The sequence below is a fragment of the Rutidosis leptorrhynchoides genome, chromosome 10 (assembly GCF_046630445.1).
Source record: "Rutidosis leptorrhynchoides isolate AG116_Rl617_1_P2 chromosome 10, CSIRO_AGI_Rlap_v1, whole genome shotgun sequence".
Taxonomy (NCBI): Eukaryota; Viridiplantae; Streptophyta; class Magnoliopsida; order Asterales; family Asteraceae; genus Rutidosis; species Rutidosis leptorrhynchoides.
The window spans coordinates 231,056,284-231,128,372 of NC_092342.1; positions in this window are offsets into that span (position 1 = coordinate 231,056,284).

Below are 72,089 nucleotides of genomic sequence, written 5' to 3' on the forward strand. Positions count from 1 at the left end.
TACTATATTCCTTCTGAAAGCCATACATACAAATTCCGGACCATTACAAGAGCTACTTAATCACAAGAAGAAGAAACGAAAGGACAAAGCTCCGAAAACAAAAATTGGGGTATAAACCGCAGCAAATAGGAGAGAACATTAACTATGGATGACAATAATTATAGAAGACAGAAGCAGGGACATCGAAGTATAAAGGAAGATATAAAACCCAACAACCACCCAGAAACTACAAACCGTGTATATCAATGCGTATAGCGATATAAAGACATGGGAGAATGAAAAACACTATAACCCCAAGGTAATGATAGAAGTAAGTAACTTCCTCCGGTGGTAGATGAAAGAGAAGGATGACAGATATGAAAGTTAGGAGTATATCAAGAATCAGTACTGGATGGAGCATGTTGACGAATGTTTTAAAATATGAATCAAGGGAGCAAGAATAGAAGGTGTGAGCTGTGGAAATAAGGAAATGAAGGGAGTGGATTTATAGTGAAATATCCGACAGACCAATCGAAACAGATTATTTCATTTAATCAAAGAAGATCCTGATTTCCTAAATCGCCGAAACCCCAAATCTTATTACGAAGATTTTCTTTAAATCCCATGAATTCCGGAAAATCAATCATAACTACGTCATCAGTTAAAACGATTCTATACTTACTCATTTCGCTCTTCTACGATAGCTTCACTCATACGCTTCGAGAAATCAAATTATTTTATCCATATTTCTTAATCATGATAGAACTCTATGTATCAGCCTATATTCGTCATAATAACATTCTTACTGTTAGCCATGACGACCTTTATCAAATTTCGGGACGAAATTTCTTTTAACGGGTAGGTACTGTGAAGACCCGGAGATTTCCGAACAAATTTAAACTTTGATCTTTATATATTCCAGACACGATAAGCAAAATCTGTAATGTTGAGTCTCGAAAGTTTTAAAAACTATATTCATGTAAATAAATATCCTTTGACCATGTCTAGCGATTCACGAACAATTATGTGTAAATAAATATATATACATATACATACGTCTGATTATTAAATTGTGATATATTATATAAAACATTGAACGGATTAGTTGATATGAATATAAGCTATGAGATCTATTTTATGAATTTGGAAATGCTATCAAGGTATTGAATGAATAATATGTTTCATAAACGTATTTGTTCGATGTAAGTTTATCGACGAGATTAAAAGATAATATCAAATGATTGAATTATCGGATACATTGAACTATGATTATGAGTCTCTGTTATGAGGTCCACTTTAAATTAGGAAACCCGTACTTTTTTTAACGGTATTCGGAATAAATGGTAAAGTGATTTACAAGTAAGAACAAGGTATCACTTATTGGGAGTTAGACAAAAGTTAGTGGAGAATCGAATGTCATAATACTCGATTTATCATATAGAAGGAATAATTGGGATAAGATTCGTTGACTATATAAACCCATTTGATATGTTATATTAAGATATATTATTTAGAAAGTTAAGGAAATTAAACTAAACATTTACGCATAAAAGAATGAAATCAAATTAAGTTTTAAAGCATAAACGTTATAGGATTTTCGATTTTGTAAAGGATCTTAAATTATATAATTAGTTTTGAAAGGATAACTAGTATGTTATTAGATAAATATTTCAAAAATATGTATAAGATTATAAATTTTAATTTAAATTAGTCATAAAACGTTTTGATATTAAACTAATATTAATAAATAGGCTTTGATAAATAATAAGATTATGAATTATAAAAGTAAATGACCAAAACACTCAAAAGATTAAATTACACTTTGAGTGGGTTAGTTTTTAATTAATTTAAGTCTAGTTATTAATAAAGGTACGTGTCACAAAATGTTTAATTTAAAATAAAATATTTTGACAAACAACGAGACTTTAATTTATAGAAGAAAATGACCACAACACTCAATTTTATAAGTTATATTTTTATAAAGGTAATTTATTGTTGAGTAAGTCTAATTTTTGTAAAAGGTACACGTCACGTAACGTAAAAGGCTAGTTTTCTAAACGTATGAAAGTGTGCCCGAAAAACCGAAAGTGGTACATGAGTCGTGAGACCACGACCGTGTCATTTTTGTAAAAATTACATTTTTACCATGAATATAAATATAATATAATATTTAAATAATTGTATAAATTAAATATATTATTTTAAATATTACCTAAACTAACCATAATTCCACGTTTTTTTTTATTCATAAAAGATGAAACTAAAGCCATAATTTACGGAATCATGAAGACTAATTGTGGACAACACCTATATATTGAACGTTTTCTCATTACAGATTCATTTCATCTCTCATTTCTCAATCTCTCTCATATATAGGTATATATTTATATTATTATTATTATTATTATTATTATTATTATTATTATTATTATTATTATCATTATTATTAATCATATTAATATTATTAGTAGTATTATTATTATTAGTATTATACATAAAATATTACGACGAGGTCATGAGCGGGTCATTTCAAGACAAGTTTTATGAGTAGGATAGGGCTAGGGAAATTATGGGTTATGGCTATGGAGGTGATGGGTAATGTTCGGGGGTTATGCTCGTGGGTCAAATCTAGTGTTTGTCATCTCCGTTGCGTCTACGTACCTTTCCTACAATATTGAACCTCAATATTGATATGTGAGCACTCATAACTTAACTTTTATTTACTAATAGTGTATCCCTAACTAGTGCTCGAGAATATAGGATTATGCATGCTTGTATATTTGATATTGCCCTTAGATAGGTTATGTTGAATCTTAAAGGTTGTTATACTAGGAATGAAATAAGGTATAAGATATGCATGTCATTGGAAAGCTAGTGAAAAATTAATAACTTTTCCTTTAGATGCCAAAGGGATCTGATGGATGGATTAGAAATTATAGCCAATTGAAATTTCGTAAAAATGATTATTATTATCGTCGTTAATATCGTTGTTCTAATTTTTATCTAATTGTTAATATTATTATTATTATTATTATAATTATTATTATCATCATCATCATTATTATTATTATTATTATTATCAATAAAAGTATTATCATTAAGAATTGTTATTTTTATAGTTATCATCGTTAAAGATATAATTAGTATTATTATCACATAAAATGGTTATTAGTATATTCATTATCATAATATTTATTATTATTAGTATTATTATAATTAAATTAATATTTTTATGATATTAAATGAACTTTATAAATTTTATTACTTAAGATATATATAAAAGTATACTTTAATATAAAATTGTATTTATTAATAAATAAATTGTATTATTTACTCTATTAAATCTTTTAAAAATATTTTTAAAAAAATAGAAAACGACGATATTTAAATTATATAATAATCATTTTTAAATTTTGGAAATCATTCTGAGTCAAACTAATTTTTGTCGACCTTTGCATATTAGACTCGAGCATTAGGATTGTGGTACACTGTAACTTAACTTAATGTATTAGACAAATATTGACAAATACATAAATATATAAATAATTTAGGTTCGTGAATCCAAGGCCAACCTTACACTTGTTCAATGATGTTATATGTATTTTTACTACAAAATACAGTATGGTGAGTTTCATTTGCTCCCTTTTTATATATATTTTTGGGCTGAGAATACATGCGCTAATTTATAAATGTTTTACGAAATAGGCACAAGTATTAAAACTAATTCTATGTGGGTTTAAACCAGAAATATACCCTTAGCTTGGTAACATTAAACTACTTGTCTATGTACGGTAGGCGCGAATCCTAAAGATAGATCTATTGGGCCTGACAAACCCCATCCTGATTATGGGATGCTTTAGTACTTCGAGGTTATTTTAAACACACCTGATCTGGTGTACTTCAGAGGGTAAAACATGAACGTTAAGGCTTGTTACCGGGTGCCTACAACTTATAGAATACTTATATACACTTGCGAGTGTACATATATTTATGAAACTGAAATCTTGTGGTCTATCAAAAATTACTGAATTTTATGACTGTATATGATAAACCTATGAACTCACCAACCTTTTGGTTGACACTTTTAAGCATGTTTATTCTCAGGTACGAATTAAGTCTTCCGCTGTGCATTTGCTCAATTTAAGGACATTACTTGGAGTCGATCATCGCAATGGGATCAAATGTTGATGACTTCGTCCAAGTGGGTAAGGACGGGTTGTTACAGTCAACTTTGGTCAAGTCAAAGTCAACGAAAAAGTCAACACGTTCGGATCGGGTCCCGAACTATTTTTCTGAGGTTTTTAATCATATATAAGCATGTTAGAACAAGTTACATGTGAATAGGAGGTGCGTAGCATAGCATAGCAAACATTTTTCAAAAATTGACAAGGTAGGTCAGTCCCTGAATGCGGCTATTGCCGCGCCGCGACACAGAAGGGCCGCTGATAATGCTAAAAACGAACATATATTTCATAGCATTATCCTTAAAGAAAGACAAGCTTTTAATTGCAATTTTTCTATTTACAAGTGATATTCGTTTAAATATTAAAAGGTGAAGACAAAAGACAGATTCGACGATTTGAAGATGCAATTGACCAAAACGCTAAAAAGTACAAAGTACAATCAAAGTGGTTCAAATTATTGATGAGAAACGTCTAAAAATTACAAGGGTACAAGCCATGAAACACAAAGTACAAGATATTAAATCATACAAAAAGGCGTTCAAAAATCCGGAACCGAGACATGAACCAACTATCAACGCGCAACTCAACGGACCTATAATTACGAATCAACTATGCACAAGAATATAATATAATATATAATTAATTATATATATTATTATATATTATATTTTTAAGCAGCCCAAGTTTAAATCACTTTGGTGAGCTGGAATCCATACCTCCGTACTCGCGGAGCTTTGATGAAGAAAACCTCTTCACTCGCGGAGCTCAACAGTTCGAAGTGGGCCTATAAAAGGCCGCGCATTCTGATCGATTCAACACGTTCCATTTCCTTCTATCTATATACGTAATATATATATATATATATATATATATATATATATATATATATATATATATATATATATATATATATATATATATATATATATATATATATATATATATATATATATATATATATAATTATAGTTTTAATTTTAATTTAAAGTTGAATAATAATAAGGTTATGTTGGCGAATGTTTTAAGTTTGTAAGTCGAAATTCTGTCCGTGTAACGCTACGCGATTAATACTCATTGTAAGTTATGTTCAACCTTTTTCAATTAATGTCTCGTAGCTAAATTATTATTATGCTTATTTAAGCTGAAATAATCGTGATGTTGGACTAAATATTAAAGACGGGGTTATTGGGCTTTGTACCATAATTGGGTTTTGGACAAAAGAACAACACTTGTGAAAATTAGACTATGGCCTATAAATGGGCTTTATATTAACTAAACGATATCTCGTTAATTTAATATAAAGGTTAGTGAAATGTCCCGTTCATATTGATTATAAACGTTCCATATTAATTGATTTCGTTGCGAGGTTTTGACCTCTATATGAGACATTTTTCAAAGACTGCATTCGATTTTAAAACAAACCATAACCTTTATTTTATCGATAAAGGTTTAAAATTTATAATCCAAAAATATAGCCTTTTCACATGACCATTACATAATGGTTTACAATAATATTACACAACAACATATGTCTTCGAATGCAGTTTTCAAACAATATTTAACAAGCATGGACTCTAAATGTGATGACCCGGGAATTTCTGACCAAATTTAAACCTGAATCTTATTTGATTCCAACACGATAAGCAAAGTCTGTAATATTATAGTCTCAAAAAGTTTTGGAACTGTGTTCCTGTATACAATTAACCTTTGACTATTCCTGACGATTTACGAACATTTGTGTGTAAATAAATGTTAGTATAAATATAAATTTAAGTGTATATATAATAATATTGTGAATGAATAAGTTACACTATAATCAATTAAAATTAATTATGTAAAATAATAAATAGAATAATTAGGTTACCATTAATATATATAAAACTTCTATAAAGAAGTATTATGCTATGTATATTGGTGTATACATAAAGATATAAATATTATATGTATTATATATATATATATATATATATATATATATATATATATATATATATGTATGTATATATATATATATATATATATATAATATAATATAATATAACATAATTATTAGGTATTAAATAATTAGTAAAATGAACTATTAGAATATAAAATTTCAACTTAAAGATATAATTATAATTATGATATTAATATTAATATCAATATTATTATTATATATATAATATATATATGATTGGATACATTTAATTACTACTATTATTGATATCATTACTAATATCATTTTCATCGAAACTAGTAGTAAGAATTATGAACCTTGTTATTATTTTATAATTATTATCATTATTACTATTATAGTTATCATTATTTTAAAAATCATATGATTTATTGTTACTAAAGATTATTAATTTCATATTTTTTTTACCTTGATCATTATCATTATATTTGTTACTTATTAAGTATTATTTTGATATTATTATCATTAATAATATTATTATTAATGCTATTATTATTATTATTATTATTAGTATATTTATATAATTAATATTAATTAGTATTACTATTAATAATATTGAAAATAAGTAAATAAGTAAGTATAAGACTTAGTGACTGATAACAGAAATCGATGCTTTTTCCATCTGCTTTTACCTTTTCTCCATTCCCTACAGTTGAAGCTTGTTTCCTGTCTGATAAATAATACTCCATACCAATCGAATCTGATCAGAGGTAGAAGACAATTTCTGTTACGAGTCATATTCTGCTTTTATTTTTTTTTATATATTTTCCTTCCTGGCAATTAACCAGTCGACCTTAATATACTGTAAAACAATCCATCGTCTTTTGAATCCTACCACAATCATACAAAAACCAACAAACAATCATTCAATATCATTTAACTACTGCAATGGGGAAGGAAAATAGAAAATTTCGGGAATACCCGTCGGTCCCTCTGTTCTTGAGCATTATTACTCAAAACTCGATTTCGTATGAATATTCAAAATCCATTAATGTAGTTCTATTAGGAATCTCATACTTAAAATGTCTGCAAAGTTTCAAACCGCAATAGTTAGTATCGATTAAGAATTTTGCAAGTCAAAGTACTGGTTTCAAAAGTCAAACAATTGTTTTCGAAGAAATTTTTGTAACCAGTTACAAGTCAGGTCCAATTGATGATCCTAGTGTATTCTAATGAAGGAGTAGAAGATGTTTCATGAAGAAGTCAGAGTCTCAAAGTCCCTTAATCTCAAAATCATTTTTTTTTCTCGTTATGCTGTTCGACGAGCAGAAGCTCTCTTCTTCCTTTTTTTTTTTTTAAAAACCAATTAATAACAACTAGATGTTTTCTGTTTTGTCTGCGAGTCTAATGGCTGAAGCAATAAACTTTCTGAGTATTGGGTTTTTCACTGATCGAAGAGAAGAAGGGAAGAAGAAGAGTTATAATAATTTCGGATGGGTTAAATATAAAATCTTTCTGTTATATTTCGGATAAAGGGGCAACAGCCCAATGGTCAAGAGTGTTAGTTAGGAACGGGAGGTCGTGGGTTCGAGCCTTGTTGTGGGCAATTCTTTTTACACAAGCTTTAAAGGGTATACACAATTTCTTTTATTGTTATTATTAAGTGTTATTATTATTATTATCATTATAATTAGTACTAATATAAATATAAGTATTATTATTATTATGTTAATATTATTAATATAAATACTAATATCATTAATATAATATTAATATTGATATAAGTATTATTATAGTTAGAATTATTACTGTTAGTGTTTTAAGGGAATAATACAAATTATTATTAATACAAGTATTAGTATCATTTTAAACCTACCATTATTATTAATAAAAGTATTATTATTAAGATTACCATTAGTAATTAAATTGTTATTAAGTATTAAATATTAATTATTATCACTATTATTAAAATATATATTCTATTAAAAACCAACGTTAATATTATCATTAATAGAATTATTAATACTATTATCACTAATATCAATATCACTATCATCATTATTGTTATTTTATCAACTCAAATATTACTTTGTATTATTAAAATACTGTTTTAACAAATAAATGATATTTATATACAAATATATTTGATACATATAACATAACAAAAGTTAATATTTTTATGTACAAAATAAATATGTGAAACATATATATAAATAATATTAATATAAAATGGATATAACTAATAAATTTATATATATATTTAGTCGATTACAATTATGTATATTGATAAATATACAAATGATATAGGTTCGTGAATCCGAGGCCAACCCTATACTTGTTCAATGCCGTCATATGTATTTTTACTACAAAATACATTAGGTGAGTTTCATTTGCCTTTTTACCTTTTATATTTTTTGGGCTGAGAATACATACGCAACTTTTATAAATGTTTTATGAAATAGACACAAGTAGTTAAAACTACATTATATAGTTGAATGATCGAAGCCGAATATGCCCCTTTTGCTTGGTAACCTAAGAATTTGGAAACCGATCTCCAAATTGATGCGAATCCTAAAGATAGATCTATGGGCCCGACGAACCCCATCCAAATTACCGGATGCTTTAGTACTTCGATGTTGTTTTATCATGTCCGAAGGATTTCCCGGAATGATAGGGGATATTCTTATATGCATATTGTTAATGTCGGTTACCAGGTGTTCAATCCATATGAATGATAATTTTGTCTCTATGCATAGGACGTTTATTTATGAGAATTGGAAATATGAAATCTTGTAGTCTATTACAATTATGAAATGTTTGTTTATGATAAACTAATGAACTTACCAACCTTTTGGTTGACACTTTAAAGCATGTTTATTCTCAGGTATTAAAGAAATCTTTCGCTGTGCTTTTGCTCATCTTAAAGATATTAATTGGAGTCATTCATGACATATTTCAAAAAAACGTTGCATTCGAGTCGTTGGGTTCATCAAGATTATTATTAAGTAAATTATAGTAAGATATATTATGAAATGGTATGCATGTCGTCAACCTTAGATGTAATGAAAGATTGTATTTTCAAAAAAGAATGCAATGTTTGTAAAATGTATCATATAGAGGTCAAGTACCTCGCGATGTAATTAACTGTTGTGAATCGTTTATAATCGATATGGACTTCGTCCGGATAGATTATGACGGGTCTTTACAGTTGGTATCAGAGCGATGGTCTTAGCGAACCAGGTCTGCATTAGTGTGTATAACTGATAAGTCGTTAGGATGCATTAGTGAGTCTGGACTTCGACCGTGTCTGCATGTCAAAAGTTTTGCTTATCATTTTTGTCGGAAAACATCTGCTTATCATCCTTAGAAAATTACCTGCTTATCATTCCTAGTCTAGACACATCTTAATGCATTGATTGCATAAATAGTGTATAGACAAAATTCATATCTTAGCGTATCTGTTATTGTTACCTTTGCCTGACAGCTTCCGTAGATTCCTCCGTAACGTATGAGATTTTAGTATTATATATGCATATGTAAATTATGTATTGCAGGGTACTAATCTACATCCTATAATCTATTTTTTATCGAAAATCCTTTATCTGATCGTACGAGATGAATCCCTCAACCTGTTCGATTCCTCATATTCCGATAGCCATTCCGATGGTTATTCCGACAGCTACTCCGATATGGATATTCACCTAAGCTCCGAAAGCGGTGTCACCAGAATGAATCAATCAATTAACCATCCCCAATTCATCTGATGGGTTCGTAGTCAACTTAATCAATGGAGACGAGAAGAAGGCGATCCTTTTCACTCACCAACCTAATTCACCTCTTGGTGGAGAACCTGAAGCACCTACCGGCGAACCTGTATGAAACATCATATTCACTCTCATTACCAGGATATCTCACAACAATTATATGATGTCCCAAATTCTGAACCTTATTCATCCACTCGTTCCGACCGACAATCATCCCGGAGTAATAAGTCAACGAGCTTCGCGCCCGAGTTGTAGCCTTGGAAAATATGGTGCAAAACATACAAGCTTCAGCAACAACACCGGCACCAACAGTACCATCAGTAACAGCACCAGTTCCACCAATAACCCAAGTTTCAACAATCCATGCCTCAACATCTCATTCTGTACCTCGAGTATAATCATCGTTCTACGAATCGTTCTACATCAATTACCTTCGTTCGACATGGCGATTATGTAATCTTTAATGTTTTAGAGATTATATAGTCTTGTTCTAACAGTAAATCAAATGAGTTTAATATCATACTGACTCATTAAATCCATGGTTACATCCGAAGAAAATATATAGGTATATATATTTTCATAAAGATTGTAATTAAAAATTCTTTCGTACAAACTGTTAATGGTGAAAATATTTTAACGGGTAGGTAATACCCGAGGAATATTTAGATTTCATATTAATAAGTACACTGTACATTCTTTCAAACCTAATTCAACAGTCAATTACTATCTAACTTACACCCACAGATATACGTATCCGTTCACCGCAGAATAACCATTTTCATTCAATTTCATATTTAGATTTTGACCTATCAGAATCCAACAAGTGGCATAATGAAGAAAATATTTGACAAAAAAAAAATTTGTTAGAAACAAACAAATTAACTATGAGAAATTTTGTTAAGAATCCACGCTAACTATTCCTAACTAATTGTTCCCAGCTAACTGATTACACTTTATTTATCGTAATTTAATTATCACAATTTACATTCTCGCAATTTTATTTATCATCATTTAATTTTTGTTATTTACTTTACGCATTTTATTTATCGTCATTTAATTTCTGTATTTATTTTTCGCACTTTAAATATCGGGACACGTATACAAGATTTTGACATATCATATCGACTCATTTATATATATTATTTGGAATAACCATAGACACTCTATATGCAGTAATGATCGAGTTCTCTATACAGGGTTGAGGTTGATTCTATAATAATATATATAATTTGAGTTGTGATCGAGTCTGAGACATGTATACGGGTCATGACACGTATTGATTAATTCGAATATTATATATTAAATTATATATGAATTATTGGACTGTTAACTGTGGACTATCGACTGTGGACTAATAATATTGGACAAATTAAAATGAATTAAAATATTGATTATAAACATATGAAACTAAACAATTCTTCAAGTTTGCCACTTGATTTCATCTTAAACCTCAATTGTATATTGATGATTACAATCTGCGTTCAAACCTTTCATGATTCTTGAAAACACCTCAAACGAGAGGATAAACCAACCGCACTTCATCTACGGAAGAAAAGATCGATGCATATAATTATGCACCTGAAAACATTTAGAACCTGAGTAAACGTTTAACACGTAGTTGTGCTAATTCCTTAGTGTTATTATTACCCAAAATAAATTGATTATCCCTTTCCAAAGTAGCGAATTTTGTCACAGCTCCAGCAAGACAACTTCGACTTTTCGTTCGAAACAACCTTATTATAACCTTGATATATATGCGTGCTCTTTTATTGTTACCAAGGAACCTTTCATATTCTACCATATTATTAGTAGACGTACCAGCAACCTCGTTGCTTCTTGGTTTAAATCTCTCCGATAAATCATTATATTTATTCATTTAAACCTTATCATATACTCATCCGCATCTTGTAACGAGAACTGCCATGCCAATTACCGGGAGTCAGCAATCAGTACTTTGAAAACGCACAGCATATCTACATCAACAGTTATATGTATAACATTTATCTTTTAGAATTATGGTCTCTTATTCTGAAATTCTGAAAAGCACCCAGTCTACAAATCAATACCACAAATTCTGAAAAAGCTGAATACAGCAGCACAAACTGTACACAACCTTAACTGTCGAAAGTTTGATGATAAAGAATGGAGTATTGGAAACACTCAATAGAAAATTTAGTACCGAAAAGCGGATTATGCGAAACTATGAAAGAAGCCGTGGACAAATCATAAAGAATAAGTTTGACTTCAAAGAATCTAAATGATTCAATGTCTGCTGAAGTCTTTAGCGAATATCTTGCTCCTTACTCTAAACCCTTGCAGACAATAGTCTCCATCATCCTCTGATCTTAGATATTCAAAGATATTATCGTATCTTTCATTATAAATATCCTCCATATTTCTGAAGATATTTTCATAACTATTCTTATCTGAAATCATTAATCTCTTAGTGCTATTAGTGTTACATCATATAGAAACTGTTAGTTTCTATATTCTGTAAAACTTTCGAGCTTAAAATATGAATGTTATTGAAGTAATGTTGGGAACTGATGCATGAGTTAGTATAATATAATGACACTTGATCAACGTGATTATATTACAGTAAGTCATGTTGAGTTTCTAAATGGGACATGATGATTCACAGACTATAATGTCATCATGTGCCATGTTACACGACTCTTACATTTTATCTGATATATAAACATATCAAGAACATATTTTCTTGATAGTTCTATCTTTCCCGAATATTTTGGTAATTTGACGAATCAAGACCGTGCTATTACCATTTCTTTCTTAAAACATTAACTATGTTCATTTCGAAATTCATATCTATGAATTCTGGACCGTTGCTCGCTTTATTAGAGGTCGGGAGGATAATAAAAAGCCAAAGAGCTCCAAAAATATAAGAGAAAATATAAAGCTCATAACAACATGGAAGTTACAAACCGTGGGTATTAATAGGAATAGCAATATAAAGACACGGCATAATTAAGAATAGTATCACCCCAAGGTTATATTTAAAGTAAACAGATTTTCTGGTGGAAGATTGAAAAGAATGATGACAGAAATGATAATTAGGAATATATCAAGGATTAGAACCAGACTAAGCATTTTCACAATCTTTTGGATGTATGAACTAAGAAAGAAAGTATAGGAATGGTGAGGATAATGGAACGAAGGAGTTTAATTTATAATAGAAATATCAGACAGAGTAATCGAGGCAGATCACCGTATTTAATTATAGAGATTTTAACCTCCTTATACGCTGGAGAATCAAATCTCTCAGATTTCGAAGATTTTCCTTTAATCCCTTAAATTCCGGAATTCAATCGCGACTACGTTAAAAGTTATGGAAAATCTCCATTTCTTCATCTCGATCTTTTGTGATAGCCTCATTCATACGCTTTGATTAATCTAATCATTTTATCCATATTACTCAATGATGATAAAACTCTAATTATCAACTCATATTCGTCATGAAAACATTTTTATTGTTAGCCATGACCACCTCACTCAAATTTCGGGACGAAATTTCTTTAACGGGTAGGTACTGTGATGACCCGGGAATTTCTGACCAAATTTAAACCTGAATCTTATTTGATTCCAACACGATAAGCAAAGTCTATAATATTATAGTCTCAAAAAGTTTTGGAACTGTGTTCCTGTATACAATTGACCTTTGACTATTCCTGACTATTCACGAACATTTGTGTGTAAATAAATGTTAGTATAAATATAAATTTAAGTGTATATATAATAATATTGTGAATGAATAAGTTACATTATAATCAATTAAAATTAATTATGTAAAATAATAAATAGAATAATTAGGTAACCATTAATATATATATATAACTTCTATAAAGAAGTATTATGCTATGTATATTGGTGTATACATAAAGATATAAATATTATATGTATTATATATATATATGTATATATATATATATATATATATATATATATATATATATATATATATATATATATATATATATAATATAATATAATATAATATAACATAATTATTAGGTATTAAATAATTAGTAAAATGAACTATTAGAATATAAAATTTCAACTTAAAGATATAATTATGATATTAATATTAATATCAATATTATTATTATATATACAATATATATATGATTGGATACATTTAATTACTACTATTATTGATATCATTACTAATATCATTTTCATCGAAACTAGTAGTAAGAATTATGAACCTTGTTATTATTTTATAATTATTATCATTATTACTATTATAGTTATCATTATTATAAAAATCATATGATTTATTGTTACTAAAGGTTATTAATTTCATATTTTTTTTACCTTGATCATTATCATTATATTTGTTACTTATTAAGTATTATTTTGATATTATTATCATTAATAATAATATTATTAATTCTATTGTTATTATTAGTAGTATATTTATATAATTAATATTAATTAGTATTACTATTAATAATATTGAAAATAAGTAAATAAGTAAGTATAAGACTTAGTGACTGATAACAGAAATCGATGCTTTTTCCATCTGCTTTTACCTTTTCTCCATTCCCTACAGTTGAAGCTTGTTTCATGTCTGATAAATAATACTCCGTACCAATCGAATCTGATCAGAGGTAGAAGACAATTTCTGTTACGAGTCATATTCTGCTTTTATTTTTTTTTATATATTTTCCTTCCTGGCAATTAACCAGCCGACCTTAATATACTGTAAAACAATCTGTCATCTTTTGAATCCTACCATAATCATACAAAAACCAACAAACAATCATTCAATATCATTTAACTACTGCAATGGGGAAGGAAAACAGAAAAATTTCAGGAATACCCGTCGGTCCCTCTGTTCTTGAGCATTATTACTCAAAACTCGATTTCGTATGAATATTCAAAATCCATTAATGTAGTTCTATTAGGAATCTCATACTCAAAATGTCTGCAAAGTTTCAAACCGCAATAGTTAGTATCGATTAAGAATTTTGCAAGTCAAAGTATTGGTTTCAAAAGTCAAACAATTGTTTTCGAAGAAATTTGTGTAACCAGTTACAAGTCAGGTCCAATTGATGATCCTAGTGTATTCTAATGAAGGAGTAGAAGATGTTTCATGAAGAAGTCAGAGTCTCAAAGTCCCTTAATCTCAAAATCATTTTTTTTCTCGTTATGCTGTTCGACGAGCAGAAGCTCTCTTCTTCCTTTTTTTTTTTTCAAAACCAATTAATAACAACTAGATGTTTTCTGTTTTGTCTGCGAGTCTAATGGCTGAAGCAATAAACTTTCTGAGTATTGGGTTTTTCACTGATCGAAGAGAAGAAGGGAAGAAGAAGAGTTATAATAATTTCGGACGGGTTAAATATAAAATCTTTCTGTTATATTTTGGATAAAGGGGCAACAGCCCAATGGTCAAGAGTGTTAGCGAGGAATGGGAGGTCGTGGGTTCGAGCCTTGTTGTGGGCAATTCTTTTTACACAAGCTTTAAAGGGTATACAAAATTTCTTTTATTGTTATTATTAAGTGTTATTATTATTATTATTATTATCGTTATAATTAGTACTAATATAAATATAAGTATTATTATTATTATGTTAATATTATTAATATAAATACTAATATCATTAATATAATATTAATATTGATATAAGTATTATTATAGTTAGAATTATTACTGTTAGTGTTTTAAGGGAATAATACAAATTATTATTAATACAAGTATTAGTATCATTTTAAACCTACCATTATTATTAATAAAAGTATTATTATTAAGATTACCATTAGTAATTAAATTGTTATTAAGTATTAAATATTAATTATTATCACTGTTATTAAAATATATATTTTATTAAAAACTAACGTTAATATTATCATTAATAGAATTATTAATACTATTATCACTAATATCAATATCACTATCATCATTATTGTTATTTTATCAACTCAAATATTACTTTGTATTATTAAAATACTGTTTTAACAAATAAATGATATTTATATACAAATATATTTGATACATATAACATAACAAAAGTTAATATTTTTATGTACAAAATAAATATGTGAAACATATATATAAATAATATTAATATAAAATGGATATAACTAATAAATTTATATATATATTTAGTCGATTACAATTATGTATATTGATAAATATACAAATGATATAGGTTCGTGAATCCGATACCAACCCTATACTTGTTCAATGTCGTCATATGTATTTTTACTACAAAATACATTAGGTGAGTTTCATTTGTCTTTTTACCTTTTATATTTTTGGGCTGAGAATACATGCGCAAGTTTTATAAATGTTTTTCGAAATAGACACAAGTAATTAAAACTACATTATATGGTTGAATGATCGAAGCCGAATATGCCCCTTTTGCTTGGTAACCTAAGAATTTGGAAACCGATCTCCAAATTGACGCGAATCCTAAAGATAGATCTATGGGCCCGACGAACCCCATCCAAAGTACCGGATGCTTTAGTACTTCGATGTTGTTTTATCATGTCCGAAGGATTTCCCGGAATGATAGGGGATATTCTTATATGCATATTGTTAATGTCGGTTACCAGGTGTTCAATCCATATGAATGATAATTTTGTCTCTATGCATGGGACGTTTATTTATGAGAATTGGAAATATGAAATCTTGTAGTCTATTACAATTATGAAATGTTTATTTATGATAAACTAATGAACTCACCAACCTTTTGGTTGACACTTTAAAGCATGTTTATTCTCAGGTATTAAAGAAATCTTCCGCTGTGCTTTTTGCTCATCTTAAAGATATTAATTGGAGTCATTCATGACATATTTCAAAAAACGTTGCATTCGAGTCGTTGAGTTCATCAAGATTATTATTAAGTCAATTATAGTAAGATATATTATGAAATGGTATGCATGTCGTCAACCTTAGATGTAATGAAAGATTGTCTTTTTAAAAACGAATGCAATGTTTGTAAAATGTATCATATAGAGGTCAAGTACCTCGCGATGTAATTAACTGTTGTGAATCGTTTATAATCGATATGGACTTCGTCCGGATGGATTAGGACGGGTCTTTACACCAAATCTTGTCCTTAATTTAGTATGCAACAACGGAAGCTCTTAACAATTACCTGAGAATAAACATGCTTAAAATGTCAACAAAAATGTTGGTGAGCTATAGGTTTAACCTATATATTTATCAATCGTAATAATATACCACAAGATTTCATATATTCCTTTTTCATAAACATCATCCCATACATAGAGATAAAAATCATTCATATGGTGAACACCTGGTAACCGACATTAACAAGATGCATATAAGAATATCTCCATCATTCCGGGACATCTATCGGACATGATATAAAAACTCGAAGTACTAAAGCATCTGGTACTTTGGATGAGGTTTGTTAGGCCCAATAGATCTATCTTTAGGATTCGTGTCAATTAGGGGTACACTAATTCTCAAAATTAGTGATGTTCCCTAATTCTTAGGATACCAAGCAAAAAGGGGTATATTCGGCTTCGATCATTCACCCATATAATGTAGTTTTGATTTCTTGTGTCTATTTCGTAAAACATTTATAAAACTGCATGTATTCTCATCCCAAAATATTAAATTTTTAAAAGTGGGACTATAACTCACTTTTACAGATTTTTACTTCGTCGGGAAGTAAAACTTGGCCACTGGTCGATTCACAAACCTATAACAAATATGTACATATATATCAAAGTATGTTCAAAATATATTTACAACATTTTTATTACGTTTTAATGATTTGAGTTTGTTAAGTCAGTAGTCCTCGTTAGTAACCTACAACTAGTTGTCCACAGTTAGATGTACAGAAATAAAGCAATATATAATATCTCGAATCAATCCACGACCCAGTGTCTTAAAGTCTCAGGCTAGATCACAACTCAAAGTATATATATTATTTTAGAATCAACCTCAACCCTGTATAGCTAATTCAAGCATTACTGCATATAGAGTGTCTATGGTTGTTCCGAAATATATTATATAGATGGGTCGATATGATATGTCAAAACATTGTATACGTGTCTATGGTATCCTAAGATTACATAATATATGTTAGAATACATGTGTAATTGATGTGCGAAACGTGGTATATGAAATTGTATGGAAAAATACCGATTAAAGATTGTTACACACTAACGAGCAGTGTACCCGATCGTGTAGTAGTATAAATAATGGTTTAGTTCCGTGTATCGTTCCAAGGACAGTTGGATTAGTCAAACTAAAATTAGAAACTATATTGTGATTAACTAAGTAAATGAAACTTAAAGGTACAAGATATTATATTTTTGTGGCTATTTAACGATTTAGCCAAATCAGAGAAGATTAAAAGTAAAAATAATATTTTTGATCTTTTAAGTTTATATAATGAAAACAAGTGCAAAGAAAACAAATAAGATAGTTTGATTAAGATCAAAGATACAAAATGTTTATCTAGATATTTTACCCTCGGTATTGTAAGTTATATTGTTAAGACCTGATTGAATGAATATGTGTGTAAGTTACCTAATAGATTTACCAAGAGTTCTCTTAGTAAACACGCAAACTCGATTACAAGATCAAGGGTTTCCTTTTCTCTATAGTTCTCGTGTTTGTAACCAAATAACTATGATATATATGCTAATCACCCAAATCGACTTGCCAAGAGTTCTCTTAAGCAAGTACTCAAACTAGAATTACTAAGTGGAGGGTTCCCTATCGCCTAGACCTTTTCGTTTGTGACTAGTTGATTAGCTAGATCAAAGACTCGAATAACAATTATCTTTTGCGTTCGCTCTACATAATTCATTCCTATATCGTCTAATCACTTTGATCTAATTTACCCCCTGGTCTGGTTTAGTAAACAATCAATCTAAGACAAGTTGATTGTAAATGAATATGATACATCAACAAGAGTTCTCTTTATCAACAACATATCAATTAACTAGATACAAATGATTTGACATCAATAAGCATGGTTCTTTGATTCAAGCTCTAATCTAATCATACATAATACATTCAATCCATAAGATTACATCCAATACCTCAGTTATTAATCTAGACAAACATTATAGAGTTTAGCCAACAATCATATTAACAAACAAAATAGCAATCAATTGATAAGTAGAATTCATTGTGAAGAACAAGAAATCAACCTAATAGAGAATGAATCTTGAATGGAGAAGGTGTTGAATCTTGATTCTTAGATGTTAAGCCTCTTCCAAGAGCTTGGAATTCTCCAATTTTGCTCCTAAAATCGTCTTTGAACTCCTCTGTTTCGTAACTGTTCGTATCTCTCTTAATAATACACTTTTAAAGTGGTGAAAGTTGGTCAAAAGCAAAAAGTAGGCTGAAACCTACTTTTGGACGGCGTCCAGATTTCTGGATGACGTCCAGTTGTAAAGGCCTGGACGGCGTCCAGATTTCTGGACGGCGTCCAGTTATGAATGGCTGGACGGCGTCCAGAAATCTGGACGGCGTCAAGTTGTGCTGAATTGTTCTGTCTCGTTTTTTCCAAATCTCCCTTCATTTGGACGGCGTCCCAATTATTTTGGACGGCGTCCAACATACCTGAAGCCTTGTTTTATCGTTTTAGAGTGCTAATTTGACTATAACTTTGTATCGGGATCAACTATGATGAAATCACAACTTATAGAATGGTCATAATTCACCAAAACTCTTTATAAACCACTTTCCGATACACTTTTCATACCTTTGTGTATTACTTGTAGAAACCGCCTTAACTATCCTTGATTCGAGAGTATTTTACACGATATTGCGAGATATATATATATATATATATATATATATATATATATATATATATATATATATATATATATATCATGTAATTGAGCAATATCAGTAATACAATATAAGTTAGTTAAGTTATGATTTGTATAGATTTGTTACAAATTTCACGTAGCTACAACAAGCAAAATTATCCAATCTTGTTTTACCCATAACTTCTTCATTTTAAATCCGTTTTGAGTGATTCAAGTTGCTATGCTTTCATAATGAACTGAAATTTATGAAACTAAATAGAAAAAGTATAAGTTTATAGTCGAAAATACAAGTTACAAGTCATTTTTGTAGAGGTAGTCAATTCAGTCGAAAGAACGACGTCTTGATGACCATTTTGAAAAACATACTTCTACTTTGAGTTTAACCATGATTTTTGGATATAGTTTCATGTTCATAAGAAAAATCATTTTCCCATAAGTATAGCTTTTAAATCAAAGTTTATCATAGTTTTTAATTATCCAAACCAAAACAGCCCCCGGTTTCGCTACGACGGCGTATGTCCGATTTTACAGTGTTCTTCGTGTTTTCAGTTTTTAAATCATTAAGTTAGCATATCATATAGATATAAAACATGTGTTTAGTTGATTTTAAAAGTTAAGTTAGAAGGATTAACTTTGTTTGCGAACAAGTTTAGAATTAACTAAACTATGTTCCAGTGATTACAAGATTAAATCTTCGAATAAGATAGTTATATATATATGAATCGAATGATGTTATGAACATCATTACTACCTCAAGTTTAGTAGGTAAACCTACTGGAAGTGACAAGAAATGATCTAGCTTCAAAGGATCTTTGGATGGCTTGAAAGTTCTTGAAGTAGAATCATGACACGAAAACAAGTTCAAGTAAGATTTCTACTCAAATTAAGATAGTTATAGTTATAGAAATTGAATCAAAGTTTGAATATGAGTTTTTACACTAGGCACGTTTTCCGATTTTTGTCGGATTTTCTGAATTTTTGGAAAATGAGTGCGGGTTTCCCGCTATTGGTCAAGCCAATCCCTCCCACAATACCTAACATCGTTAGATGTTGGTATGAAAATAATGCGTTTAGGAGGATACACATTACGTCCAGATATCATTGATAATCATGAGGTAATCATCTAATCTGTTAAGTCAACCATAAAGATTGAGGTTCATCAGGCTTAAAATCTGATATCTTACCTTTCCGGAGGTTATCCACCGGGAATCTGATCAATTCACAGACATTTCGTGTATCAAGGTGCGCTTCCCATTTGGCTAGAAAATCTCCCTCATTGAGATAAGCTTTGACTACCAGTTTCCCTGTTTGACATTGAGGCCTGGTAGATTTCCAGTCGATTTTAGCAATGACTTTTCAAGATTTTTGGTCACCCTACAACTGGTCTGGACTACAACTTCGGAAACAAATCAGAAAGTGTGTCGTTCGGAAGACTTTACTTCCTTGAGGATGGAATGGATACATACTATGGGTAATAATAAAGTGGTCAGACGCAACATTGTCCTTGTTAGGAGAAATAATGAGGATCGTCCTGTTTTAGTTTTCGATCTGGCGTGAGGTCCGGTTTCTGACCACGCTATGCAATCACCGCTCTCTCACGGTTTACACTCGTTTTGGTACAAGTGACCTACAAGTTAGCTTTACTAAACTAGTAGGATTTTCATTCAAATAATTGAATGATAGTACGACTTCAAAGACTATTAATAATTTAAAACATAACTCAACATTTCTTTTCTAGTTTTAGAACACAATGTATGTAAAATGGGTTTGGACAATTTTCGTTTCTAAGGCTACCTGAAAATTTTAAAATTTTGATCATAAACGCCTTAATTTTTGTAAAACGAATTCCCGATAAATTTCTATATCACACCCCACACTTAAGATCATGCAAGGCCCTCATTGCATGAAATCAGAAAAATGATTAAATTTAGAGGGCAAAGTGATAGGGTGATTGTAGAAATTTTCAAATTTTTAACCTGTAAATCGTGGAACATGTAGACGAATGCCACTGAACTTAGTGCCAGCATAAGAGCATCGTCCATTCCTCGATTATCAACATACATACATCATAATATCAAATGTTGCTGAACTTAATGCCAGTCTTTGAAGTTTAACCACGCTACACAAATTAACAAACCACACAAATAATAATAAAAATAACGGTGTTTTTACAATCACATCCATTATCAAACCACACAATTAGTTTAAAAATACAAACCAATATTGTTTTAATACACACCATAACAAATAAATAGATTGTTTGAAAATGTAACAAGATGATCATTGGCTCGCAAGCCTTCATTTATCGTAAGGCCAAAAGTAGTTTTCTGAGCCATCTCTGCTTCGGCGTCCTCGCGGGTATTCCTGCTCAAATCGGTTCTTGGCATCCTGCATCGCATTGTTAGCATTATAAATTGGGTAAGGCGGAGGTGGGTTTTCAGGATCAGTGTAGTATTAGGGTGTCAGACGTGTTGTTCCATAGTACTGATCGGGGTTGGAATAATATAACTCGGTGTTATGGTTATTCCAATCAATACCATAACTGTTCCATCCCTGGTTATGTACTTGAGCAATCTGGCGTTGCTCCATTCCTTGCTGACTCACCCTCATGTTGTTCATATTATTGACCAAATCATCCCAACCAGATTGAGACGGATACCAAGGACCTTGACCTTGACCTTGAACATTTGTCTGAGCTTCCATTTCTGCTTCCTCTTCCTCTTGTTGTTCCTGTTGTACATTCGCGCCACTACCACTCGCGCCACCTGCCACAAAAGGTACCAAACGCCTATTTCCATCGTACATCAAAATCTCAGCGTTAACATAAGAAACCTTTTTCACGGGTTTCATTGCATGTTCACATTCTATGAGGCGATTAAGATCAATATTAAAGTGACTGGCAATCCGCGTAATGTAGTGGCCCCCTAGAAGCGGTTTGTCTCTTCGCGCATCCGTAGCTATACCCAGCAAATAGTTCCCAATTAACCCCGGTATATCGGTGTGACAACCCCTTTTTATTTGATCCATTATCCATAGATCCAGAGATTTAACCTTTTCATGTCCTTCAACTCTCGCATTAATGGTACATGCGATAAGTCGATGGAGTAGCTTATCGTAAGGGGTTGCTATTTCAGTATACCTGTGTCTGCTTGATTTGAACGGGGTAGATGAATTTGGCCCTCTAATCCTTCTCCAAAAGGATTGTTCATTAAAACTTACCCCCCATGATACTCTAAGCTTACCAAATATTGCCTTAATTGTGCGTTAGTAAGCTCGTGAAAAATACCCAAAACTCTGCATAACCCAAAACTACTCAAACTTCTTTCATCACCCCCTAGCCGGAATCTAAAGAAAGCTTCCGAGAGTGGATCGCGAACATTATTGAATCGGAAAGTTGAATAGAATTCTTTACATAGCACGGGAAACACTTGATCGTGTAGACTGAAAATTTGTTCCCATGCGTAGGTCAATCTGTTACTATATGGTATAGCTAACAAATGAGTGACATGGGCATGCATACCCGCCTCAATCAAAGGTGCCCAATCCAAATACCATGTAGCATTAATTGGTCGACGGGTAATTCAAGCAAAAGTTTCCCGTAATCATCATTGTCCCGAAGATGTTCTAACCAAACTATTGGATTATTTTGAGCGTCTTCTTCTTCGCCGGATGATGATGATGAATGTTGTTGAACTGGTGGTGGTGGTGGAACGTTTCTTGATGTTCTACCCCTTTTCGGTTGTCCACCCCTGCTAGATTGTCCCTGCAAAACATAATAACACCAAAACAAAGAACATAGAAACCGTTGTGTTAATGTTAGCTAAAAACATAACCGAGTAGCAAGGGGAATTAGTCATGCCATTCAAAGTTCATAAGCATTGTGATTCATATAAGTAAAAGCGTATGTTCAGAATAATTGATCACAGTCAACCAAAGTCAACATAAACTAGCAAATACACTCTCACAAAAATGTGGTTCACAAAATTCACAATTAGGCATCAACTTAGGACTTAAGCATGTTGCGTTCATAGGTCAGGACATTTATACTTGCATTCTAATGATATTCATTACAATCATAGCACTAGTTATCACAATTTAGTTCAAAATGACCATTATAATGCCACTACATTATAGCATTCCATACCATCAATCCACTTCAATAGGCTTAAACATGTGAGAAACTAGCATACATATTTCATAAGAACATCACAATTCAAAGCATGCTAAAAATTCAAGAACATTCAATTTATGACCCGGCCAAATTAACATCTACATCATCAACAACAATTAAACCTTTCACAAGCTTCATAAACATCACAAACAAACTCAATAATCTTGAATTAATTACCCTAATTTCGGATTTAATCACTACAAACCCTAGAATCATGAACATACCCATCAAACATATAATTATTGCAAAATCAAGACATAATGGGTAATTAAACAACTAAGGTATGTTAATCTAAACAAGAATCATGCAAATCAAACACCCCACACTAATCTTTCACTAAATTATGCATATAGACATACAAATCAAGTAATTGAGAAAGAAAAGTATGAAAAGAGATTAGCAATACCCTAGAAAACATGATTCAAGCTTGGAATTGAAGGAAGAATGCACAAATTTGAAGTAAGAAATTAGGGTTTTTAGGTGTTGGTTCGTTTTTGGGAGAGAAAAACTGAGTTAAAAGTGTGTGTGGTTGAAAAATAGGTTGGATAACCTTTAAAACGCATTTTTTTTCTGGGTCAGGTGTCTGGACGGCGTCCAAAATTCTGGAAGGCGTCCAGTATTGAAGATCTGGATGGCGTCCAGTAAAGAAAGTCTGGACGGTGTCCAGAAATCTTGACGGCGTCCAGAAATCTGGACGACTTCCAGTTACACTAAAACCTACTGACTTCATTTTTCAAAAATCCTTTGAATTTGGACGGCGTCCAAGGGATTTTGGACGGCGTCCCAATGGTCTGGAGGCTCAAAATCTTCATAAAACTCATAAAAATTCCCATTTTCAACACACAAAAGCTCATATCATTATCATAGATCATTTTGTACATTAAAAACAATCAAACCAATCATAAAACACTCGATTCACACTATTTACAAGCGTGAACTTTCTTTAACGAGTCGTTCACCCAACTCGTCCCCATTTTGATTTAGGCTTTGTTCTCGAAGTTGAGGTTAACCTCGTCTTCGATTTCCAGGGGACCATCGACATAGTGTTTAACCCGGTGGCCATTCACTTTAAAAATGTCGCCCTTCCAGTTCACCACTTCAATTGTACCATAAGGGTACACTTTTCTAATAACAAATGGTCCCGACCATTGGGACTTAAGCTTTCCTGGTGATAACTTGAAACGGGCATTGTAAACAAGGACACGATCTCCTTCCATGAATTCCTTTGGATTTTTCAATCTCTTGTCATGCCATTGTTTGGTCTTTTCCTTATAAATTAGAGAGTTGTTATAGGCTTCAAGCCTCAACTCGTCTAATTCATGCAACTGGGTCAAACGTAACCGACCCGCCTCTTGGTAATCCAAATTACATGCCCTTAGCGCCCAATGTGCTTTGTGTTCAATCTCCAACGGGAGATGGCATGCTTTTCCGTATACCATTCAAAAAGGAGTGGTTCTAATAGGTGTTTTGTAGGCCGTGCGAAAGGCCCACAATGCATCATTTAACTTAACATACCACTCTTTTGGATTTGCACCAATGGTCTTTTCAAGTATGCATTTTAGAGATCGATTGGTATTCTCTACCTGCCCACTTGTTTGAGGATGATAAGATGTTGAAATTTTATGGATCACTCCATAACTTTTCAACACCTTTTCTAATTTCTTATTGCAAAAGTGGGTGCCCCGGTCACTGATAAGGGCTTTAGGCGTGCCAAACCTTGAGAAAAGTTCCATTAAAAAGGTTACTACAACTCGGCCATCATTTGTGGGGAGGAGTTTTGTCTCCGCCCATTTGGAAATATAATCAATGGCTACGAGTATGTAGAGATAAGAATGAGATTTTGGAAAGGGCTCCATAAAGTCAATTCCTCAAACATTGAACACCTCGCATACTTGGATGCTTTGTTGAGGCATTTCATCCCGTTTAGTGATTTGACCGGCCCGTTGGCACGCGTCACAAGCCTTACAAATGGCGTAGGCATCTTTGAATATTGTAGGCCAATAAAAACCGGCCTCGTAAACTTTCCTCCCCGTAATTTGGGGACCAAAGTGCCCACCCATTGGACCACGGTGACAATCAAGAAGAATTTGAGTGCATTCCTTTCCCGAAACGCATCTCCGAATCATACCATTCGCTCAACGCCTAAAAAGATAAGGGTCTTCCCAGAAGTAGTATTTCAGGTCACTAAAGAATTTTTTTCTTTTCTGATGTGACCAACCGGTTTCTAAGTACCCTCCAACAAGATAGTTGGCTATGTCAACAAACCAAGGATCATCAATTTTCTCAATTTTCATGAGATTTTTGTCCGGAATGTTATCTTGGATAACAGCCTCATGGAGAACCTCAAGATTTGGGTTCTCAAGTCGAGAAAGGTGATCGGCAACAAGGTTTTCGGCCCCCTTTTTGTCTTTAATATCAATGTCGAATTCTTGCAAAAGCAAGACCCAACTTAACCGGGGTTTAGCATCTTTCTTAGCAAGCAAGTACTTTAATGCTGAATGATCTGTATAGACAACCGTCTTTGCTAGTACCAAATAGGATCGGAATTTATCAAATGAAAAGACAATTGCCAGGAGTTCCTTCTCGGTGGTAGTGTAATTAAGTTGGGCTCCTTGCAATGTCTTACTAGCATAATAAATGGGCTGGAAATGTTTTTCAATTCTTTGCCCCAAGACGGCACCAATAGCAAAGTCACTAGCATCACACATAAGTTCGAATGGAATTGACCAATTCGGCGATATGAGAATGGGTGATTGCGTGAGTTTTGCTTTAAGGAGGTTAAAGGCATTAAGACACTCGTTCGTGAAGACAAATGGAGTGTCTTTCTCAAGAAGTTTGTTCATCGGGGTCGCAATTTTAGAAAAATCTTTAATGAACCGACGGTAGAAACCGGCGTGCCCCAGAAAACTTCTTACACCTTTCACATTTGACGGTGGTGGTAATTTGGCTATGACTTCCACTTTAGCTCTATCCACCTCCAGCCCCACAGAGGAAATTTTATGATCTAAAACAATGCCCTCTCTTACTATAAAATGGCATTTTTCCCAGTTAAGTACAAGATTAGATTCCTCACGCCTAATCAACATAAGTTCAAGATTATGAAGACATGAATCAAAAGAATCACCGAAGACTGAGAAGTCATCCATGAATACTTCCATAAAGTCTTCAATCATATCATGAAAAATAGCTACCATACACCTTTGAAAGGTAGCAGGAGCATTGCATAAGCTAACAGGCATACGTCGATAGGAGAAAGTACTATAAGGGCATGTAAAGGTGGTTTTCTCTTGATCCTCGGGTGCTATAGGGATTTGGAAATATCCCGAGAAACCGTCAAGAAAACAATAAAATTTCTTTCCTGCTAACCTTTCCAACATTTGATCAATGTAAGGAAGGGGAAAGTGGTCTTTTCGGGTAGCATCATTTAATTTTCTATAATTAATGCATACCCTCCAACCCGTGACAGTCCTAGTGGAAATTAATTGATTGTTTTCATTGGTGATAACGGTCATGCCACCATTTTTGGGTACACATTGGACTGGACTCACCCAAGGACTATCCGAAATTGGGTAAATAAGACCCGCATCTAGGAGTTTGACAATCTCCTTTTTAACGACCTCTTGCATATTAGGGTTCAGTCGCCTTTGTCTTTGTACACATGGCTTATAGTTATCTTCCATTAATATCTTATGTGTACAATAAGAGGGACTTATACCCTTGATGTCATGAATTTTCTATGCTAGAGCCGGTTTATGGGCTTTTAACATGGAAACAAGTTTAGACTTCCCACTTACAGAGAGTTCGGATGAAATGATAACCGGGAGAGTAGAATCCTCTGGAAGGTAAGCATATTCCAAGTGACTTGGAAGCGGCTTGAGTTCCAAAATGGGAGGTTCTTCAATCGATGTTTTACATCGGTACTCATTTTTTAAATCCAACTTTATGTATTCTTCATCATTTGGCTCATAACCGTTAGCCATCAAGGTGGTCAACATCTCCACTTCTTCCACCATGTTTTCTTCATCACCTTTCGCCAAAATGCATTCTCCCGAACCTTGCAATTCTGGAAATTCCTGCAACAACTCCGAATATGTGTCTACGGTTTGCAAATAATAACATTGGTCATCAGTAGACTCAGGGTATTACAAGTCATGGTCAACGGAAAAGGTAACCTTAACATCCTCAATACTAAGGGTCAATTTCTGTCCACGAACATCTATCATAGCTCTAGCGGTATTGAGGAAAGGTCAACCCAATATAAGAGGCATACGTGTGTCCTCTTCCATGTCCAAAATCACAAAATCGGCCGGAAATACTAGGGTACCCACTTTTACTAACATGTTCTCTAAAATTCCATGAGGGAATTTAACAGAGCAGTCCGCTAGTTGAATTGCCATTCGGGTTGGTTTTAGTACCCCGGGGTTTAGCTTAACATATAATGAATAAGGCATTAAATTTATGCTAGCCCCTAAATCCACTAATGCTTTAATGCATTCCAAATCTCCTAGGAGACATGGTATGGTAAAACTCCCAGGATCTGCTAACTTCTTTGGTATTTTGTTCATTAAGATTGCGGAACAATTAGCATTCATGGTGACGGATGAAAGTTCCTCCATTTTCTTCCGATTAGTAAGTAAGTCTTTTAAAAACTTAGCATACTTTGGCATACCTGGAATCACATCAATAAAAGGCATATTTATGTTAATTTGTTTAAACATATCTAGAAATTTTGACCTTTCGGCTTCTAGTCTTTCTTGTTGTTGCTTCCTTGGGTATGGGAGCGGTGGTTGATATGGCTTCACTACGGGTTTCTCCTGTTCTTCCTTTTCAACCACTTGTTCTGGCTCCTTAACCGGTTCATCATTTTGGTTCAACGGAACACTGAAATCAGAATTTTCAGGTATTCTTGGAGCTTCGTATGCTAAACCACTTCGTGTGGTGATAACATTAGCGTGCTCATTTCGGGGTTTCTTATTGGTATCGCCCGGTAAACTTCCTGGTTTTCTCTCACTAAGTAAACTAGCTAAACCACTCATTTGCTTCTCCAAATTCTGAATTGAGGCTTGTTGGTTTCTAAACTGGTGTTCGTTTTTCTCGTTTGTTTGGTTTATGTTTGTAACAAGCTGAGTTTGTGATGCAATCAACTTTTCCAACATACTCTCCAAATTTGACTTTTTATCTTCCTGTTGGGGTTTTTGATAAAAACCCAGAGTTTGTTGTTGGAACCCACTACTTGACCCTTGTTGGTAATTAGAATTTTGACCTTGAGGGTTGTAGGGGTTGTTGAAGTTCCGGTTAAACTGGGCTCTTCCTTGAAATTGATTATTATTTCTTTGGCTTATGAAAGCCACTTCTTCTTTTTGAGCCATTGTTAAACCGGCATCACAATCTTTTCCTAAATGGAGACCACCACAGTATTCACAACCTACTTTCATACTATGAATTTCCTTGGTGATTTTGTCCATGTTTCGAGCAACACTGTCTATTTTCACACTTAGGGAACTAAGGTCATCATAAGCACTGTAACACCCTAGGCAAATCCCACATCGCCCACGGACATGAGTGATCATGGGATTATAAGGTAATACTCACGCTTAAATGACACAACGCGTTTTGGGACCACAGGCAGAGCAGATGTGTGAGTACGCTGCAGTTAAGCGTGCTCGGGCGAGAGCACTACTGAGATGGGTGACCTCCTGGGAAAGTGCTTCTCGTGTGTGGTCGCCAAGAAAAAGCCGTGCGCCTACGGGCAAAGCGGACAATATTGTGGTCATGTTAAGCTGGGGTGTTACAGAATGGTATCAGAGCCACTCATGTACCGTTGGGGATGATGGATCAAACCTCATCGAGGACGATGAGTCCCTGAGGGGGGGTGAATGTAACACCCTAGGCAAATCCCACATCGCCCACGGACATGAGTGATCATGGGATTATAAGGTAATACTCATGCTTAAATGACACAACGCGTTTTGGGACCACAGGTAGAGCAGATGTGTAAGTACGCTGCAGTTAAGCGTGCTCGGGCGAGAGCACTACCGGGATGGGTGACCTCCTGGGAAAGTGCTTCTCGTGTGTGGTCGCCAAGAAAAAGCCGTGCGCCTGCGGGCAAAGCGGACAATATTGTGGTCATGTTAAGCTGGGGTGTTACAAGCACTGGCGCTTTGGACTTGAGCATTACGAGTAATTGGTCGTTCTTGATGCCACTCATGAGAATAATCGGCTAGCTTCTTGATTATCTCATAAGCCTCTTGCTCGGTTTTGTCCATAAGTGAACCTCCGGCCGCTTGATCAATGGAAATTCGGGTTGCAACATCACAACCCTTGTAAAAGATTTGGACTTTTTGGAAGGTATCCAAACCATGGTTTGGACAACCTCTTAGCATTTTGGAAAATTGATTACATGCTTCGTACAAGGTTTCCATCGGCTTTTGACAGAATTGGATAATCTCGTGTTGGAGTCTCGCGGACTTAGAAGCTGGAAAATATTTCTTAAGAAATTTTTCCAACATACCATCCCAAGTTTCTATCGTAGCCTCGGCCAATGAATCTAACCAACTTCGTGCTTCCCCGTGGAGTGTCCAGGGGAAAAGTCTTAAAAATATGGCCTGGTCAGTGTCTGGTTTAAGTTTGAAAAGAAGACATATCTCTTGAAAAAGACGAATATGTTCGTTTGCATCTTCATTCGGACCACCACCAAATTGACACCTGTTATTAATCATTTGGAGAATAGGTCCTTTTATTTCAAAATTTACCTCACCAGTGGGCGGGGTAATAGTACTACCTTGTCCGGTTTGGGTTGCCTTCATCTTGGCCGCCATTGACTGTCTTGGTACCACCGGTCTTGCTTCTCCTTCCATTTCAAATTTTGGAGGAGGAACGGGCTCACCAAATTCAGAATATCTCGGCTTGGTTGTACTTGATTCTGAATCAAAAGTTTCCTGCTTTGATGAAGATTCAAAAAGTTCAAGTACTTCTTTTGGGATCCTACCAAGCTTTCTATCAGGTTCTGTAAGCGGTGTAAGTAATGGAGAATCTGAACTTCGGGTAAGTGGCATATGCAACCTAAAATCTATCAATCACACAACTAACAAAACTATTAAATGCACCGATTCTATAAGTTTAAAAATCAAAGACTATTAATAATTAAGAAACTACTTAATCACAAATTAGTTAACAATTCTATTTTGACACAAAACTATCCCCGGCAGCGGCGCCAAAAACTTGATGTGCGAAACGTGGTATATGAATTGTTATATGAAATAGTATGAAAAAATACTGATTAAAGATTGTTACAAACTAACGAGCAGTGTACCCGATCGTGTAGTAGTATAAATAATGGTTTAGTTCCGTGTATCGTTCCAAGGACAGTTGGATTAGCCAAACTAAAATTAGAAACTATATTGTGATTAACTAAGTAAATGAAACTTAAAGGTACAAGATATTATATTTTTGTGGTTATTTAACGATTTAGCCAAATCAGAGAAGATTAAAAGTAAAAACAATATTTTTGGTCTTTTAAGTTTATATAATGAAAACAAGTGCAAAGAAAACAAATAAAATAGTTTGATTAAGATCAAAGATACGAAATGTTTATCTAGATATTTTACCCTCGGTATTGGATGTAAGTTATATTGTTAAGACCTAATTGAATGAATATGTGTGTAAGTTACCTAATAGATTTACCAAGAGTTCTCTTAGTAAACCCGCAAACTCGATTACCAGATCAAGGGTTCCCTTTTCTCTATAGTTCTCATGTTTGTAACCAAATAACTATGATATATATGCTAATCACCCAAATCGACTTGCCAAGAGTTCTCTTTAGCAAGTACTCAAACTAGAATTACTAAGTGGAGGGTTCCCTATCACCTAGACCTTTTCGTTTGTGACTAGTTGATTAGCTAGATCAAAGACTCGAATAACAATTGTCTTTTGCGTTCGCTCTACACAATTCATTCCTATATCGTCTAATCACTTTGATCTAATTTACCCCTTGGTCCAGTTTAGTAAACAATCAATCTAAGACAAGTTGATTGTAAATGAATATGATACATCAACAAGCGTTTTCTTTATCAACAACATATCAATTAACTAGATACAAATGATTTGACATCAATAAGCATGGTTCTTTGATTCAAGCTCTAATCTAATCACACATAATACATTCAATCCATAAGATTACATCCAATACCTTAGTTATTAATCTAGATAAACATTATAGAGTTTAGCCAACAATCATATTAACAAACAAAATAGCAATCAATTGATAAGTAGAATTCATTGTGAAGAACAAAAAATCAACCTGATAGAGAATGAATCTTGAATGGAGAAGGTGTTGAATCTTGATTCTTGGATGTTAAGCCTCTTCCAAGAGCTTGGAATTCTCCAATTTTTCTCCTAAAATCGTCTTTGAACTCCTCTGTTTCGTAACTGTTCGTATCTCTCTTAATAATACACTTTTAAAGTGGTGAAAGTTAATCAAAAGCAAAAAGTAGGCTGAAACCTACTTCTGGATGGCGTCCAGATTTCTGGACGGCGTCCAGTTATGAATGGCTGGACGGCGTCCAGAAATCTGGACGGCGTCCAGTTGTGCTGAATTGTTCTGTCTCATTTTTTCCAAATCTCCCTTCATTTGGACGGCGTCCCAATCATTTTGGACGGCGTCCAACATACCTGAAGCTTTGTTTTATCGTTTTAGAGTGCTAATTTGACCATAACTTGTATCGGGATCAACTATGATGAAATCACAACTTATAGAATGGTCACAATTCACCAAAACTCTTTATAAACCACTTTCCGATACACTTTTCATACCTTTATGTATTACTTGTAGAAACCGCCTTAACTATCCTTGATTCGAGAGTATTTTACACGATATTGTGAGATATATATATATGATGTAATTGAGCAATATTAGTAATACAATATAAGTTAGTTAAGTTATGATTTGTATAGATTTGTTACAAATTTCACGTAGCTACAACAAGCAAAATTATCCAATCTTGTTTTACCCATAACTTCTTCGTTTTAAATCCGTTTTGAGTGATTCAAGTTGCTATGGTTTCATAATGAACTGAAATTTATGAAACTAAACAGAAAAAGTATAAGTTTATAGTCAAAAATACAAGTTACAAGTCGTTTTTGTAGAGGTAGTCATTTCAGTCGAAAGAACGACGTCTTGATGAACATTTTGAAAAACATACTTCTACTTTGAGTTTAACCATGATTTTTGGATATAGTTTCATGTTCATAAGAAAAATTATTTTTCCAGAAGTATAGCTTTTAAATCAAAGTTTATCATAGTTTTTAATTATCCAAACCAAAACAGCCCTCGGTTTCGCTACGACGGCGTATGTCCGGTTTTAAGGTGTTCTTCGTGTTTTCAGGTTTTAAATCATTAAGTTAGCATATAATATAGATATAGAACATGTGTTTAGTTGATTTTAAAAGTTAAGTTAGAAGGATTAACTTTCTTTGTGAACAAGTTTAGAATTAACTAAACTATGTTCTAGTGATTACAAGATTAAATCTTCGAATAAGATAGTTATATATATATGAATCAAATGATGTTATTAACATCATTACTACCTCAAGTTTAGTAGGTAAACCTACTAGAAGTGACAAGAAATGATCTAGCTTCAAAGAATCCTTGGATGGCTTGAAAGTTCTTGAAGTAGAATCATGACACGAAAACAAGTTCAAGTAAGATTTATACTCGAATTAAGATAGTTATAGTTATAGAAATTGAATCAAAGTTTGGATATGAGTTTTACCTTGAACAAGAAAGATAACCTAATGTAACTAACAAAGGTTTCTTGATCTTAGATGATTACTTGGAATGGATTAGGAAGCTTGGAAGTAAACTAGTAAACTTGAAAGGATTTTTGAAGTGTTCTTGAAGTGTTCTTCCTAAGATGATTGTAGCTTGAATCTTGAAGTAATTTTTGATGAAGATGATGATTAGTTACTGGAAAAATTCATTCATAAGTATGTGTGTGTGTGTGTTGAGAGAGAATTAGAAAGAGAATTGGAAGTGAAATGGAGTGAATGTGAGTGGTGAGTGGTAAGTGGTGAGTGGGGTTAAAAGGAGTTCTAGTTAGTTGACTAGTTCATGGTAGAAGTTAAAATTGATTAGTCATGCATGAAATAATCAAGAGTAGAATCCCATGCTAGTTCCTATTGGTATATACCCATAGTAAGTACGTCTAGAAGCTGTGTATAATACGGGTATGAATACGACTAGAATTCTTGATGAAAAAAGAATGGGAATGTAACTGTAACCATTTTCGTTAAGTATGAGTGTTTTGATATATGTATTGAAGTCTTCCAAAAATATATTAATACATCTAAATACACTACATGTATATACATTTTAACTGAGTCGTTAAGTCATCGTTAGTCGTTACATGTAAGTGTTGTTTTGAAACCTTTAAGTTAACGATCTCATTTAATGTTGTTAACCCATTGTTTATTATATCTAATGAGATGTTAAATTATTACATTATCATGATATTATGATGTATGAATATATCTTAATATGATATATATACATTAAAATGTCGTTACAACGATAATCGTTACATATATGTCTCGTTTCGAATTCCTTAAGTTAGTAGTCTTGTTTTTACATATGTAGTTCATTGTTAATACACTTAATTATATGTTTAATTATAATTTTATCATGTTAAACATAGTGTATCAATATCTTAATATGATTCATATGTATTTAGTAAGACGTTGTTATAACGATAATCGTTATATATTTCGTTTCGGGTTTCTTAACTTAGAAATCTCATTTTTATGTATATAACTCTTTGTTAATACACTTAGTAAGATACTTACTTATGATAATTCTCATGTTAACTATATATATATATATATATATATATATATATATATATATATATATATATATATATATATATATATATATATATATATATATATATATATATATATATCATCATTTAGTTGTTACAAGTTTAAACGTTCGTGAATCGCCGATCAACTTGGGTGATCAATTGACTACATAAACTCATTTCAATTACTCAAGTCTTAACAAGTTTGATTACTTAACATGTTGGAAATATTTAATCATGTAAATATCAATTTCATTTAATATATATAAACATAGAAAAGTTCGGGTCACTACAGTACCTATCCGTTAACTAAATTTCATCCCGAAATTTTAAGTTGTTGAAGTTTTTGACGCATCTTCTCGAAATAGGTGCGGGTATTTCTTCTTCATCTGATCTTCACGCTCCCAGGTGAACTCGGGTCCTCTACGAGCATTCCATCAAACTTTAACGATCGGTATCTTATTTTGTTTGAGCCTTTTAATCTCACGATCCATTATCTCGACGGGTTCTTCAACGAATTGTAGTTTTTCATTGATTTTAATTTCGTCTAAAGGAAGAGTGAGATCATCTTTAGCTAAGCACTTCTTCAGATTCGAGACGTGAAAGGTATTATGTACATTGGCGAGTTGTTGAGGTAATTCAAGTCGGGAGGCTACTGGTCCGACACGATCTAAAATCTTGAATGGTCCAATGTATCTTGGATTTAGTTTCCCCCGTTTACCAAATCAAACAACGCCTTTCTAAGGCAAAACCTTAAGCATGACCATCTCTCAAATTTCAAATTCTATACCTTTCCTTTTAAGGTCCGCGTAGCTCTTTTGTCGACTCTGAGCAGTTTTCAACCGTTGTTGAATTTGGATGATTTTCTTGGTAGTTTCTTGAATTATCTCTGGACCTGTAATTTGTCTATCCCCTACTTCACTCCAACAAATCAGAGATCTGCACTTTCTACCATAAAGTGCTTCAAACGGTGCTATCTCAATGATCGAATGATAATTGTTGTTGTAGGAAAACTCTGCTAACGGTAGATATCGATCCCAACTGTTTCCGAAATCAATAATACATGCGCGTAGCATGTCTTCAAGCATTTGTATTGTCCTTTCGCTCTGCCCATCAGTTTGTGGATGATAGGCAGTACTCATGTCTAGACGAGTTCCCAATGCTTGTTGTAATGTCTGCCAAAATCTTGAAACAAATCTGCCATCCCTATCTGAGATAATAGAGATTGGTATTTCATGTCTGGAGACAACTTCCTTCAAATATAATCGCACCAACTTCTCCATTTTATCATCTTCTCTCATTGGCAGAAAGTGTGATGATTTGGTGAGATGATCGACTATAACCCAGATAGTATCATAACCACTTGCAATCCTTGGTAATTTAGTGATGAAATCCATGTTAATGTTTTCCCATTTCCATTCCGGGATTTCAAGTTGTTGAAGTAGACCTGATGGTTTCTGATGTTCAGCTTTGACCTTAGAACACGTCAAGCATTCTCCTACATATCTTGCAATATCAGCTTTCATACCCGGCCACCAAAAGTGCTTCTTGAGATCTTTGTACATCTTTCCCGCTCTGGGATGTATTGAATATCTCATTTTATGTGCTTCCCTAAGTACCATTCCTCTCACATCCCCAAACTTTGGTACCCAAATTCTGTCATCCCTATATCGGGTTCCGTCTTCCCGAATATTAAGATGTTTCTCTGATCCTTTGGGTATTTCATTCTTTAAATTTCTTTCTTTTACAACTCCCTGTTGCGCCTCCTTTATTTGAGTAGTAAGGTTAGTACGAATAATTATATTCATAGCTTTTACCCGTATAGGTTCTCTGTCCTTTCTACTCAAAGCGTCGGCTACCACATTCGCCTTCCCCGGGTGGTAACGAATCTCAAAGTCATAATCATTCAACAATTCAATCCATCTACGCTGCCTCATGTTCAGTTGTTTCTGATTAAATATGTGTTGAAGACTTTTGTGGTTGGTATATATAATATACTTTTGACCCCATATAAGTAGTGCCTCCAAGTCTTTAATGAAAAAACAACCGCGCCTAATTCTAAATCATGCGTCGTATAATTCTGCTCGTGAATCTTTAATTGTCTAGACGCATAAGCAATTACCTTCGTTCGTTGCATTAATATACAACCGAGACCTTCCTTTGAGGCGTCACAATATATCACAAAATCATCATTCCCATCAGGCAATGCCAATATAGGTGCTGTAGTTAACTTTTTCTTCAACAATTGAAACGCTTTCTCCTGCTCATCCTTCCATTCAAATTTCTTCCCTTTATGCGTTAATGCAGTCAAGGGTTTTGCTATTTTTGAAAAATCTTGGATGAATCTCCTGTAATAACCAGCCAGTCCTAAAAATTGACGTATGTGTTTCAGAGTTTTTGGGGTTTCCCACTTTTCAACGATTTCAATCTTTGCTGGATCCACCTGAATACCTTCTTTGTTCACTATATGACTGAGGAATTGAACTTCTTCCAACTAAAATGCACACTTTGAAAACTTAGCGTACAGTTTTTCTTTTCTCAGCAACTCTAGCACTTTTCTCAAATGTTCTTTGTGCTCTTGATCATTCTTCGAGTAAATAAGTATGTCATCGATGAAAACAATGACAAACCTGTCAAGATATGGCCCACACAATCGGTTCATGAGGTCCATGAACACAGCTGGTGCTTTAGTCAATCCAAACGGCATAATCATAAAATCGTAATGACCGTAACGCGTCCTAAAAGCAGTCTTTGGAATATCACCCTCCTTCACCCGCATTTGATGATACCCAGAACGTAAATCAATCTTCGAATAAACTGATGAGCCTTGTAGTTGATCAAATAAGTCGTCAATTCTCGGTAGTGGGTAGCAGTTCTTGATGGTAAGTTTGTTCAACTCCCGGTAGTCGATACACAACCTAAATGTACCATCCTTCTTCTTGACAGACAAAACAGGAGCTCCCCACGGTGATGTGCTTGGTCGAATGAGACCATGCTCTAAAATTTCTTGTAATTGACTCTGAAGTTCCTTCATTTCACTGGGTGCGAGTCTGTATGGAGCACGAGCTATTGGTGCAGCTCCCAGTACAAGGTCTATTTGAAATTCAACATATCGGTGTGGAGGTAATCCCGGTAATTCTTTCGAAAATACATCGGGAAATTCTTTTGCGACGGGAACATCATTGATGCTCTTTTCTTCAGTTATATCTTCTCGACGTGTGCTAGAATAGCATAGCAACCTTTTCTTATTAGTGTTTGTGCTTTAAAATTACTAATAAGATTTAGCTTCGCGTTGCTCTTTTCTCCGTACACCATTAAGGGTTTTCCTTTTTCTCGTACAATGCGAATTGTATTTTTGTAACATACGATTTCTGCTCTCTCCTTTTTCAACCAGTCCATACCGATTATCACATCAAAACTCCCTAACTCTACTGGTATCAAATCAATCTTAAATGTTTTGCTAACCAGTTTAATTTCTCGATTCTGACATATATTATCTGCCAAAATTAATTTGCCTTTTGCTAATTCGAGTAAAAATTTATTATCTAAAGGCATCAATGGACAACTTAATTTAGCACAGAAATCTCTACTCATATAACTTCTATCCTCACCTGAATCAAATAAAACATAAGCAGATTTATTGTCAATAAGAAACGTACCCGTAACAAGCTCTGGGTCTTCCTGTGCTTCTGCCGTATTAATATTGAAAACTCTTCCACGGCCCTGCCCATTAGTATTCCCCTGATTCGGGCAATTTCTAATAATATGGCCCGGTTTTCCACATTTATAACAGACTACGTTGGCATTACTTGCTCCGACACTATTTGTTCCGACGTTACTCGTTCCAACATTATTTGTTCCTTTAGTCCTGTTATACATTGGTCCGTAGACCTCACACTTTGTCGTGCTATGACCATTTCTTTTACACATGTTGAAAATTATTGTGCAGAACCCCGGGTGATACTCTTCACACCGTTGGCATGGCTGTTTCTGATTATTGTTGTTGTTGCGGTTGTTGTTGTTGTTGTTGTTGTTGGGATGATTATTGTAATTGTTGTTGTTGGGACATTTGTTGTAGTTGTTGTTGTTATTGGGATTGCAATTGTTATTGTTGCAATTTATGTTGCGGTTGTTGGGATAGTTGTTGCGATTGTGGTTGTAATTGTTGTTGTTGTTGTTGTACTGGTGACTCTTGTCACTGTTTTCCTCCCACTTCCTCTTGAGTTGTTTCGTGTTGGCTTTTTCGGCCGCCTGCTCTTTAATTCTTCCCTCAATATGATTTATGAGTTTATGAGCCATTCGACTTGCCTTTTGTATGGAAGCGGGCTCGTGTGAACTCACATCTTGTTGAATCCTTTCTGGTAATCCTTTTACAAACGCGTCGATCTTCTCTTCTTCATCTTCGAACGTTCCAGGACACAATAGGCACAACTCTGTGAATCGTCGTTCATACGTGGTAATGTAGAACCCTTGTGATCGTAACTCTCTAAGCTCTGCCTTGAGCTTATTGACCTCGTTTCTAGGACGGTACTGCTCGTTCATCAAGTGCTTGAATGCTGACCACGGTAGTGCGTAAGCAGCATTTTATACTACCTGTTCAAGATAGGTGTTCCACCACATTAACGCAGTACCTGTAAAGGTATGCGTGGCGTACTTAACTTTGTCCTCTTCAGTACACTTACCTATGGCAAACACCGATTCGACCTTCTCGGTCCACCGTTTTAATCCAATTGGACCCTCGGTTCCATCGAATTCTAGAGGTTTGCAGGCAGTGAATTCTTTGTAGGAGCATCCTATACGATTTCTTGTGGAATTAGTTCCACTGCTAGATCCAGAGTTATTGTTATTTTGCATCGCAGCATGAACTGCGGCTATGTTTACTGCAAGGAAAACACGAAAATCTTCCTCGCTCATGTTCAAGTTCTGACGAGTCGTCGGTGCCATTTCCTTCAAAAATATCCAAAAGCATTGAGTTAATCATATAGAATTTAAGAGTAGTCAATAGTATTTTGTAGCATAATATGAACTTATTTATAAAAGATTTTTCTTCATATTAGCATTTTATAGTTTTAATTCGGGTAGTACCTACCCGTTAAGTTCATACTTAGTAGCTACTATACAATTCAACTACTACGATTCTATATGAAAAACTTTTTACAATAATATTTCCCGTTCAAACTTTTATACAATAATTTACAAACATACAATACCACTATTATACATATAGGATGAAATATAGCACATAATAACTTTAATACAAGGAAGTTGCGAAGACAATTCTAGTTAATACGCAAGTCGTTCAGTAAAGGCAATAAAGTCACGTAATTTATAAGTCCATAAACAAGTCATGCATTCGGGTTTTACTAGTATTATTTCCCATCCTTGGTCTTGTGGAAAATAACCGTTGTGACCGTTGGCTAGACAACATGTTGTAACATCGTCAAATGGACGAGGGTTACGTAATGCCCAACATCCCTGTAACAATCTAAAAACCTTGTCTCTCACCTCAACTACCGAGTCCGTCACTTGTGGGAACATTTTATTTAAAAGTTGTAACCCAATGTCCTTTTTCTCAATTTGGTGAGAAGCGAACATTATTAATCCATAAGCATAACATGCTTCTTTATGTTGCATGTTAGATGCTCTTTCTAAAGAATGGAGTCCTATGTTGGGATGTGTTGAGTCAAAATAGGTTCGTAACTCGTAGCGTAAAATTGCATCTAGGTTTCCCGCACTAAATGCCTTAAAGAAAACTTGGCGTAACTTAACGTCTCCCCAATGTGATATACCCCATCTTTCAAAGGAAAGACTTTTATAAACTAAGGCATGCTTGGAACTTTCATCAAATGTTCTACAAACTAATTTCGCCTTGAATAATTGTGCCGACGAATTTCGACCGACTTTAGACAAGATTTCATCAATCATGTCCCCGGGTAGGTCTTCTAAAATTTTTGGTTGTCTATCCATAACATCCATTTTTGTTTTTATACTGTAAAATAAACAAGGATTAGATTCGTAAAAGATAATTAACAAACAATACAAGCAATTTTTACACATAACATAAAAATACAAACACACTACAATACATATATTACACAGCATGATTACAACTCTTTATTCTGACTCACTCGTTTCTTCTTCTTCGGACTTAGTTCGTTTGGCTAATTTCCTAGGGATGCATGGTGATCCTCTAATACGAGCCGTCATTTTCACAAATGGTTTAGAAAAACTTGGTGGCCTAGATGTTCCCGGATTATTGTTAAAAATCTAAGAAATACGGGCGTTTACGATACACATAAAGTTCATCGGGGTCGGAATCAGGTTTCTCTATTTTGATGCTCTTTCCCTTATTATTCTCTTTTGCCTTACTAAATTGAGTTGGGGTAATTTCTATAACATCATCGAAATCCTCGTCGGGATCCGATTCATCAGAAAATTGGTAATTTTCCCAATATTTTGCTTCCTTGGCGGAAACACCATTGACCATTTTTAACTTTGGTCCATTGGTTGAGGATCTTCTTTTATTTAATCGTTTTAATGTAGGTATTAATATTTCATCCTTCGAAACCTCTTCTTCTTTCGGTTCCTCTTCTTCCGGTTCCTCTTCTTCCGGTTCCTCCTCTTCCGGTTCTTCCTCTTCCGGTTCTTCCTCGGGAATTTGTGAATCTTCTCAAAATATATTCGACTCTTCATTATTATTAGGTGAGTCGATGTGATTTGTACTAGAGGTAGACATCTATCACACAATATCAAACACGTTAAGAGATTAATAAATCACATAATATTTACATGTTAATAATATATAGTTTCCAACAAAAAGTGTTAAGCAATCGTTTTTAAAGAAAACACGGTCGAAGTCCAGACTCACTAATGCATCCTAACAAACTCGGTAAGACACACTAATGCAATTTTCTGATTTTCTAAGACGAACGCTCTGATACCAATTAAAATGTCCCCTTCATATTGATTATAAACGTTCCATATTAATTGATTTCGTTGCGAGGTTTTGACCTCTATATGAGACGTTTTTCAAAGACTGCATTCGATTTTAAAACAAACCATAACCTTTATTTTATCGATAAAGGTTTAAAATTTATAATCCAAAAATATAGCGTTTTCACACGACCATTACATAATGGTTTACAATAATATTACACAACAATATATGTCTTAGAATGCAGTTTTCAAACAATATTTAACAAGCATGGACTCCAAATCTTGTCCTTAATTTAGTGTGCAACAGCGGAAGCTCTTAATAATTACCTGAGAATAAACATGCTTAAAACGTCAACAAATATGTTGGTGAGTTATAGGTTTAACCTATATATTTATCAATCGTAATAATAGCCCACAAGATTTCATATTTTCCTTTTTCATAAACATCATCACATACATAGAGATAAAAATCATTCATATGGTGAACACCTAGTAACCGACATTAACAAGATGCATATAAGAATATCCCCATCATTCTGGGACATCCATCGGACATGATATAAAAACTCAAAGTACTAAAGCATCCGGTACTTTGGATGAAGTTTGTTAGGCTCAATAGATCTATCTTTAGGATTCGCGTCAATTAGGGGTGCAATAATTCTCAAAATTAGTGATGTTCCCTAATTCTTAGGCTACCAAGCAAAAATGGGTATATTCGGCTTCGATCATTCACCCATATAATGTAGTTTTGATTTCTTGTGTCTATTTCGTAAAACAATTATAAAACTGCATGTATTCTCATCCCAAAATATTAAATTTTTAAAAGTGGGACTATAACTCACTTTTACAGATTTTTACTTCGTCGGGAAGTAAAACTTGGCCACTGGTCGATTCACGAACCTATAACAAATATGTACATATATATCAAAGTATGTTCAAAATATATTTACAACATTTTTATTACGTTTTAATGATTTGAGTTTGTTAAGTCAGCAGTCCTCGTTAGTAACCTACAACTAGTTGTCCACAGTTAGATGTACAGAAATAAAGCAATATATAATATCTCGAATCAATCCACGACCCAGTGTCTACAAGTCTCAGGCTAGATCACAACTCAAAGTATATATATTATTTTGGAATCAACCTCAACCCTGTATAGCTAACTCAAGCATTACTGCATATAGAGTGTCTATGGTTGTTTCGAAATATATTATATAGATGGGTCGATATGATATGTCAAAACATTGTATACGTGTCTATGGTATCCCAAGATTACATAATATATGTTAGAATACATGTGTAATTGAGTTTGTTCAGTCGAAAGAACGACGTCTTGATGACCATTTTGAAAAACATACTTCTACTTTGAGTTTAACCATGATTTTTGGATATAGTTTCATGTTCATAAGAAAAATCATTTTTCCAGAAGTATAGCTTTTAAATCAAAGTTTATCATAGTTTTTAATTATCCAAACCAAAACAGCCCCCGGTTTCAGTTTTACGGTGTTCTTCGTGTTTCCAGGTTTTATATCATTAAGTTAGCATATCATATAGATATAGAACATGTGTTTAGTTGATTTTAAAAGTTAACCTAATGTAACTAATAAAGGTTTCTTGATTTTAGATGATTACTTGGAATGGATTAGGAAGCTTGGAAGTAAACTAGTAAACTTGAAAGGATTTTTGAAGTGTTCTTGAAGTGTTCTTCCTAAGATGATTGTGGCTTGAATCTTGAAGTAATTTTGATGAAGATGATGATTAGTTACTGGAAAAATTCGTTCACAAGTATGTGTGTGTGTGTGTGTGTGTTGAGAGAGAATTAGAAAGAGAATTGGAAGTGAAATGGAGTGAATGATGAGTGGTGAGTGGTGAGTGGTGAGTGGGGTTAAAAGGAGTTCTAGTTAGTTGACTAGTTTATGGTAGAAGTTAAAATTGATTAGTCATGCATGAAATAATCAAGAGTGGAATCCCATGCTAGTTCCTATTGGTATATACCCATAGTAAGTACGTCTAGAAGCTGTGTATAATACGGGTATGAATACGACTAGAATTCTTGATGAAAAAAGAATGGGAATGTAACTGTAACCATTTTCGTTAAGTATGAGTATTTTGATATATGTCTTGAAGTCTTCCAAAAATATATTAATACATTTAAATACACTACATGTATATACATTTTAACTGAGTCGTTAAGTCATCGTTAGTCGTTACATGTAAGTGTTGTTTTGAAACCTTTAAGTTAACGATCTCATTTAATGTTGTTAACCCATTGTTTATTATATCTAATGAGATGTTAAATTATTACATTATCATGATATTATGATGTATGAATATATCTTAATATGATATATAAACATTAAAATGTCGTTACAACGATAATCGTTACATATATGTCTCGTTTCGAATTCCTTAAGTTAGTAGTCTTGTTTTTACATATGTAGTTCATTGTTAATACACTTAATGATATGTTTAATTATCATTTTATCATGTTAAACATAGTGTATCAATATCTTAATATGATTCATATGTATTTAGTAAGACGTTGTTATAACGATAATCATTATATATTTCGTTTCGGGTTTCTTAACTTAGAAATCTCATTTTTATGTATATAAATATTTGTTAATACACTTAGTGAGATACTTACTTATGATAATTCTCATGTTAACTATATATATATATATATATATATATATATATATATATATATATATATATATATATATATATATATATATATATATATATATATATATATATATATATATATATGAGTTGTTACAAGTTTAAACGTTCGTGAATTGCCGGTCAACTTGGGTGATCAATTGACTACATAAACTCATTTCAATTACTCAAGTCTTAACAAGTTTGATTGCTTAACATGTTGGAAACATTTAATCATATAAATATCAATTTTATTTAATATATATAAACATGAAAAAGTTCGGGTCACTACAGTTACAATTTGACGTATCTATAAATAACCACATACGCTTAATCGGGTACGGTGGGCGGGATATCTATAAATACAAATAATTGTTCATTTTACCGGATACAGGGATGGATTAATAGTTAATGGACTCATTAAAACAGGGGTGGATTACATTGAAGGGTAATCGGTGTAATTGTTAATAAAGTAGTAAAACCTTGAATTACACGCAGTCGATAACCTAGTGTATTCATTAAACAAAGTATTAAGACCTTGTTACAGTTCGAATCCCCAATTAGTAGGAATATTTGACTTCGGGTATAAGAATAATTTGACGAAGACTCTCGCACTTTATAATTATGACTGATGGACTATTATGGACAAAACCGTATAGACATATCGAATAATTCAGGACAAAGGACAATTAACCCATGGTAATAAATTAAAATCAACACGTCGAACATCATGATTACGGAAGTTTAAATAAGCATAATTCCTTTATATTATATCTCATCGCACTTTTATTTACTGTCATTTTATTTATTGCATTTTTAATTATCGTACTTTTAATTATTGCATTTTTATTTATCGTCATTTACTTTACCCCTTAAATTAAGTCATTTGTATATTTAATATTTTACATTAGGTTTTAATTGCGACTTAAGACATAAAATCGATAAACCGGTCATTAAAAGATAAAACCCATTTTTATAATAATAATAATACTACTTATATATATTTATACAAATATAGTTTTTAAAAATATAGCGTTAAACTAGGCTAGCTCCCTGCGGAACGAACCAGTCTTACTAAAAACTACACTACTGTACGATTAGGTACACTGCCTATAGTGTTGTAGCAAGGTTTAGGTATATCCACTCTAATAATAAATAAATAACTTGTGTAAAATTGTATCGTATTTAATAGTATTTCGCATTAAAATTATAACTATTTCGTATACACCTCGCATAATATCAAGTATTTTTGGCGCCGCTGCCGGGGAACTTCACTTAACACCAAAGCGAAACGCTATAAAAAAAAGATTTTTATTAAGTCTTAATTTACTTTTGTAAAAATACGTTTTAAATATTAAAAATACAAGAATATATAATAAAAAAATATATATCTATTTAGGTGTTTTAATTAAAAAAGTTTATTTTTTTTAGAATTATAAAAATATAATAAGTAATTGTTAAAATATAAGTTTTATTTAAGTTATATTTTATAAAAACTAAAACAGAAAATATAAATTAAAAGTAAAAAAGTAAAAAAAAATATTAAAAACTAAACCTGTCGAACGAATTTGAGCCTGCTACTCATCTGAATCTGCAACCTCCGCACTCGCGGAGATTTTTGGCATAAAAAATCGGCACTCACGGAGCCGTCTGACACGCCTGACCAGGTACCTCATTTATTACGAAATTAGGGTTAAAAATTAATTATTATTAATTATAATTAGGGTTTAGTAATTTAATATAATTAGTTTTAGTTTTAATTAAATTTGTAATATTAAGTGTTTTTATTATTATTAATTAAAATTAATACTTTTATAAAATAATAATATAAAAATAATATTTTTATAAAAATTGTACTTTCATAACTTTAAGTTTCTTTTTTTTTTATATTTCGTATCTTTTTAAACATATAATTCATAATTTGTATATTTATCATTCGTAACTAGTTTTAAGATATAGTTTTTTGCCGTAGTTATTTTTATTTCTAGATTTTTAGGCTTTACCGTAAAATCCCTTAAGTGCTTTTTCTTTAGACTAAGACTTAGACGCTTTAGAATTCTACGACGTCACTAATCGCTTTAGTATTTAATAGATTTTAGTGCCTATTAAGTTATTGCCGTTTTGGATATAGAATTCCTTTAAGCTTTAATACCTTTAGACGTAAGTTTTAATTTTTATTTTTCGACTTTTATTTTTCGACGCTTATTTTTCGACCTTTTATTTTTCTACATTTTTTGACGCATTCTTTTTCTTTCTTATTTCTCGACGCTCTAGTTTTTAGGAAATGGAATTTTCTTTATTTTCTTTAAAACTTCGACGAAAAATTATTTTAAGTGATTAAATTGATAGACATCCAAAATTTTCTGGTTCGTAGTAATAGTTGGATTTGTTAGTGGCGAGTTGTGGGCTTCCGATTTAAAGGGTCCTGGCTACCTGCAGCATCTATTGGCTATTCGAAACGTGGGCAAAATCAGAAAAGTCTATTAATTTGATAGCTTATATAATTTTTATCTTTTATAACTAATAGGATATTCTGTGAATGCACCGAGCAAAATGTTCACCACCTTTCATACGTTCACCACCTGTAACCAGATCAAGACATCTAGCCAATATTGTCGCCGTTGATTTTTCTTTAGAATCGTCATCTAGTTGACCAAGTACTCCAATTCAAATTTCCGATAATCCATTTTTTGAACCCGATCTCACAATTGAGAATTCGGAGGATATTTAGGGACAATTCAGAGATCCTGAACCACTAATCATTCCTCCTGAAATTGTCGAGGAAGAAACCATTAAATCAGAATCCTCTAGTGATTCAGATTCAACAAATTCAATCATGGAAAATTTGGAACCTCTAAGTATGGAAGACCGAATGAGAGCTAAACGCACTGGCCAAGGTCACGCAATTACTCAACCAGACATTAATGCGCCAGATTATGAAATCAAAGGACAAATCCTACACATGGTAACTAATCAATGCCAATTTAGTGGTGCGCCGAAGGAAGATCCAAACGAACATCTTCGTACCTTTAATAGGATTTGTACTCTATTTAAAATCAGAGAAGTTGAGGATGAACAGATATATCTCATGTTATTTCCCTGGACTTTAAAGGAAGAAGCCAAAGATTGGTTAGAATCGTTACCTGAAGGGGCGATTGATACATGGGATGTCTTAGTTGAAAAATTTCTTAAACAATTCTTTCCTGCATCAAAAGCCGTGAGACTTCAAGGAGAAATAGTTACATTTACGCAAAAGCCAAATGAAACTCTATATGAGGCGTGGACAAGATTTGGAAAGTTGTTAAGAGGATGTCCGCAACATGGTTTAGACACTTATCAAATAGTACAAATATTCTACCAAGGATGCGATATTAGACTAGACACGTCTTACTGCATTTAGTGCATCGATAGGGTATAGAAGAAATCCATATCTTAGTGTATCTATTACTGTAGACTTTGCCTGACAGTTTCCGTAGATTCCTCCGTAACTTATGGGATTTTAGTATTATATATGCATATATAAATTTTGTAATGCAGGATACTAATCTACATCCTATAATCTATTTCTTATCGAAAATCCTTCATCTGATCGTACGAAATGGATTCCTCAACCAGTTCGAGTTCCTCAGATTCCGACAGCTATTCCGACATAGATATCCACTTGAGCTCCGAAAGCAGTGTAACCGGAATGGATCAACCACTTAGCCATCACCTATTTTGGATGAAATGGGGATGGGTTCGTAGTTGACTTAACCAATGAATACAAGAAGAAGGTGATCCTTTCCACCCACCAACCTGCACCCTCGCCGAAGAACCTGAAGCACTTACCGGTGAGCCTATCCGAAACACCATTTTTAGCCTCATCTCCAGGGTAACTCGTCACGATTATCTTCTATCTAAAATTCTAAACCTTATTCATCCGCTCGTTCCGACCGACAATCATCCCGGAGTAATAGAAGAAGTCAAAGAGCTTCGCGCTCGAGTAGTGGCTTTGGAGAATATGGTGCAAAACTTAACAGCTCCAGCAACATCACCGGCACCAACAATACCACTAACATCAACACCAGTACCACCAACAACCCAAGTTTCAACATCACATGCCTCAACATCTCATTCTGTACCTCGAGCATAATCATCGTTCTACGTATCATTCTACCTACTTTATCTCCGTTCTACATATCGTTCTACATCGATTATCTTCGCTCGACATGGCGATTATGTAATTTCTAAAGTTTTAGAGATTATGTAATCTGGTACTAATGATAAATCAAATGATTTTAATATCTTATTGACTCATTAAATCCATGATTACATCTGAAGAAAATATATATGTATGTATATTTTCATAATGATTGTAATTAAAAATTCTTTTGTACAAACTGTTAATGATGAGAATATTTTAAGGGGTAGGTAATACCCGAGGAATATTTGAGTTTCACATTAATAAGTTACACTATACATTCTTCAAATCTGATTCAACAGTCAATTACTATCCTACTTACATCCACAGAGATACGAATCTGCTCACCACAGAATAACCATTTTCATTCAATTTCATATTTGGATTTTGACCTATCAGAATCCAACAAGTGGCATAATGAAGAAAACATCGGACAAAATAAAATTTGTTAGAAACAAACAAATTAACTATGAGAAATTTTGTTAAGAATCCACGCTAATAAAATCCTAGCTAACTGTTCCTAGCTAACTGTTAATTTCTTATTACATTTATCGCAATTTATTTATCGTAATTTATTTATCGCAATTTTAATTATCACAATTTTATTGATCGTCATTTATTTTACGCATTTTATTTATCGTCATTTAAATACTGTTATTTACTTTACGCACTTTAACTATCGTCGGACAAATCGGGACACATGTACACAATACGCCGGATTAAATCTGAGACAATAGTTTGTACAATGGGTCACGATGCATCTTGATTAATTAGATTATATATTGAACTATTTGGACTATTGGACTACTGGACTATTGGACTACTAACTGTGGTCTATTAACATTGGACAATTAAAATGAATTGATTATAACATATGAAACTAAACAATTCTTCAAGTTTGCCACTTGATTTCATCTTAAACAATCTTTTGTATCTTGACGATTACCATCTCCGTTCAAATTCTTCGATATTCTTGAAAACCCTCGGTTTGATAACCAATTATTCAGTTATGATAACTTTGAATGCTGATGAAGCAGCAAAACTGTAGATTTTCATAATGGCCAGAAGTTTGATGATAAAGAATAGAGTGTTGGAAACAATCAATGAAAAATTGATACTGGAAAGCGGATTATGCAAAACTATGAAGGAGGCTGTGGACAAATCACCAGGACTAAACCTGTACTTAAAGAATCCAGATGATTCTGTGTCCGATGAAATCTCTAGCGAATACCTTACTCCTTACTTATTCTAAATCCTTGCGAAAAAGTTCTGCAACATTTTTTAATTCTAGATATTGTAAGATATCATCGTATCTTTCAGTATAAATATCATTTCTGACGATATTTTCATAACTATTCTCGTCCGAAATTATTTATCTTTTCGTGCTATTTATGTTACATCATAAAAGAAACTGTTTTAGTTTCTATCCTTCTATAAAATTTGAGTTTAAATTATGGATGATTTTTGGAGAAATGTTAGGAATTGAAGCATGAGTTAGTATAATATAATGACGCCGGGCCATCGTGGTTATATTACAGTAAGTCATGCTAAATTTCTAATGGAATGTAATGATGGTTCACATATCATACCCTCATCATGTGCCATGTTACATAACTCTTTCATTCTACTTAATCTCTAAGCATATCACGAAAATATTTCCTTGATATTCCTGTTCTTCTGTAATTCCAACAGTTTGCTAATAAATCGTGCTATTACATATTCTTTTTGATTAGAAGATTTCTTTAAATTCCTTGAATTTTGGAAATCAACCGTGACTACGTCAAAAGTTAAATCTCTATCGCAATCTTTTGTGATAGCTTCACCCGTACGCTTCATGTAATCGAATTGTTTTATCCATTTTACTCAATGATGATAAAACTCTATTTATCAACTCATATTCGTCATGAAAACATTTTTATTGATTAGCCATGATGACCTCACTCAAATTTCGGGACGAAATTTCTTTAACTGGTAGGTACTGTCATGACCCGGAAAATTTTGACTAATTTTGAACCAAACTCATGATACGATTTCATAATTATGACATGTTAAGCAAAGTCTGTTAGGTTGGATCTCAAAAATTTTGAACTGTTTCATATATTCATTTGACCCTCGACTGTTCCCGACGATTCACAAACAATTATATGTAATTAGATATGTATGTATATATAATATTTCAATTTATATTTCCAATTATTATTATATATATATATATATAATAATAATTGGAAATATAAATTGAAATATTATATGTTGTTGTTATTAAGATTAAATATGTAAAAAAATAAAATAAATAAAAATAGGATATTATAATAATTATTATTTAAAACAAATTTATATATATAAATACAGATATTTAAACTAAAATTTTAGAATTTGTCTGTGAACTTTTATCCGCTACTGCTTAACAATTGAGTACGAAATCTGTTCTGTGAAAGAAATATTAAACCAATAGTAATAGGTGGGTAACAGATTACACGTTTTATATTTAAATTATATTATAATTATTATTATATTTTAATTCAGTTAACGATTTCAATCATATATACTGTGCTTAATTGGAACGATTAATTGATTGAAAGCAACTTATCACATTATCAATTCATCCGTGAACATGACAAATATCATTGAGTAATACTGTGCAAAAAGTAAATATCTACGTACTGTGCGTTTAGTTGATATCATTCAACTCACATATATGTTTATACATACACTTGAACGAGGGATAGTTAGATAAACCACAAACACTTCTCTTCAACTTATTCCTTCTTCTTTTCTTTGCCATCAACCGAACCATCTTCTTTATGTTCTTCCTCGTCGCTGTCATCAACCATGACACCAAGCTCCGGCAACCAACCTTTGAATCACCTTAAACAACCACAAAGTAGCGGTCGATCTCTTTCTATTTCTATTTCTGTTTCTGTTCCAGCTCGAGCTCGATAAACACACTCAAGCATATACATACACTTTACATACATATATTACTCTTTCATGTGTGCAAAACATCACCACCTGCAAAACAACTTGAGCTGCCATTCGATCAACCCATAACCACCACAACAACCACACCACCATCCATCAACCACCACCTTCACTCACCTAGCACCATCTAAGACCTCAAACAAGAACAACAATCGAATTTGCTTCTGTTTTTGTAGACTGCTGCTGCTATATTATGAAACCGAGAACCACCACCATGTTTTATCTTCAAATATAACCATTACCTTTTACTACTTTGAGAACCACCACAATCGAAACCCATTTTAAAACATCACCATATACGTGACAGATTTTTACTCAATACAAATATATTAATATTTCATTCCAAATTATACCTTGATCACTTAATCATTCCTCTGGTTCACTTATGAATACATATATAAACCTTAATTGGTCAAAACCTCAACCAGTTTCCTGTTTCTTTTCACGACTAACCAACCATCATAACCACCAAGTTTTCGTTGGGTTTCTTCTTGTTCGGTTTCCTGTTAAACTAGGTCACAAAACAGACACCAATTGCAGCTGCCACTACTCCTGTTCGAAGTGTTTTCAGCCATTAAAACCGTCACCCTAATAACCACTTTGAGTCCACGAACACCATGATTAAATACCACTATATCTCACTTATACAGTTTCTATGTAAACAGAAAACCATCACCATTAAAACCCAGGAAAACCCTCACCATAATTGAAGTTACATACTTCTGTTTTTCCATCTGATCGAAACAACCACCACCACTAAACCCTACAATTACTGTTGTTGCTACGGGTTGCTATTGCTGTTACTTTTTGATTGTGGCTGACAAATACAAAACAGAAAGAAAGAAAAACCCCACTTTTATTATTCTATCTCGTTCATATATATATATTTTTTTGTTTTCTGTTGACTAGAAAACCACACTGGAGGCTACTATCTGATTTAATTTATGTGGGTTACATCGTGGGCTTGTTGGGTCGAGTGATTTAGTTGGAATGTTGGGCTATGTACGTGTTAGTTGGGCCGTGTATTGTTTTTAATTGGGCTGAGATCCATCTTACTTATTTGGGCCGAGACTCAGTTTGTGCTTGCTATGGAAAATGAGTGACACGATGATGATTAGGAAACAGAAATGGTTTAAAGCAATTAGTTTGTGTATTAACAGCAAAAATGAAATTACAGAAGAGTAGTTAGGGGTGTTTATGATTAACAAGAGGTCATGGGTTCGAAACTGGGTAGTGGCGTTTTATTTTTAAAGCTTATTTCTTCAAAGGTTGTCCTCTTTTATTATTATTATTATTATTATTATTATTATTATTATTATTATTATTATTATTATTATTATTATTATTATTATTATTATTATTATTATTATTATTATTATTAGTATGTATATTATCATTGTTGTTACTATTATAATTATGGTATAAAAGATATATAAATTATGAAACATTAAGATAAAAGTAGTTATGGTTATATTTAATGATTATGAATATTATAAGTATGATTAAGATTAGGTTAAGATTATAAATACATATAATATTATCATTAGTAGTAAGATTGTTATTATTGTTATTATTAAGTATTATTATCAAAAATTTTATTTTCATTATCATTATTATTAAACTTATCTTTTTTATTAAAAACTATTATTATTACTAAAAGTATCATTTTTATTAAAATTATCATTTTATTATTATTATTATAATTAATAGTACTATTATTATCATTTTTATTATTATTATAAGTATTATCATTTTTATTATCATTATTATTAAAGATAACATTATTATTAAAATTATCATTTTTGTTAGAATTATCATTAAAAATATCATTTTTAATATTATTATCATTATTATTATATTTTTAACATTATTATTATTATTACTATTATTATAATTATTATCATTAGTATTATTATTATTATCATAAAAAGATACGACTTCTTATTTATTATTATTATTTTATCAAATTACTATTAGTTATATAAAACTATACTTAATAAATATAACATAACTATATTTTTATTTAAAAATACATAAAAGGAATATACTTATGAAACATATAAGTTATTAATATAAAAATGATATCACTAATATATATATATATATATATATATATATATATATATATATATATATATATATATATATATATATATATATATATATATATATATATATATATATATATATATATAAATTTATTCGATTACAATTATATGTGTTAATATATATATATAAATGATATAGGTTCGTGAATCCAAGGCCAACCCTGCATTGTTCAGTTCCGTCGTATGCATATTTTTACTACAAAATATCGTATCGTGATTTTCATTTGCTCCCTTTTTAATTGCTTTTGCAATATATATTCTTGGGCTGAGAATACATGCGCTGCTTTCATGAATGCTTTACGAAATAGACATAAGTACTTATAATATATTCTACGTTGAGTTGTACCACTGGCATACTTCCCTGTAGCTTGGTAACTACCATTTACATGCGGTATTGTAAACGCGAATCCTGTTGATAGATCTATCGGGCCTGACAACCCCAGCCGGACTGGACGACCAATATTCAACGGTTGCACAGTACTTCGTTTCAGTGACTACACTTGGTACTGTGTAGTGAGATTTCATAATAAAGGGAATATGCGACGTTGATTAAATGTTAAGTATGGTTACCAAGTGCTCAACCACTTAGAATATTTTTATTAAAATGTTTATGTAAACGGAAATCTTGTGGTCTATTAATATATTGAAATGATTGTTATGATAAACCTATGAACTCACCAACCTTTTGGTTGACACTTTTAAGCATGTTTATTCTCAGGTATGAAAGAAATATTTCGCTGTGCATTTTGCTCATTTTAAAGATATTACTTGGAGTCATTCATGGCATATTTAGGTCAGTACCTCACAATGGGACCAGATGTTGATGACTTCGTCCAGGAGGATTAGGACGGGGTCGTTACATGGTTCCATTATGAAGAAAACCGCAACTGAAGCTTACAAAATTATTGATAACACTGCTTCCCACTCACATGAGTGGCACCAAGAAAAAGATATCGTTAGATCATCTAAAGCGGCTAGAGCCGATTCTAGCTATGACTTTGATTCCATTTCTGCAAAGATAGATGCTTTCGAGAGACGAATGGAAAAGATGACTAAAGATATTCACTCAATACGAATTAGTTGTGAGCAGTGTGGAGGACCACATTTGACAAAAGATTGTCTCAGTATTGAACAAACAATGGAACAAAGAGAGAATGTTTCATACATGAACCAAAGGCCTGGAAATAATTATCAGAATAATTATCAACCGCCAAGACCAATCTACAATCAAAATCAGAATTATAACCGAAATGTTCCATACAACAACCAACAAGGTCCTAGCAATCAACAAGTATCTAACAATACTTACAATCAGCATAGACCTATTTTTCCAAATAAACCACCACAAACCGATGATAAAAAGCCAAATTTAGAAGACATGATGTCGAAGGTAGTTAAATCTCAAACTCAATTTTTCACATCTCAGAAACAAACTAATGAACAAAATGCTCAAGCATTTAGATATCAACAAGCTTCTATTCAAAATCTGGAACAAGAAGTGAGTAACCTAGCAAGGTTGATAGGTGAAAGAAAACCGGGAAGTCTACCTAGCGATACAAATGCTAACCCCCGGAATGAAACAGCTAAAGCCATCACCACGAGAAGTGGTATTACACTTAAACCACCTGAAATACCTGAAATTTCTGATGACTCTATTCCTACTACACATGCACCACAGCCTGAACAAGAAAAGGAATCTGAACCGGTAGTTGAAAAGGTTAATGAAGATAACACAGTTAAGGCTAAACCTTATGTTAAACCATACCAACCACCACTTCCTTACCCGAGTAAAATGAGAAAAAAAAGACTTAAAGCCGAGCAATCCAAATTTTTGGATATGTTTAAACAAATAAATGTCAATCTTCCTTTCATTGATTTGATTTCAGGAATGCCTAGATATGCTAAATTCTTGAAAGATCTAATCACAAAGAGAAAGAAAATGGAAGAACTCTCGGCTGTTATAATGAATGCTAATTGTTCTGCAGTACTGTTGAATAAGATACCAGAAAAACTCTCAGATCCAGGAAGTTTCACAATTCCATGTTTTCTGGGTAGTCTTAGTTCAATAGAAGCATTGGCAGACTTAGGTGCTAGTATAAATTTAATGCTGTATTCACTATACGCTAAACTAGACCTTGGAGAATTGAAACCAACACGAATAAGCATACAACTAGCAGATCGATCAGTAAAATATCCTAGAGGGATAATGGAGAACATGCTAGTTAAATTTGGTACTTTAGTATTTCCAGTAGATTTTGTTATTCTGAACAAGGAAGAAGATTCTCGAGTTCCTCTCATATTAGGAAGACCATTCTTAGACACGGCTAAAGCAATAATAGACGTGTTTGGTAAGAAACTGACCCTAAGTATAGAGGACGAGAGTGTTACCTTTTCTGTTGATAGAGTCATGCAACAACCGCAATCTGCAGATGATACATGTTATTATATTCAAACTATAGATTAACATGCAAAATTGTTAGAAGAATTTCCAGAATTACAAGGAACGGGAGAATATTCTTTAGGAGAAGGAACTGAACCAATTAATGAAGCTGAAATATTAGCTACACTTATGGATAATGAATACGAACCAACAACAGAAGAACTTCAAATGCTAAAAGAGGAAGACAGATATCGATACAAATCATCGATAGAAGAACCACCGATAATAGAATTAAAGCCACTTCCATACCATTTGAAATACGCTTATTTACATGGTGAATCTGAATTACCTATAATAATATCGTCTTCTCTTACGAAAAATGAAAAATCTCAACTCATTTCTGTACTAAAAGCTCATAAACCAGCTATTGCATGGAAAATTCATGACATTAAAGGTATAAGTCCTTCGTATTGCACACATAAAATCCTTATGGAAGAAGGCCATAAAACCTATGTGCAATGCCAACGAAGATTAAATCCTAATATGCAAGATGTTGTTAAAAAAGAAATTATTAAACTGCTAGATGCAGGTTTAATTTATCCAATCTCTGATAGTCCATGGGTAAGCCCAGTTCAATGTGTGCCTAAGAAGGGTGGCATGACTGTCATCACGAATGAAAAAATGAGCTTATTCCTACTAGGACTGTAACAGGATGGCGTGTCTGTATTGATTATAGAAAATTAAATGACGCCACCAGAAAAGATCACTTTCCCTTACCTTTCATTGATCAAATCTTGGAAAGGTTAGCCGGGAATAGTTACTATTATTTTCTTGACGGTTTTTCCGGATATTTTCAAATTCCAATAGCACCCGAGGACCAAGAGAAAACTACATTTACGTGCCCTTATGGTACTTTTGCTTACAACGCATGCCATTTGGACTTTGCAACGCCCCTGCAACCTTTCAAAGGTGCATGATGGAAATTTTTCACGACATGATAGAAGAATGCATGGAAGTTTTCATGGATGACTTTTTAGTCTTCGGTTATACTTTTCTGCTGGTTTTTGGAATTCGACATCAGGAAGTGTTTTCACACCATCGACCGACATCGACTCATCCCCATCTTTAAGGAAGAGATCGGTGACCCCAAGTTCTTTTACCCCATTCAGAAAAACATGTCTAGTTAATCTTGAACGAATGCTTATTAGATGCGAACAATCAAATCTAGTACTTAATTGGGAGAAATGCCATTTCATGGTTAGAGAAGGCATCGTTCTTGGTCATAAGATTTCAAAGGAAGGAATTGAAGTGGATAGAGCTAAAGTAGATGTAATTGCTAAACTTCCACATCCCACCAATGTTAGAGGAATTAGGAGTTTTCTAGGGCATGCCGGTTTTTACCGACGTTTCATAAAAGATTTTTCTAAAATTGCCACTCCTATGAATAAACTCCTAGAAAAGGATGCTCCATTCATCTTTTTGGATGAATGCATCAAATCTTTTAATATTCTTAAAGAAAAACTCACTAATGCGCCGATCATGATAACTCCAAATTGGAATCTACCATTTGAACTCATGTGCGATGCAAGTGATTTTGCAATGGGAGCCGTTTTAGGACAAAGGATTGAAAAATGATTTCAACCTATTTATTACGCTAGTAAGATGTTACAACGAGCACAAACGAATTATATAACTACTGAAAAAGAACTCCTTGTGTGACAACTCGGAAATTTCCGACTAAATTTAAACTTAATCTTTCTATGTTTTCGACACGATAAGCAAAGTCTGTAATGTTGAAATCTCAAAAACTTTGAACTGTGTTTATGTATTCATTTACCCTTCGACTGCTCTCGATGATTCACGAACAATTATGTGTAAATAGATATATATGAATATATATACATATGTGTGAATATTAAATTGAGAAATATTATAAAACATTAAATGGTTTGATTGATATGAAAATAAGTTATGAAGTCTATTATATGACTTGAGAATGTTAACAAAGTATTAGATGAAATATACTTTACATGAACGTAATTATTTCAATATAATTATCGAGGGAAGTAAAAGATAATATCAAATGATTGATTTATCAGATTCATTGTATGATTACGAGTCTCTGTTGAGAGGTCCACTGTGATTTAAGAAATCTGTTCTTTTTAACAATATTCTGAAAATGGTAAAGTGATCTACAAGTGAGAACAAAGTGTCAAATAAAGAGAACTAGACAAAAATTAGTGGAGATTTCTGTTAAATTTTCAATGCATGCTTTACAATAACTTCCTCGTGACTCTTGATAAGTTAATTATTTAACTTTCATAAAATTAATTGTAAGAACATGAAATGTAAATGGATGTCGACAAGATAATCAAATGGATTTGTTGATTTAAAATGATTTCATACGTTTAATTGTCCATTAGACTTAACCCTACGATTCACGAATAAACTGTAAGTAAAAACTGGAAACCATTATGACTTATATATTATATGATTTTACTTTATTAAATGAAAACGTTTTATGATATAACAATTTCTATTATTTAAACCTTTTAATAAAATGATTTTGAATATAAGTAGTTTTGGAAAACTAAACCTTATAATATTATTTGATTTAGTTTCAAAAGTACGAAAATATTTTTTCGATATAATAGAATTTGATTATAAAATGTTTTTGTAACGACCCGTCAAAATCGCTATTGACGCGGCACGTTAATCATTGATTCCACAGTGAGGTTTTGACCTCTATATGATACGTTTTGATAAAATATTGCATTCATTAAAATAAGTGACTTTCTAAACATAGAAAGTTATAAACATGTGGGCGAGTGCTTAGGTATAAGCAAAACCCCGAAATACATAAGTCTTTAATTTACAGGTTGACATCACAGTCCAATTATTTATTACACAACGCAGTTTTATTTTGAATGCAATAAACTTTGTACAAAGCATGAGAGACTCCATGCAGGCAACAAGCACATCACAGCGGAAGCATTCTAAGGACCTGAGAATAAAACATGCTAAAAAGTCAACACGAATGTTGGTGAGTTATAGGTTTAATTGCTCGAGTCATAAACATATATAAAGATAGACCACAAGATTTCATCAAAAGTTTATCAATAGATTCTACGTAACAGAGCACCCTGGTAACTAAACTTAACGCTATAGTGATAATTACCCCATTCGTTTTAATACACGCAAACCAACGTGTCTTAAACTCAAATAACATACGTCCGTTAAAAGGCTAGTGCTCTAGCTCGGACGGGGATGTCAAGCCCTATGGATCCATATACAATTATTCGCACCCACCAGTCCATATCCTATGTACTGGCAGCTACTAGTTACCAAAGCTAAGGGATTTTCGGTTTAACTCAGTGTAGAATTTAGTATGTACTTGTGTCTTATCGCGTTTAAAATAAATTGCATATATTCTCAGCCCAAAAATATTTAAAGTATTTAAAAAGGGAGACTATAAACTCACAGTTCAATATTGAGACTCAATATTGTAGGCAAATTGCGTAGATGTAATGATGGTAGACGACTGTATGGTTGGCCTTGGATTCAAGAACAATACCGCGAACAATACCCAATATTTCCTTAGCTTAAAGTGGTTTAAAACCCGAATTAAAACACCCTCGAATATACTTTATTATTATTAAACTTAAATTTAAAATTATAATTATAATTTAAATATAAATTTTTATTACTGAAGAAAAAATATGTGATAATTCGTCGAGCAAAACAGGCGTATTTATATTACTTTTCCGTTTACTGTAGCTCATGCGATCGCATGAGTTTTCAGTGTTTTTGCCATGCGATCGCATGGCCGCCTTTTCTGTTTTTGTTTGCTAGTTCGTCGACATCAAATAGTGTTACTGTAGCAAATAGTGTTTTACTGTAGCAAATAATCTGCTCAATCGGATGCTCCCTTGTCCATTTGGTGTTATGAACAGGTGAGCTGGTTGTAGAACACACAGCATCTTGATCATCAGCTGGTTCAGATGAGTGAGCAGCAACAGAAGGTTGCTGATCAATATCAGTAGAATCAGTACCAGCTTGTGTTCTCTCAGAACCAGCAGACCTAGGCTCATAGTGTTTTACAGCAACAAATAGTGTTCACTATAGCAAATAGTGTTTACTGTAGCAAATAGTGTTTACTGTAGCAAATCACTGTAGCAAAGTCGTTTTCACTGTAGCACTGTAGCAAAATACGGTTTCACTGTAGGAAAGTCGTTTTTACTTGTACATATATATATATACATACATATAATTGTTCATGAATCGTCGAGAGTAATCAAAGGTAATTGTATATATGAAACAGTTCTAAAATTTTGAGACTCAATCTAACAGACTTTGTTTAGCGTGTTAAAATAATAAATCGTATAGAGAATTGGTTTAAATAAGTCAAAAATTTTCGGGTCATCACAGTTTTTATGGATTTTCAATGATATGAAAATAAAAATAGAGATAAAATAAAGGTTTCTAATGAGCACTAAAAGACTACAACATTTCATCTCAAGATTACAAGTTAAAATGATGAAAATCACTAAACCTGCGCACTTGCACGAGAAAAATCATAACTAAATCATACTGACTCGAAAAAGGGTGATTCCGGTGTCCAGACGTCCGTAACTCAAAAATCTACAACTTTTGTGAAGAAATCATACACGGATCGCGTACCCATCTATGCAAAACACGTAATGTTTCAAAAGATTATGCAGAATTTGTAATCTTTACACGAAACGCGTAATGTTATATTTGTCGACATATTTTGAGGCGGCTTCACCATTCTTCACTGTTTTTCACTATTTTAACACGTTTTATATTTATTATATTATTATATTATATTATTATATTATTTAAATTATTATTATTAACCTATATATATACATATTCGATGCGATGCACTTAAACAGATACACATATATTTTGCTCCGCAAACACTTAAACACACATATTTATATATTGCTCCGTATTTATTTTATTTATTATTTATATTAATTATTATTATTAATCCAAATATATTATTATTAGTATTAGTATTATTAGATATCATTACCATTATTATTAGTATTATACATAAAATACTACGACGAGGTCATGAGCGTATTATTTCAAAACGGGTTTTTCGAGCGGGATAGAGCTAAGGAAACTATGGGTTATAGCTATGGAGGTTATGGGTAATGTTCATGGGTATTGTTCGCAAGTCAAACCTAGTGTTTATCATCTCCGTTGCGTCTACGTACTTTCCTACAATATTGAATCACAATATTGATACGTGAGCATTCATATTTTATCTTTTATATATTAATAGTGTATTCATGTTTAGTACTAGAGTATATATGTTTATACATGCTTATATGCTAAATTTCGTCATTAGATAGTTTATGATGAATCACGAATTTGATACATATGCTACTGATATAAAGTATATGATATGCATGTTTTTGGAAAGCTGACGAAAAATTATTAACTTTTCATTTAGAAATCGCGTGATTTCGATGAACGGATTAAAAAATATGGTCAACTGAATTATGTTTGATGTTAATTGAGATTGTGTTTGAAACTGTAAATTAATATTTAAATAACTTGTCTATGAGATTGATAAATTGGATTTTTAAATATTACTAATTGAGTAAATGAGTTTCTATATAAGGCACGTCTCGTTTTGTCAAACAATTTTCAAAGTTGACTGTCTTGGAAAGCTATTGGAAAGCTTTATAAACACTATAATCCGATTTTACAAGTATTGGAAAGCTATGTGAAATAATAAATTTTTTTCGATTGCCATAATAATTCAAATATAATATAGCTTCTGAAATAAATAATATTATGAGTTTGATAAACTATAAATTCGTTCAATTATCAAGACTTGTACTATGATAATAAACATGTATAGATTTAAAGATCGTATTGGGTCAGATTGACTGTTGAGATGACTTTTGTTAACTTTTGCATGTTGGTCTCGAGCATTAGGATTGCGATACACTATGACCCAACCTAGCTTGTTAGACATTTATTGACCAACATATGTTCTCTAGGTTGAGATCTATTGTTACTTTGCATTCCGAGTTTCGGTCACATATCGGTGAATGAATTTATGAGCTGCTAAGGTGAATTTATAGATCCCTTTTTAATTGTTTTTGAAATCTATATTTTTGGGCTGAGAATACATGCACTTTATTTTAAACACAATGGATACAAGTACATACTAAATTCTACACTGAGTTTGAACCGAAAATCCCTTAGCTTTGGTAACTAGTAACTGCCAGTTATTAAAACTGGTGGGCGCGAGTAGTTGTATATGGATCCATAGGGCTTGACATCCCCGTCTGTTCCAGGTTTAGAAACCCTAGCCTGAACTATAAAATAGACGTATGCTATTTGAGTTTAGTACACGTTGGATTGCGTGTATTGTACATGTTGGTTGCATGTATGTTAAAACAGGGGTACTTATTATAACGTTAAAGTTTAGTTACCAGGGTGCTCAATTTCATAGAATCTTTTGATAAACATTTCAGATGAAACAACTGAAATCTTGTGATCTACCTTTATATACAGATTATGCGCAGCATTAAAACTATGAACCCACTAACCTTTGTGTTGACCCTTTAAAGCATCTTTATTCTCAGGTTTCTAGAAGTCTTCCGCTGTTTGCTTATACATTATACAAGCTATGTGCATGGAGTCATACATGCTTTATTCGAGAAAACTTTGCATTCACAAAATTATCACCATGTATCTTATTTGACTGTATCGTCAACGGATGTATTGTTAAAAACTATTATATACGGTGATTGTCTATATGTAGAAATCATCAGATGTCGAAAACCTTGGATTTATATATACATTTATGGTGTGCATTTTCAAAAGAATGCAATGTTTACAAAACGTATCATATAGAGGTCAAAACCTCACTATGAAATCAATGAATGATGTATTCGTCCAAATGGATTTGGATGGGTTATCACAGTTGGCATCAGAGCTTGAGGTCATAGGGAACCAGAATTTGCATTAGTGTGTTTAACTGGTAATTGTTAGGATGCATTAGTGAGTCTGGACTATGATCGTATGTGTTTTTACCAAGTTTTGCTTATCATTTCTTGTCAGAAATTACTTGTTTATCATTCTTAAGTCTAGACACATCTTACTGCACTTACTGCGTAGATAGTGTATCGACAAAATTCATATCTTAGCATATCTGTTACTGTAAACTTTTCCTGACATCTTCCGAAAATTCCTCCGTGATTTATGGAATTTTGGTATTATATATACATATGTAAATTATGTATTGAAGAGTACCAATCTAAATTCTATAATCTATTTCATATCAAAAATCATCTCTTTAATTATACAAGATGGATCCTGTATCTAGTTCAAATTCCTTAAACTCCGACAGCTATTCCGATATGGATATTCACTTGAACTCCGAAGACAGTGTAACCGGAATGGATCAACCAATCAGCCATCACCTATTCTGGATGAATTGGGGAAAAGTTCGTAGCCTACTTAGTCATTGGAGACAAGAAGAAGGTGATCCCTTCCATTCACCACATTCACCTCTTGGCGAAGAACCTGAAGCACTTACTGGCGAACCTGTTCGTAATACCATTTTCTCTCTCATTTCCAGAGTATCTCGTCATGATTATATATTATCTCAAATTCTAGATCTTATTCATCCGCTCGTCCGAACCAACAATCACCCCGGTGTAATAGAAGAAGTCAACGAGCTTCGCGCTCGAGTAGTGACTTTGGAGAATATGGTGCAAAGGTTACAAGCACCAGCAGCATCACCGGCATCAACAGTACCACCATCATCAACAGTACCACCATCATCGACACCAACAGTACCATTACCACCATCAACAACATCCACATCTCATGATTCAACATCACAAGATGTTCCACGAGTATCAATGTCATACGCATCATCGATACCAAGGGGTACCAACAACAATAACCGATGAAGTATTGATTCATTACTTCATTGGAAAAATATTCTACGGCAACTATGTAATATCTAAAGCTTTAGAGATTATATATTCTAGTCCTAATCAAAAATCAGATGAGATTAATATTATGTTAACTCATCAAATCCATGATTACATCTAAGGAAAATATATATGTAGGTATATTTTCATAAAGATTGTAATTCTTTTGTACAAACTATTAATGGTAAGAATATTTTAACGGGTAGGTAATACCCGAGAGATATATAAATTCACAATTAATATGTTACATTCTTTGATTCTGATTCAACAAATCATCAACTATACTCACTACTTCACAACGAGATACATTTTTTCATAGAAATCAAAACAACCATTCTCACCCAAATTTGATTACATATTCTGATTTTGACAAATCAGAATCCAAGTTAAGATTTAACAGAAAACATCACTCTTAGATTCTTACATCTTTCAAAGCTATACTTTGACTTCAAAACTGTGCTAGAACATCATTTCTATTCATAAAACCCAGAAAAATATTTGTATCATTCAAAATTCTAGAACATCATATGTATCTTGACAATTACAATCTTCATGCAAACCCTTCAAACTTTTGAAAACACCTCGGATTGATAACCGACGATTCGGTTATGATAACTTTGAATGCTGATGAAGCAGCAAAAACTGTAAACGACCTTAACAGCCAAAAGTTTGATGATAAAGAATAGTGTGTTGGCAAAGCTCAGAAAAAGAGAAGGTTTGGAACTGAAAAACGGATTGAGCAAACCATGAAGGAGGCTGTGGATAAATCAAAAAGACTAAACCTGCCTTCAAAGAATCCAAATGATTCAGTATCTGCTAAAGTCATTAACGAATACCTTGCTCCTAACTCTAAACCTTTACGGATAAATCTTCTTTATCATCTTTCGATATTAGAAATTCTAAGATATCATCGTATCTTTCATTATAAATATACTCGATATTTCTAAAGATATTTTCGTAACTATTCTTATCTGAAATCATTTATCTCCTCGCGTTATCGGTATTACATCATAAAGGAAACTGTTTATTTTCTATATTCGGTAAACCTTCGAGTTAAAATTATGGATATTTTTGAAGTAATGTTGGGAACTGAAGCATGAGGTAGTATAATATAATGACACCTAATCAACATGATTGTATTACAGTAAGTCATGCTGAGTTTCTAATAGAACGTGATAAAGGTTTACAGATCATGCCTCATCATGAACTACGTTACATAACTCTTTCATTCTATTTAACCTCTAAACATATCAAGAAAATATTTTTCTTGATGATTCGGTCTTTTCCAGATATTCTGGTAATTTGACAAATTAAATTGTGCTATTACCTTTCCTTTCTACTTTGCATATTAAGATCATTCGAAACTCCATACCTACGAATTCTGGACCATTATTCGCTTGACTTGAAGTCGGGAAGAAGAAGAAAACAAAAGCATGAAGCTCTGAAATAGAAATGGGAGTATAAATCACAGCAAATAGGAGAGAGCATTAACTATGGATGTCAAGGATTATAGAAAGACAGAAGCAGAAACATCGAAATATAAGAGAAAATATAAAGCCTGACAACAACACATAAATTACAAACCGTGTATATCAATACGTATTGCAACGTAAAGATACAGAAGAATTAAAAACATTATAACCCCAAGGTAATAGTAAAGGAAAATAACTTCCTCTGGTGGCAGATGAAAAAGAAGAATGACAGATATGAAGGTTAGGAGTATATCAAGAATTAGAATCGGATGGAGCATAATGATGAATGTTTTAGAAATATGAATTGAGAGAGAAAGAATAGAAGATGGGTGGTGTGAAAATCAGGAAACGAAGGGGGTAGATTTATAGTATAATATCAGACAGGAAAATTGAGACAGATCATCGCATTAAATCGAAGAGGATCATAATTTCCTTAATTACCGAAGAATCAAATCTTATTACGAAGATTTTCTCCAAATCTCTTGAACTCCGGAAATCAATCTTATCTACGTCAAAAGATATGACGAATCTACACTTACGCATTTCACTCTTTTGTGATAACTTCACTTGTACTCTTCGCGTAATTGATTTGTTTTATCTGAATTACTCGCTGATGATAAAACTCCAATTATCAGCTCGCATGTGTCATGAAAACATACTTATTGTCAGCCATGACCATCCCAATAAAATTTCGGGACGAAATTTCTTTAACGGGTAGGTACTGTGACAACCCGGAAATTTCTGACTAAATTTAAACTTAATCTTTATATGTTTTCAACACGATAAGCAAAGTCTGTAATGTTGAAATCTCAAAAACTTTGAACTGTGTTTATGTATTCATTTACCCTTCGACTGTTCTCGATGATTCACGAACAATTATGTGTAAATAGATATATATGAATATATATACATATGTGTGAATATTAAATTGAGAAATATTATAAAACATTAAACGGTTTGATTGATATGAAAATAAGTTATGAAGTCTATTATATGACTTGAGAACATTAACAAAGTATTAGATGAAATATACTTTACATGAACGTAATTATTTCAATATAATTATCGACGAAAGTAAAAGATAATATCAAATGATTGATTTATCAGATACATTGTATGATTACGAGTCTCTGTTGACAGGTCCCCTGTGATTTAAGAAATCTGTTATTTTTAACAATATTCTGAAAATGGTAAAGTGATCTACAAGTGAGAACAAAGTGTCAAATAAAGAGAACTAGACAAAAATTAGTGGAGATTTTTGTTAAATTTTCAATGCATGCTTTACAATAACTTCCTCGTGACCGTTGATAAGTTAATTATTTAACTTTCATAAATTTAATTGTAAGAACATGAAATGTAAATGGATGTCAACAAGATAATCAAATGGATATGTTGATTTAAAACGATTTCATACGTTTAATTGTCCATTAGACTTAACCCTACGATTCACGAATAAACTGTAAGTAAAAACTGGAAACCATTATGACTTATATATTATATGATTTTACTTTATTAAATGAAAACATTTTATGATATAACAATTTCTATTATTTAAACCTTTTAATAAAATGATTTTGAATATAAGTAGTTTTGAAAAACTAAACCTTATAATATTATTTGATTTAGTTTCAAACGTACGAAAATTTTTTTTTGATATAATAGAATTTGATTATAAAATGTTTTTATGGATTTTCAATGATATGAAAATAAAAATAAAGATAAAATAATTGTTTCTAATGAGCACTAAAAGACTACAATATTTCATATCAAGATTACAAGTTAAAATGATGGAAATCACTAAACCTGCGCACTTGCACGAAAAAAATCATAACTAAATCATAATAACTCAAAAAAGGGTGACTCCAGTGTCCAGACGTCCGTAACTCAAAAATCTACAAATTTTGTGAAGACATCATACGCGGATCGCGTACCCATCTACGCGAAACGTGTAATGTTTCAAAAGATTACGCAGAATTTGTAATATTTACATGAAACGCGTAATGTTATATTTGTCGACTTATTTTGAGGAGGCTTCACTATTCTTCACTATTTTTCACTATTTTAACACGTTTTATATTTATTATATTATTATATTATATTATTATATTCTTTAAATTATTATTATTAACCTATATATATACATATTCGATGCGATGCACTTAAACAGATACACATTTATTTTGCTCTGCAAACACTTAAACACACATATTTATATATTGCTCCGTATTTATTTTATTTATTATTTATATTAATTATTATTATTAATCCAAATATATTATTATTAGTATTAGTATTATCAGATATCGGTACCATTATTATTAGTATTATACATAAAATACTACGACGAGGTCATGAGCGTATTATTTCAAAACGGGTTTTTCAAGCGGGATAGAGCTAAGGAAACTATGGGTTATAGCTATGGAGGTTATGGGTGATGTTCATGGGTATTGTTCGCAAGTCAAACCTAGTGTTTATCATCTCCGTTGCGTCTACGTACTTTCCTACAATATTGAATCACAATATTGATACGTGAGCATTCATATCATATCTTATCTTTTATATATTAATATTGTATCCATGTCTAGTGCTCGAGTATATATGTTTATACATGCTTGTATGCTAAATTTCATCGTTAGATAGTTTATGATGAATCACGAATTTGATACATATGCTACTGATATAAAGTATATGATATGCATATTTTTGGAAAGCTGACGAAAAATTATTAACTTTTCATTTAGAAATCGCGTGATTTCGATGAATGGATTAAAAAATATGGTCAACTGAATTATGTTTGACGTTAATTGAGATTGTGTTCGAAACTGTAAATTAATATTTAAACAACTTGTCTATGAGATTGATAAATTGTATTTTTAAATATTACTAATCGAGTAAATGAGTTTCTATATAAGGCACATCTCGTTTTGTCGAACAATTTTCAAAGTTGACTGTCTTATCATGTTTTAAAGCTTTATAAACACTATAATCTGATTTTACAAGTATTGGAAAGCTATGTGAAATAATAAAATATTTTCGATTGCTATAATAATTCAAATATAATATAGCTTCTGAAATAAATAATATTTTGAGTTTGAGAAACTATAAATTCGTTCAATTATCAAGACTTATACTATGATAATAAACATGTATAGATTTAAAAATCATATTGGGTCAGATTGACTGTTGAGATGACTTTTGTTAACTTTTGCATGTCGGTCTCGAGCATTAGGATTGCGACACACTATGACTCGACCTAGCTTGTTAGATATTTATTGACCAACATATGTTCTCTAGGTTGAGATCTATGGTTACTTTGCATTTCGAGTTTCGGTCACATATCGGTGAATGAATTTATTAGCTGCTAAGGTGAGTTTATAGATCCCTTTTTAATTGCTTTTGAAATCTATATTTTTAGGCTGAGAATACATGCACTTTATTTTAAATACAATGGATACAAGTACATACTAAATTCTACACTGAGTTTGAACCGAAAATCCCTTAGCTTTGGTAACTAGTAACTGCCAGTTATAAGAACTGGTGGGCACGAGTAGTTGTATATGGATCCATAGGGCTTGACATCCCCGTCTGTTCCAGATTTAGAAACCCTTGCCTGAACTATAAAACAGACGTATGCTATTTGAGTTTAGTACATGTTGGATTGCGTGTATTGTACATGTTGGTTGCATGTATGTTAAAACAGGGGTACTTATTATAACGTTAAAGTTTAGTTACCAGGGTGCTCATTTTCGTAGAATCTTTTGATAAATATTTCAGATGAAACAACTGAAATCTTGTGATCTACATTTATATACAGATTATGGGCATCATTAAAACTATGAACTCACCAACCTTTGTGTTGACACTTTAAAGCATGTTTATTCTCTGGTTTCTAGAAGTCTTCCGCTGTTTGCTTATACGTTATACAAGCTATGTGCATGGAGTCATACATGCTTTATTCGAGAAAACTTTGCATTCACAAAATTATCACCATGTATCTTATTTGACTGTATCGTCAACGGATGTATTATTAAAAACCATTATATACGGTGATTTTCTATATGTAGAAATCATCAGATGTCGAAAACCTTGGATTTATATATTCATTTATGGTGTGCATTTTTAAAAGAATGCAATGTTTACAAAACGTATCATATAGAGGTCAAAACCTCACTATGAAATCAATGAATGATGTATCCGTCCAAATGGATTTGGACCGGTTATGACACATTACTATTGTCTTTGCTTTTGACAAATTTCGTTCATATCTCGTTCTAGCTAAAACTGTGGTCTATACCGACCATTCTGCTCTTAGATACCTATTTTCGAAACAAGATGCCAAACCACGATTAATTCGTTGGATCTTACTCTTACAAGAGTTCGATATTGAATCCGAGATAAAAAGGGAGCATAAAATCTCGCCACTGATTATCTTTCTAGTCTTGAAAATCCTGAATTAGAAGTTCTAAATGAATCGGCTATACAAGACAACTTTCCTGATGAATATCTTTTGAAGATCGATTATAATGAAATTCCATGGTTTGCAGACTAAGCAAACTACTTAGTATGTGGATTCCTTGAAAAAGGGTTGTCGTACCAAAAATGAAAGAAATTCTTTAGTGATACAAAACACTATTTCTGGGAAGATCCACATTTGTTTAAAAGTTGTCCCGATGGAATAATACGCCGATGTGTATTCGGAGATGAAGCTAGTCAAATCTTAAACCATTGTCACACAGGACCAACAGGAGGGTATTATGAGCCTCAACTTACAGTAAGAAAAGTCTATGACGCTGGATTCTATTGGCCTACAATTTTTAAAGACACACACCTTCTTTGTAAATCCTGTGATGCTTGTCAAAGGGCTGGAAAAATAAGTCAACGTGATGAAATGCCACAAAATGTCATTCATGTATGTGAAGTATTTGACGTTTGGGGTATTGACTTTATGGGTCCATTTCCAAAATCTCATAATAATCTCTACATTCTCGTTGCCATTGATTATGTATCTAAATGGGCGGAAGTACAAGCTCTCCCAACTAACAATGCACGAGTTGTAGTCAACTTCTTAAAACGTCTTTTTGCAAGGTTCGGAACACCGAAAGCTTTAATAAGTGATCGGTGTACTCATTTTTGCAATAATCAACTTGAAAAAGTTCTCAAAAGATATGGAGTAACTCATAAAATCTCCACTGCTTATCATCCACAATCAAGTGGACAAGTTAAAAATATCAACCGAGCTTTAAAACGTATTCTAGAGAAAACTGTAGGATCAAATCCGGAAGAATGGTCCATGAAATTGGAGGATGCACTCTGGGCTTTTAGAACAGCCTACAAAACTCCAATTGGCACCACACCTTTTAGACTTGTTTACGGAAAAGCATGTCACCTTCCAGTAGAAATTGAGCACAAAGCATTTTGGGCTTTGAAGACATGTAATCTTGATTTGCATGAAGCCGAACATCTACGGTTAAGTCAATTAAACGAATTAGAAGAGTTAAGACATGAAGCATAAGAAAATTCGTTAATCTATAAGGAAAGAACAAAGAAATGGCATGATAAAAGAATCAGAAGTTCAAAAGAATTTAAGGAAGGAGACAGAGTCCTTCTTTTCAATTCACGATTCAAGCTATTTCCTGGAAAATTGAAATCAAGATGCTCTGGACCATTCATAGTCAAAAGAGTTTTCCCATACAGAACAATAGAGTTAATAAATTCAAATGGGATTGAATTTAAAGTTAATGGTCACAGAGTTAAACATTACATACATGGTCCGATGGAAGTTGACAATGAAGTCAATCATAATTTCACCACTCAAGAAAACCCTCAGAATGAAAACATAAATATGTTATCAACAACATATGAAAAACCAAAATTGGAAGACGGGGAAGCTTCAAATTGGAGTGATGAAGAAGAATTCCTATACAAACCTCCCATTCCAAGAAACGAAGAAAAATGTGAATAAGAAGTTCAAGTAGAAGTAAAAGAACCAAGAAAAAATCACCCGAAAAAGGTTAACAAACCAACTCTACTTACTAAAGTGGGAGACCCGGGTGAATTTATCATTTATTGCTTGCTTAATGACGGTGCTATGTATAATGGGCTCGCAGATTTAGGAGCAAGTGCAAATGTTATGCCTCTTTCCTTATACAAAAGATTAGGTGTGCGTAAATTAAGACCAACCAAAATAGGTGTTCAATTTTTTGACCAAACCATTAAACATCCGGTTGGAATAGCAAATAATTTACTTGTTGAAGTGGGAAGTTTGACCTTTGTTGCAAACTTCATAGTTATTAATATGGAGGAAGACCTTGATATTTCTCTAATTTCAGGTCGCCCATTTTTAGCAACCACCGAAGCATTCATTGATGTAAGAGAAGGTAGAATGACACTTAGGGATGGTGACAAATCGGTTACCTTTGTGAACCAAAAGTTTAGATCTCCACCAACCAAAATTGTTGAACTCATAAAAATGCCTATGTGTGGGGAAGATGAAGAAACACCTAATGATAAACCGATAACAAAGAACCCCGTTATTGATACGAAATTAGATGAACCCGTTTTCAACAATTCAACGAAGAAACTTTATAAACGGATTCAAGATGCTAGAATTAAGGGGAACTTTAAGTTATGTAACCTATTAGTATCCAATTTGTCGCCTAAAGAAAAAGCAATGTTAGTTGAATTTGTGAAAGTTACAGAGGAAATCAACAATTGGCTTGAAGCAAAAGTCAGAGATATA